Source organism: Lontra canadensis, unplaced genomic scaffold (genome assembly GCF_010015895.1).
Source record: "Lontra canadensis isolate GAN:19392208 unplaced genomic scaffold, GSC_riverotter_1.0 scaffold171, whole genome shotgun sequence".
In the NCBI taxonomy this organism is placed as follows: domain Eukaryota; kingdom Metazoa; phylum Chordata; class Mammalia; order Carnivora; family Mustelidae; genus Lontra; species Lontra canadensis.
This window is the reverse complement of record NW_022631165.1, coordinates 817,771-878,718: the sequence shown is the minus strand read 5'-3', so window position 1 is coordinate 878,718 and position 60,948 is coordinate 817,771. Positions and strand designations below refer to the sequence as shown.

Below are 60,948 nucleotides of genomic sequence, written 5' to 3'. Positions count from 1 at the left end.
TGGACCCAGGCCCTGAGGCCAGCAGGGTCCTGGGGAGGGGGAGCAGGGTCGCATCAGGCCACCAGAGCCACCGGAGGGGTCCCGCATGGCAGGATCCATCTGGGGACGGGGTCCCGGGGTGCTGGGTGGGGAAAGCGTGGTGGGGGTAACGGAAGGAGAAGGTCCGGGGCCGCAGTGTCACCCCTCTCCGCTCCCTACTGTGAGCCCCCTGGTGCCCCAGGGCTGCCCCAGCACCGCTGGGTTACCCCTGGCTTCCACGGGTTCCTTGTGTGTGGAGCCCTCCAGCCTGGCCCCACAGTCACTCTCACGAGTGAGTGACCCCGCAGGGTGCCCAGGTCCAGAGGCCCCGTCCATTCCTTACAGGACCCCCTGTGTGGCCCCATTGAGTAGAGTCTGTGGTGACAGGCACTTGGCCTCACCCCGGGCCCCCATGCTAGGGCTGCTGCTGCTGCTGAACTGGGGGCCGTGTGGGCACCTTGTCCCCCCACCCAGGCTCGAGTTGGCGGTCAGTGCGGCCTTCCTGCACTGCAGTGGGCTGGGGGCAGGGAGGGAGCCCAGCCCTGCCGTGGGTGACGCTGTGGCCCCCTGGGGGCCACTGACCCGTGGGGCCGTGACGCTCAGCCACACTCCCGTCGTCACGGAGATGTCAGGCGGTGTGTCTGAGGACGGCTATTTCTGTCCAGGCCCTCCCACCACCTGCTGAGTCACCCTCAGCCCCTGCTGACCACCTGCACCTCAGTGAACACTGGGCAGCCGGGGGACCCACCCAGACCGCAGGGACCCCAGGCTTCCTTCCAGGACCTCCACTCACATCTGCCTCTCTGGAGGCGCCCCCCATATACCGGGCGAATTTAGCTCCCTGTCCCCTCCCCCAAGGGACACACAGTGACCGCCCATCTCCTGGGGAGGCTCAGGACAAGGGACGCTGGGGCCCGCAGCAGGGCCAGAACGCGCCCAGACCCCCAGGGGCAAGGCTCTTCCTGCTCCCACCTGCCACAGGGGACGCCCCCAGCCACTGCTGAGCCCATCGATGTCCATTTTACAGGTGGGGAAACTGACGCTCGGATGCAGGGAACCACAGAGGTCGGGCCTGTGCTCCTCTCTGGTGCCCAAGAGGCCGGAGTGAGACCGCCAGCGAGGACGCCCCCACCTGCCCTGGGCCCAGGCTCTCACAGGGACGCTGCGCCGGGAAGCAGGGGCCGGGTATGGGCCTCCAGGAGTGGCTCCCAAGAAGCTGCCTGGTCTCAGAGGCAAGCCCGCACCCGGCGCTGACAAGGTGTGGGGCCCTGCAGGGCCAGTGCATCGGGGCACAGGGCCCCGGGCTTCACCCCTCCTCCGTCTGTGCCACCTGCCGATGGGGCTTGAAGACAGCCGTCCCCACAGGGAGCCGCCGGTCCGCTCCAGGACAGAGCTCCAGCTGGCGCCGCCCCTGCCTGCGGCCCTCACACCTCGTGCCCCCTCAGCCTGGCCGCGGGGTCCCCCACAGGCAGCGGCGCTCCTGTCTCCCCCCTTCTCTGTCCTTGACCCTCCCTGGTCCTCTGTCCCTCAGGCCATGTCTGTGGCCTCCCCCACAGGCTGCTGGCTTGGGTAGAGGGGAAGCTTACCAGGGAAACACATGTCCCCACATCCAGAGGCCAAGGCGCTGGCCCCATCCGTAGGTCCAGTGTCCAGCCGTCCAGACCCAGAGCGGAGACAAGGCCAGGCCCTGGTGTGGGCTGGGTTCTGGCTTGCAGCGGACCCTGCCCCTTCCTACCCTGCCTGGGGCAGGGGCGGCCCACAGGCCCCGCCCTTTATCTTCTGAAAGGCTGGGCTAAGCCCAAGGACCCCTGAGCAGGGGTCACAGCTCATCTGCTTGGCCGAACACCGGAACCCTGGCATGGCACGGCGGAAGGAGGGCACAGACACCAGAGACGGTGGGGGTGTCCCTGTCACCCGGTGGGCCTGGTACAGGCATGGTGGCCCCGGTCTGTGCCCCCCACATTGGCCTCTAGCCCTCACCCAACTCCACCAGTCTCAGCTCTGGCCTGCCTCCCTGCCAAGTGTCTGCACCCCAGAGGACAACGGCCAACCCACAGAATGGTGCCCCACTCACCAGTCCCAGACACCCCAGACCCCCAGACCCATCTGTGGCACAGGGCTGGCAGGAGGACCCCGGGGCCCCCATGGCAGGCCCACGCAGTCCCTGCGGCAGGTGGCGGGTGGAGGGCAGGCCGGGTGGAAGGTAGCAATGCCCAGGAGCTCTGACGCTGGCCCAGGGCTTGTTGGTCTTGGATGGTCCAGGGGAAGCTGTGGGCGCCTGGGGTGGGCATGAAAGGGCTCTTTCACGGGCTTTTAGGGCAGTGACACCAGAGACAGCCAGGCAGGCAGCGGCAGCAGACGGCATAATGGTAACAGGGAGTGTAGGGGTGAGTGGGGGTCCTCACAGATACTGCAGGCAGGCTGGGCTTGGAGGGGGTCGTCTGTGCTCCCCTCCAGGCCTCAGAAGGAAGGAGGCTGCAGCCCAGACCACCTGCTGGGCAGGCCCAGGGGGCCACGTGGCCAGAGACCCCAGGCACAGGCGCACCTATGGAGTGGGATCGCCCGGAGGGTCGTGTCAGGTCCCTCCATGGCAGGAATAGAGGAGGGGCTCGAAGGGTCCAGTACAGCCAGGAGGTCGGGTCAGGGTCTGCTGGGCTCTGGGGTGAGGTGGTACACAGAAGGGGTCCCCCCTCCAGGAAAGCTCAGCCTGAGAATGGGTTGTGCCCCCACTGTGCAAGAGGAAGAAACCCATCCTGGGGTGCAATCCCTGAGGGCTTCCTGGAGGAAGGTCCCGTGTCTTTTTTCAGCAGGGTTGCACGACGGGGAAGAGTGAGGACCCTGACCTCACACTCCTGCCCTCACAGGGGCTCCGCCCTGGCTGAGCTTCCCGGATGCAGCAGGAGAAGCGTGGATGCGCCAGGCATCCGGCAGGGTCTCCTGGGGGAGGGGAGGCAGAGGCAGGAGGCCAGGGCCTGGTGGGGATTAAAGACCATCTTTTCCAACCGGAGGAGCCTCCCAAGTAGCTTTCCTTCCCCTGGCAGCTCAGGATGTGGGAACCACCTTCTGCCCAGCTAGGTGGCTGGGGAGAAACTGCCTGGTAGAGATCACCACCCAACCTGGGCCCGGAGCCCAGCCCCCCAGCCCTGGGGCCCTGCCCGTCCCTGAAGCAGCCCGAGGGCTCCAACAGCCATGGGGTGGGGGCTTGGGGAGCTGAATCAGAGCCCACCCCCCATGACAGCTCCCCTGAATCTGCCAGGAGCGGGGCCCTGGCTGTGGGGGCTGCAGGCCATTAGGGAACCTGCCCCTGCCCAGAGTCAAGGCCGCAGGGAGGGGTGCGGGGGGCCTCCCAGAGCAGACCCGGGAAGGGGCCCGGCCACGCCAGGTTGGACAGCGTGGGGCTGCCTCAGCCACCCTTGCTGGGGGCTCTGGAGGGCCAGGTGCGAGCTGGCCCCTGTGCTGGCCCCGGACGACTCCGAGGCTACTTTAAGTTTCCGGGAAGCATGCAGGGATCCACTGGTGATGTCTGTCAGGGGCAGAGCCTGAGGGTCCAGGAGGCCCACACAGGCAGATCCCTGGCCTCACCTGACCTTTCCCCCAGACCAGGGGGCACGGCCCAGGCGGCTGTGGCGCTTGGGGCTCAGTTGGGGCCCCTCCTCCTCAGACGCTGACCCCCTCTGCTCCCCCACCAGACTCTGGTATGGACGGTGGCCTCTGGCCTCCTGCTCTTCCTGGGGCTGCATGTAGGGGCCTGGCCCAGCCTGGGGCCTCCCCAAAGTCCCTGTGTGCAGTGCCGCCGCCCCGCCCGGCCCCCTGCTGTCCCCCACCACACAGGGGAGCCGTGGGGGCTGCTGCCCTGCGTGCACCCTACTGTGGACATCTCCATCCTCAAAGGTGTCTGTGGGGAGGCGGCCCCACCCCAGCCCTGTTCCTGTGAGGACACCCCACACTGGGGGGCAGGGCAGGAGAGCCCTGATGGAGGCAGCTGGGCCCCCGTGGGCAGGACACTGGACACTCGCCTCTGGCTCCCGGCAGCTGCAGAAAGGGGGAAGCGAGGCAGCCTGGGCAGGGGGCTGTGGCAGAAGGGCGCCCGAGGCCCCTCTGTCCTGCTCACCCACCCGCAGCGGTGCCCTAGGCCCAGCCTCCAGGGGGAGGCTGGAGGGAGGCCCCGGGACCCTCTGGAAGGAGGCCGGCTGCACAAGCCCTCGTCCTGGGGTGCTGCACAGCAGCTGCCCTTAGCTGGACCTGCCAAGCTCCCAGCCTCACGTCCTGTACAGACCAGGGCAGACCATCCTCTGGCAGCTCCTGCTGTCCCCGCCACCCCCACTGCCCCTCCTGTTCCCACGCGGTGGGTGGTTGAGACCCCAGAAGAGATGCAACTGGGGCCGTGGCTTCTCCTGGCCCCCTGTGACCCCGGACCCCATGCCCTGACCCCTGGTCCCTTCTCCTCCTGCAGGCGAGAAGGGCGAGCCAGGGGTCGCAGGTCCCTCTAGCAGCAGCGGGAAGGAGGGTCTGCCAGGCGCCCGCGGCCTCCAGGGCCGCAAAGGCCAGAAGGGGCAGGCAGGGCCACCGGGCTCCCTGTGTCCACGCACCTGCGCGGCCTTCTTGGTGGGCCGGCGGGAGGGCCTGCACAGCACTGACCGCTTCCAGGCCGTGCCCTTCGACACGGAGCTGGAGAACCTGGATGGGGCCTTCCACCTGCCGTCCGGCCGCTTCCTGTGTGCCGTGCTGGGCGTCTACTTCCTGAGCCTCAGCGTGCACACGTGGGACCACAAGGAGACCTACCTGCACATCATGTGCAACGGGCGGGCCGCCGCCGTGCCGTACGCCAGCCCAGCGAGCGCAGCGTCATGCAGACCCAGAGCCTGCTGCTGCCACTGGCGCCGGCAACGCCGTCTGGGTGCGCGTGTTCCAGCGTGACCGCGACAACGCCATCTACGGCGAGCACGGCGACCTCTGTATCACCTTCAGCGGCCACTTGGTCAAGCCAGCCACGGAGCTGTAGCCCTCCCCGGCTCGCCGTGCCACATACCGCCCAGCCCAGCCAGCCGTGTCTGAGCTCCGACTGTGTACAGCGATGGCGCAGAGCGCCAGGGACACGGCCAGAGCCGGACGGACGTGGGGCCCCCCGATGGGGGTGCACGCAGACTGGGCATCCACACCAAGAAGTTTGGGAGGGAGGCCTGCAGGGCCCGGCGTTGGGGGGCCATCTGTTCTGCTTGTGAAGAGCTGAGCCTGGCACCGGGGCCGTGGACACGTTTGCAGAGCTCCTGCTGCGGACACTGGGGGGCAGGCGGGGCGTTCCCTGGAGACATGGTCTGCTCAGGGCCGACTCTGCCAAGAAACACACAGAACCCCGGGGTGTACGAGGGTGGCCAAGGCCCCGAGACAGGACGGCGTCTAGCAGAGTGGGGGTGTGGTCCCGGGCCGGAGGGGAGAGTCTCGTCCTCGGGGTGAACGCAGGGCCCAGTGTCCCCTCATCTGTCCAGAGGGTGGAGGAAGACGGCCCTTCGAGGTGCAGCCCAGAGCCCGGGGGAGCCCCAGACACCCCGGTGTCACTGTGTACTTTGATGAGGCTGAAGTTGGGGCCTGGCAGAGACGGAGCATCTCTTAGGCTGCACGCCTCCCCCTGCAGGCAGGGGTGAAGCTGGAGGATGGCGCGTTTACTCCACAGCAGGGCTCCGTCCACCGCATGGGGCCGCTGTGAGTCCGTTCCTTTACTGGCTTGTGCCCCCTGCCTGGGCCTTCTGCCCAGCCCCTCCCGTGCCCTATCACCACCGCCTCCTCCCTGGGCCTCCCCCACGTCTCCTCCTGCAGCTGCTCCCTCCTGAGCAAGGACCTGGGGCAATGAGACCGCGGAGGCCGTGGCCAGAGCAGTGTCTGGCATCTGTGGAGCCCCATGAGCTGGATGAGGTCCTGGGCTGTGGTGAGGTGGCTGGAGCTGCACAAGGGCTGCACTGGGCTGGAGATGTTGGAACCTTCTAGAAGGAAGGTCTAAGGCCACAGGCCAGGGCACAGGAGGAGGCAGACGTGGCTGCCAGAGGCCCCAGAGCCCTTTCCCTTGATGAGTGCACCAAGAGCCCCCACAGGCCTGGCCTGGGGCCTCATGGGTGCCGCCAGCTGCCAGAGGTGGGGTTCCCTCAGTCCTCGTTCACACCAGAACCCCCCCGCCCGGCAAAGAGCACCCAGCCCAGCATGAGATAAATTCCCCATACCCACCCGGTCCTGGCAGACACCTGGGAAGGTGGTGCTGAGAGTGGGGAAGGGGAGGTCATCAGGGATCATTGTCCCAGACACACAGACGGGGCTCCTCCTATCCCAAAACAGAGGAGAAACTGTGGCCCAGCAAGGGTGTATAGAACCTCTAAGTGTGTATGGTGCAGGGCGCTGGCCCCCCAGTGGCTGGGCTACCCCCACCAAGTATGGCCCTGGACAGAGGAAGGGGGCCTTACTGGGGAGGGGCTGCTGGGACCCCCTTTGTTGTCCACACAGGGCCTGTCTGCAGTGGGAAGGTCTCCCAGCCAGCAGTCCACCCTGTGGGCAGGTCCCGAAGCCTCTTGAGCAGTGGGTACGACCCACGGGCACACCTGGGTCCCCAGTAGGAGACCCTCCCTCCATAGGTCCTACAGCCCATCCCAGCCAGTGGGGTGTCCCATGGGCATGGGTTCCTGTCACTCCAAAGTGCCAGCCCAGGCCTCCCACACTGGGTCCGTGTTTGCCCCAGACAGGGTCCTGACCTGAGGAAGTCATCGACTAAGAGGTCAGCACCAGCAGGGGTCTGTACCCCAGGAGGCAGAGCATGGGGGGCTTAGCAGGGACCCCGGTTCCCCAGGAGCACACCAGCCCGAGCAGGCCCTACTGGCGTACGCGGCAGGTGTCAGCCAAGGACGCAGGACGGGGGGGCCAGGACGGGCATCCCAGGCTGTTGGACGGCGGACTATGGGAACTATGGAGCTATGGGAAGCAGCAGCCCAGGGCCCCCGACCTGCGATGCCAAACTGGGCGGACCCGCAGACTGAATTTTGGCCTCTGGCCATGCCCATCTATGGCTGCGACAACCAGACACAGCCAGGGCGGCGGCAACGGGCAGGGCCCTCAGGAGCAGCTCAGAGCACTGCGGGGCGGCGGGGGGCAGGGGCTGCAGGGGCAGAGAGGGCCTGGCGGCAGGACCAAGCCACCCAAAGAGAAAAGGGGCGCCTGTGAGAGGACTGGAAGGACCTGGCCCCCCTCCACCCTCCCTCCTGGAGGTGGACTGCCAGCGTGCAGCAGGCCAGGCAGGCCAGACGGAAGGCTCTGTCTTCCCAGCCTGTGGCCTCCGCTCCCACATCCAGCAGCATGGGGATGACGACAGGTCAGGTCTCAGAGCGGCCATGGCCAAGAGGTACCCGGGTCCAGGGCGGTCTGCTGAATCCAGCTGTTCCTGGAGCCCAGACAGGGAGGTGCTGGGACAGAGTGGCAGAGCCTCTGGGGTTGGGCCCTGGTGTCAGCTGCCGACCCAGGAGGCCAGGATGGGTTGGGCCATGAAGGGCATCTGAGAGCCCCCAGGGGCTGAGGCCAGGACAAAATGCCGGCATCCCCCCCAACACACACCTCCTCCAGGTTCATTTATTTTAAAAAAGGAACAACTGACCCCAGGGTACAGTCCACATCCCAAAATGGCCAGGCTGAGGGGTGCGGCTGCGGGCCTGGGTGGGAGGCCGCAGCTGCCCCGAGCACGTGGGGAGCAGAGAGGAAAGAGCCGGGCAGGCGCAGCACGCCAGAGGCGCCGGCCGTCTGTCTGCGGCAGGACCACAACTACGGGAGCCCTGGGGGGAAGCTGCCGGTGGCGCAGCCCTGCCACAGGCCCCCGAGGGGGACTCCCGTCAGGAGCCAGTGACCCACAGAAGTCTGCCGGTTTAGTGGATTCTAGTAAAACCTCCTTTAAAACAAAAAAAAAAACCGAGATGAGATCCACATAACGTAGGCTCGACAGCCTCACAGTGAACAATTCAGTGGCATTTAGCCCATTCCCAGTGCAGAACCACCAGCACCTCCATCTAGTTCTGAAGAGTTCTCCTCCCCCCAGAGTGACCCCAAGCCCTCCCCGGCTCCTGGCAACCCCCGATCTCGTCGTGTCCCTGGATCTGCCTCTTCTGCACGTTTCCTGGAAATCGGATTCCCATGCCACGTGGCTCTGCCCGTGGCCTCTGAACGTCGCGTCCTCCAGTTGGGGCCACGCCGTAGTGCGTGTCAGGGCCCTGTCCCACTGTGTGGATGGACCACGGCGTGTCCGTGAGAGGGCTGGTGAGCTGTCACGGATAGTGCTATTAGGAACATTTGTGAACAAAACCCACTTTTTTAGTTTTGTAGACTAACGCCGGACACAACCTAGAAAAGGGACTAGACGGGATTCTAGAACATTCTGACCCAGCCTAGGAGACGCTGAAGCAGAGCCTGAAGATACAGTAGTGAACGCCACGGCAGAGGCCGAGGGCACCCCGAGGATGAGAGTGGCTGTGTGTCCACGAGGCCGGGGGCTGTGACGCCTCCACGCTATGGATACCCCATGAGCTAACGCATGTGCCAGTGGAACAAAAGAGCCACTAGAGACACAGCCACGGAAAACACGAGGGACGCACCCCGACCACAGTGGCGTCAACCACAGCAGCCAAAACAGGGGACCCACTCAGGCTATCCGTCGACGACGAATGGACAAAATGTGGTCCATCCGCACAATGGAAGTTTCCTCGGGACACGCCAGTGCGGGCTCCACGGGGGGTGGGGACACTCTCGAGGGCAGCAGTCAGACAAGCCTGTCGCAAGGAGACAAACTCGGCAGGCTTCCCCTTCTCCAGGCCCCTCCCTCAGTCAGATCCCTGGAGGCAGACGGTGGGGGAGGTCCCCAGGGGCGGGGGCGGGTGGGGCATCAGCGGTTCCTGGGCACCAGCTTCGGTTTGGGAAGATGGAAAAGCCCCGTGGACGGTGGTCGTGGTCCCACGGCAGCGGGAACACGCTGCGCGCCCCTGAGCTGCGCACCGGGAGCGGGGGAGGGGCGCGCTCTCTATGACGTGTGTTCCCCACAGTTGAGAATACCTGAGGGACGCCTGGGTGGCTCAGTCGGTTAAGCCGCTGCCTTCGGCTCAGGTCATGATCCTGGGGTCCTGGGATCGAGTCCCGCATCGGGCTCCTTGCTCGGCGGGGAGCCTGCTTCCTCCTCTCTCTCTGCCTGCCTCTCTGCCTGCTTGTGTGTACTCTCTCTCTCTGACGAATAAATAAAATCTTAAAAAAAAAAAAAAGAAAGAAAATACCTGAAAATATTTCGCGAGTCTGTGGACGGGGAAAGACTTCTCCATCCAAAAACGGAAGTGGAAGCATTTCCCAGGCGGCCGAGCGGCAGGCTGACTCCATAAAAATAGCAAATACCAAGCCGGAAACCCAAACGCAAGACGCAGGACGCGGGAGAGTGGAGGGGGCACGACTCGTCAGCGTGGGAAGGAGTGAGAACCATCCTGTCCCCGGGCAGGCCGCGCCCACACACACGCCTTCACAGGCTGCCTGGTCACCACTGACATCCGTCCCCTCGGGGGACCCAGGCGGATGCTGCAGCTCCGCCGGGCCCCAGCAGGGTGGCCGCAGAGGACACATGGCTGGACCCTCCATCCAGGGGGCCAGGGTGGCCACGGCCAGGTGTCAGAAGCGGGAGGCCCCAGGTAATGGCAGCCTCTCTCCTGGGATGCCCATCTCCTACCCCATTGCGACAGCAGCCACAGGGCAGACCCCGGTCTGGTTCCAGGGAGACCGTGGTGTGTCTGCTGGGCGCTGAGTCAGGAGGGAGGGAGGAGACCACACAGCACAGGCTGGGTACCACGTGGGCAGGGAATGGGGGCTCTGGAGGCTAACCCAGAGCAGCTCCCAGCATGCCCTCCAGGCCTGATGGCCCCCAGAACAGAACACATATGTGGGTGGGGGGCATCGGGTGTGTCCCTTTCCCCCAGGCCCACTCCCTAGCTTTACCCTGACCGCTATGGGCCACAGCGCTGCCTCCCAGGCTGTGTCTGGCAACAGGGAGCCCAGCAGGGTATGGGAGGCAGGGGGTGGGGTCGGGCACACAGTCTCAGCTCTCAGGACGGCTGCTGCCCTGGGCTGAAGGGGGGCTCGTCCTTGCTCTCAGAACCCCATCCCTGCACCTGCCGGGTCAGGGAACTTCAGTGCCCAGCCCTGCAAAACATCTGTTAATTAGAGCCTCACACTACCCAGTGGGGGCACTGCCTGTCCCCTGCGGACGGGCTGTGCCTGGGCTACGTGGGGGGAGAGAGGGCCACAGCCAGGTGCTGAGCAGGAGAGAGCATGGCTGGTCCCACTGTCCTGTGATCAGTTTCCTCCCACTGGAGAACCAGCAATGGAGCCCTTGGCAGGAGGACCTGTGTGCTTCTCCCTCCCCAGGGCACACCTGCCCCTCCTCACACCAGGCGGCTGCGGGCTGGGCGATGGACACTGGTGTAAGTGCAAATGTGGGGGAAGAGATGGGCTTGTCGAGGGCCAGAGCCCCTTCCTGCCCTTTGTGGGGACTCCCCCAGTGCCGGACGGTGCCCCTTCACCCAACGCATAGCAGTCAGGGCCGTCTGCGGCTACGCAGCCTGAGGAGGGGGGACAGGGCAGGCCTGGAGGGAGTGAGAGCCCTAGGGGAGGCGGGGGCAGGGAGGGGGACCTGTGGGTATGCCCCCAACCTAACCAGAGCCCCTGTCATTCAATACACACCCGTCAGGACCCCGGATGGCACCGGCCAGCCTGGATAGGACAGTGTGCTTGGCCGCAGGGAGGGGACGTGGAAGTGTCCGGGATGGGGGTCACCCCCAGGCCCAGCTGTCTCCCAGGTCCCTGCCCTTGACATCCGAGCTATGCAGATACCCAGAAGGGACCAGCGCAGACCCAGTCCTCACATCCGTCTCCCTGACACACCCCGAAAGCACACCACAGCTCTCCCAGGTTCCGTGGGAAGTCCTTCTTGGTGCCACCTGCTCTCTGCTCACCCTCTTGCCTCGGGACACCCGGGGGGGCTGGGCCCTTCCTGGCCCCACCCAGGGCACCCCGACATGGATCCTGCTGCTAGGGACGGGCCAGGGAGGAGCTGCTGCCCGCCAGAGCCCTGGGGCCAGCCTCGGTTTCCCTGACTGTGGGGATGCCTCTCATCCCCTGCCCCGCCCTGCCAGGCAAACAGACCCCTCCTGCGTCTGCTCTCCGGTCCTGGAGGCAGCCTGGCCCTGCCCCTGCAGGCCGGATTTCCTGAGCGAGGTCACTCTGGGAGCCACTGGAGCCCGGTGGCCAATAAAACTCATCGAGGCGGAGAGAGAGCCCATAAAGCAGGTCACCCCCCTCCAAAGCCCGTTTGCTCTGTGCTGCCCCGCCCCCGCTCAGGGCCTGGGGACACGGGGCTTCCAGCAGCGTGGTGGCCCCAGCCCGTGCCGGGTGTGGGAGGGCCGTGTCCCCGGCCTCCTGAGCCCACCCCCACCTCCCACCAGGTTTTCGGGGGTGTCTGGGTCCTCCTGTGTCCTGCTCAGGGCCCCACCCTCACCCAAGGCTTCAGGGACTGTCCACTCTGGCCGAGCCTAGTTCCCAGCAACCACCCCGAGCCAGGGTCCCCAGGCTGCCTGGGATCTCCAGGGACATCCCATGCACACATGCTCATGCACGCTCACAGACACACACACATGCTCACACACACACACACACACGCTCACACCCGCCCCCCGCACGGCAGGATCCAGCTGGGGCGCTGCCAGTGTCCGTCGCCCACGCGTGGGTGCGTGCACAGGGGTGCGCGGGCGCTCTGGGCTGGCGTGGCCCCGAGGAGGCAGCTCATAATGTCAAATCAGTTGGGAGAAATCGATCTGGGCAGAGATCTCCAAGCCATCTGCGCTCACTCCCCGAAGTCACTCTGAGCCAACGCACTTGGCCTCAGTTTCTCCCAGGGTGCCCTCCCACCCTGGGATGCTGGACCGTGGTGTGGGGAGGGGTGGGTCTGGTCATCAGCTAGGCTCCGAGGCCCCACCTGTGGGGGAGCCACCCCAGCCCTCCCAGGAACAAAGCAGTGGAGTCAGCCGGCCCCCACACGCCTGGGGCTCCGGCCCCCAACGAGCCTCCTGCTGTCCTGGTCCACGGGCCCTGGAAGGATCAGACGCCCCCCACCCACGTCTTTTGAGACCAAAGCCCGATGCCACCCCCCAGGCCGGCCCGTGGGGGACACCTGCTCTTCTTCAGACCCCGCTTGCTGGCGCCACCGCTGTCCTCGCCACAGCGTCCCCGCTCCCACATCCAGCAGGCGGTTGCCTGCCCCCTCCCAGCCTCCTCTGGTCCACGCGCTCTGAGCCGCACCAGCTTCGATCGGCCCCAGGGACAATATTTGCTTTGGGAAGGAGTCAAACCTTTATTCTCTAATTTATTCGGGAGATCAGGTTGTCAAACACAAGCGGCCTCGTTACACTATCATCTTTCCAGGCCTTGGCCTCTGTCCAGGGTCGGTGCGGCCCAGGCCACGCGGACCGAGCCTTTCCCCTGGCCGGCTTGCACCTGCTCCCTGTCCCCTCCTGTGGGCTGGAGGTCCTGCCCCGGGCAGACCCAGCGAGCCTGGGAGGGGTGGCACCAGGCACGGCTATCCAGACTGGGCTGGGAACATGTGGACCCAGTGAGCCCCACGTTCTAGTCCTTCTCCAGCCCTAGCCAAGGCCCACGGCACATGGGATCCCAGAAAGTCCCCAGCTGGCATCTTCTCCAGGACCCCATCGTGGGCCGGGGGCGGTGGGCGGGTGGCACTCCCCGGGGGTGGATGGGGCTGCTCTCGTCTGGGCGCCGCAGAATTCCTCGGGGCCTGGCATTGGCCGGCATTTGCAGGCCCCCACACAGAGATCCTTCCCAGTGGCTGCTGCTTGTGATGGGGGCCGCTCCCCCCACTGCTGTCTCACTAGTTCTCCTCATCGGCTCCTGTCCCCCACACTCTCCAGGCCAGAGCCCCTGACAGAGGAGGAGAGGTGGCTGTGGGTGCCCGCCCCCTCCCCAGGATGGCCTCTCCGATGCCCTAGGACCCAGAAGCCTGGGGGGCCTACTCTCCACCCCCCCCATTCAGCCACTTTGCTAGCCGCTCCCCCAACCCCCTCCCACCGTGGAACCGACCGACCGTGACTGTGGCCAGCCAGTGGCGGGGGGTGGGCAGTGGGGGTTCTCCACAGCAACAGAGCTTTGCAGCCCCAGACGTCCCACCTGGGGTCCCAGCCCCCCTTTGCCGCCCTGCCAGCCGTGCCCGGCTTTGCCCCCTTGATCTGTCACCCCCAGAGTCAGCGGTCACAGGTCCTGGGGAGCCCAGTGCATCCACGTGTCTTTAATTTCAGACTCACACTCAACGCGGCCAGCCGGTGCAGGGCTATGTGAGGAGACACGGGGGACCAGAGGGCGGAGGCAAGTGGTCCCCAGCTCACACGGGGGGTCATGGCCCGACCTGGCAGAGCAGCACCGGCCGGGGACAGAGAAGGTCAAGATGTCGCGAGCACGGCCCAGGTCACCTGGCTTCTCCTGCCCACTCCCTCGCATCCCCGAACCCCACTGTGGGACCCACCACGGCCTCGGCCCTGGTGGAACATCAGGCCATCGCAGGGGTGGCTCGAATGCTGGGGAAAGGCTCTGCCTGGCAGGGAATCCAGACGCCGCGGGGCGCCCCCCGCCCCCACCTGCGGCCCTCACAGCCGGCTGGTCTGCATGAGCCCATTGGCCTCGGAGCCGCACGCGGGCGGTGTGGCCTCCTGCAGCCGGCCGCTCTTGTCGGGCTGGGGCTCCGTGGCATCGGCGTCCTCGGCACCGGAGCCCTTGCGGAGGCACAGAACCTTCCGGAAGCTCTGGCGGAAGTTGTCGGAGAGGAAGCCATAGAGCACCGGGTTGGCGCAGCTGTTGGCGTAGGACAGGACGACCACGAAGAAGTAGGCGCCTGCGGCGACGGGCTCCTCGGGCAGGACGAAGGCCAGGTTGACGATATTGACCACGAAGAAGGGCAGCCAGCAGCCCACAAACACCAGCACCACCACCACCACCATGCGGGTCACCTTGCGCTCTGAGCGCCGCCGCGGGGCGCCCACGCGCACGCCCGACGCCTTCACCTTGACCACGATGAGCAGGTAGCACAGGCAGATGACCAGCAGGGGCCCGAAGAAGCCCAGCACCGACGTGTAGATGATGAACACGGCGCCCCACAGGCCCACGGGCTCCGGCCAGCTGAGGTTACAGGTGTCCCAGCCCTCCTGGATGTCCGCGAACACCACCAGCGGCAGGGACATGAGCAGTGAGAAGGCCCAGACCGCGGCGCTGGCCAGCTTGGCCACCCGGGGGCGGCGCCAGCGGGCGGAGCGGATGGGGTGCACGACGGCCAGGTAGCGGTCCACGCTCATGACGGTCAGGCAGAAGATGCTGGTGAACTGGTTGACGCCATCCAGCGTCATGACCAGCCGGCACAGGACGGGGCCAAAGGGCCAGTAGGACACGGCGTTCTGTGTAGCCAGGAAGGGCAGCCCCAGCATGAGCAGCACATCAGCCACGGCCAGGTTCAGGATGTAGATGTTGGTGACTGTCTTCATCTTGGCGTGGCGCAGCACCACGTAGATGACCAGGGTGTTCCCGCCCAGCCCCGCCGCGCACACCAGCAGGTACAGCACGGGCACCACCACCGCGCGGGCCCCCGGCGACGGCGACGGCCCCGCCAGCGTCCCGTTCTCGCCAGCTGCGCTGGTGACCGCTGGGGAGGGGCTCCAGCTGACCGGCGTGGGGGCCGGGAACAGAGGCTCCATGGCGGCCACCGCGGGCCGACAGGGTGAGCGCGAGCGCGGTGCGTCCTCTGTGGAAAAAAGGAGGGCGGCAGAGCGGTTACGGCCCAGGGTGCTTCCTCCCCGGGGCCCCGCCTGCCTGGGAGGCACGGGATCACCCTGAGGCGAGTAAACATTGTTACTTGTGTCCAGCTCAGGCGGGAGTCACATTAAGCAAATTGTTTGGAAAACCAACCCGGGGAGGAAGGAGCAGAGAGCCGGCGCTGTGTCGTCTGCTGCTCCCCCCACCCCACGGCATCCAGACAGCCCCGCCTGCCCCAGGACAGCCGCTGGGCAGCCTCCGCCTCCCTCGTGCCCTCGGGGCTCAGGGGCCTGGGGATGGCCTCACCGCCCCCATTTCGCCAGCAAGGACGGCGGATGGCACAGGACAGGTGGAGAAGGACAGGGCAGCGATGGGAAGACCGGGACCACGGCCGGGCACACGGCCCCCACGCCCAGGCAATGCCGGCTGGAGGCACAGTTACACCTGCTGGACCCCGCTCTCCCAGGTGACCTCCCGGCGCCCTCGGGAGGGTGCCAGGTCTTCCACACGGCCGAGGAGCCAGACCTCGGGCTGCAGAGGCTCTGGCAGCGTCCACCAGGCTCTCAGGAGCGCTGTCCCCTTGAGAGCCCCTGCGGAGCCCGCAGACCGGCCTGAGGAGTCGGTTCCCCCGAGCTGTCCCCGCGGCAGCCTTTCTCAGGCTGAGGAGACAATGCAGGAAACCGCTCGGGGGCCGTCATCAGAGAGGCGAGAGACGCACTCCAGGCGATCACCTCCACGGCCACAGACGGCGGCGCCTCTCAAGGCCCAGGCAGAGGGCGCGGAGTGGGAATGGGCAGACGAGGTCCTCCACGTGTGCCGTAAGCCAGCAAACACAGAGAACCCCAGCCCGTGCCCCGACAGGAGGAAATGCTCCTGTGTGAGTGGGCGCCAGCCACTGGGACGTGCTGTATGTGGGGTTTTGCAGAGAAAGAGCAGAAAACTGAAATTCCTCTGTTCAAGGTCATGGGCACACGTGTCCTTACGGTTTTTGTACTTTCCTGTATGTTTGAGGAGTTTCATGAAAGCGACGGTGCTCGGGAAAAGGTAAGCATCTCCACCGACAGGAGGGAGAGGGGAGGGGGCGTAGGCAGCCGACACCCCAGCAGGCCATGTCACCCAGGGGGCGGGGGCCAGCCGGGAACCCCAGCAGCCCTGGGGGCCCCAGCCAGGGCTACTCAAGGCCCAGAAGCACCCCAGACCCCTGCTTGGCTGGTCTCCAGAGCCACGAGACAAGCTGGGGAGCCCAGAATAAAGCCCAGTGACCGTGTCAGAAAGAAACCCTCAGCTCCCGCTGGGCAGACACAGTCACACCTGCAAGTTCACTCAGCTCAACGCCGCTAGGACGTGCGCCCCAGAAAGTCAGCGGTGGGGAGATGGGTCAGCGGCTTCATTTCTGAGGAATAAAAGTACTAGGTTTAAGATCTATTTAAATAAGTGTGTGTAGGATCCTCAGTAAGGCATGGATAAAAATATTATGATACAAATTTGGCTCCTGTCTGAGAAGTAAAATGAACAAGTGTGTATTTTTGAAAGTTACAACTCTTGGGTGTGAAAAATCATTTGGACTTAAAAAAAAAATCACAAAAGTCAGAATCCGCTCAGGTCTGGATATAGCTGAAGAGAGAATCGGGGAATGGGAGCGGGGCTGAGCGGACCCCCTGGGAGCGCGGCAGGCTGACGAGCGCCGCGGGATCCTCAAAGCAGCCCCAGGGACGAACACAGATAAAATAGCATCAGGGTCCACCTACACAATGTCAAGGGTGCAGAGAAAATCCTAGAGAATGCCAGCCGTGAAACAGGACAGGAACCCAGGCAGAACTTGGATCAGGACCAGAAAAACCAGTGGTTTCTGGACGCCAAGCACTGGGGAGAGACGTGGTCACGCTGGGGTCCCCACCCGGAGGGGGCTCACCAGCAGGGGGGAGAGACGCTGCGCACATCGGGCTGGGTTTGCCGCTCCCGGCGCTGAGCGCCCCGGCGTGACGTGGTGACCAGAGGCGAGGCGAGAGGCCGTAACTCAAACAGGGCAAGGTGCGATCTCTGGGGACAGTTGCATTTCCAGACAAAGCTAGGGCTCCCTTGGGTGGAAGGGGCGTTCCTGGGTTCGGGGGGCCCACCTTTCCCTGGGTGCCCTGCTGGGAGGGTGGCCGGCGGCAGGCTTGCTCCCATAGGTGGCGATCAACCTGCTCGTCTCTGTGCCCCAGGACCCTGCTCACATTTGGGGAAAAAAATACTCAAGAAGGGGCTTTCAGCTCATGCTGCGTGGGACCCCAGGGTGCTGGGTGGGGGAGAAGCAGCAGCCCCCAAAGGTGTTCGGTTCACCCGTGGAGGGAGGGGCGGCTGTGAGCTCAGATGCGTCCCCGGTGCGGGGGCCGCGTCCCTGGTACATGGCAGCTGAACATGAGTTTGACCCTAAAAAGGCTGCTCAGGGCTCCTCTGAGACCCGCTCCTAGGCTTGCTGCCAACCCCCCAAGCCCCCCAACCCCTCAGACTACACAGCGGTAACGAACAAAATTAGGCCGCTATGGGCACGCCGGCCTCTGGGAACATAATTCTACAGGAGCCATTATTCAGAAGCGGCAATCTTGTTAGTCACAGAAATTACACTCGTGGAAAATTGTCCCTGGGGCCCTTCCTCCTGCAGCAGGGGACTTAGTGGGGGGAGGGGATGTGGAATCAGCCATGGGCCAGCCCTGGGGCACTCCGGCCCAGAGGTACCCACCAACACAGCCCAGGGAGAAGAAGCCCCCGCCCGCCTGCCCCACAACCCAGCCCACTGCTCTGAGCCCTGGTGGGTGCAGTGTCACGGGTCATGTGAAATAAAGCCCGGGTGTGCAAGCTGCCGTGGGCAGTGCCGACCACATTGGGCGCCAAGTGACGGCCCCCACCTGCCTGCCCCCAAAGAGCCCAGCATCTCCCCAGCGCTCCAAGGAGAAGGGTGCTGGAGGCTTCCCAGGGGTTTGGGGACGGGGATGGGGCCCAGCCTCTTCCAGACTGGCCCCACAGGAGGCCGGCAGGCCTGCAATGTCCACTCAGGGGCAGCAACAGCCTGGAGTGGCTCAGTGCCCCTGGGGTCCGCATCTCACCTGGAGCTCCCCCAACCTGTGCAGGGCAGGGGCAAACCCTGGGCATGGTCCAACGCCCCCACATCCAGGCCTGCCTCCCCCATGGGGGGGGCCTGGCTCAGGCCTGCCCCCAGTGGCAACCACCCATCCCTCCCTGACACGTGCCCCAAGGGCCTTAAGGCAGATCTGGTCAGAGTGGTGTCCCTTCCCCTGGGGAGCCGGGCTTGGACGGGGAGGTGGGCGTGGGCTGGCTTGGCGCAGCAAATAGGAGGCTGGCCAGCACAGCCCCCTCCTCATTCCCAGCGGGGAGCCCAGGCCCTGCAAGGTGTTTCCAAGGCCCTGTTCGGTCTCCAGCACACTTTCTGGGAAATCCGGGTCATTTTACCAGGAACCCATGGAGGGTCATTGTCGTTGACGCTGTCAATCGCCACTGCCCTGGAGGCTTCCCGTCCCCCCTGCCCAGGTAACTGTTTTCTGCAGACCGGCCTCACTCTCTGGCCTGCTGGGGCTCCCACCCCTCGCCCTTCCTCAGGACCCCAGGTCAGCTTGCAGGCCTGGGACAGTGTTCCAGGCAGGTGGGCGGCGAGGGCCCAGCCTGGACCCCGGGTGAGGAGACAGCGCGCGGGCGAACTTTCAGGGCGTGCGCTCCCTTCTCGGGAAGGACTAGGAGGGCTCCAGGGCCCTGCTGCCGAGCCCGGGAGATGCGGGGGCTCCGCTCCCAGGACCCCCAGAAGCTGGGCCTGCTCTTCCGCTGCCGTCTCACAGCTCGCCGCCCGCCTCCCCGGGTGCGCCCCGGAGGACCCCACCTCAACGGGCCCGTGCCCCAGCGCCCCGCGCACGCGCCCTCGGACCCGCTTCCCCGTGCGCCCCGCGCCTCGCTCTCCCTCCGCTTCCGCTTCCCTCTCCACTACCCCCCAAGCCGCAGTCTCGGAAGGAACGAACCCACCCCAGGCGCGCCGCCCACCCTCCGCCAGCCTCGGGGAGAGCCCAGCGGCGGCGCCCACCGCGAGGAGGTCGGGCCGGCAGAGGCGCGGCGGGCAGAGCGGCGGTCCCAGTCTCCCTGCTGCTTCGGCCCTGACCCGGGCGCACCCGGTGCAGCAAAGGTGAGGGCAGCCACGGAGCCGGAGGGGACGGAGCGACCCAGACTGGGGAGCAGACGGAAGGGCAGGGGAGGCCCCCGGGCCGGTGGCAGGTGAGCCCCAGGGGAAAGCAGGGAAAGCGCCGGGGGGGACAGGGGTCGCCTCCGGCCGGGGCCACGCGGGGCTTAGCGCAGGGTAGTTAAGACCCCCCAGGGGATAACCGGGAGCTGCGCGGCCAAGGCGACAGCGGAGGGCAGGGGCGCGCGGCACTCACCCAGCGGCGGGAGCCAAGTGCCCGCGCTGCGCTCGCTCCGGGTTCCGAGCTCCGGGCGCCGGCTGGTAGGCGGGGCGAGCGCGGCGGGAGCGGGGCGGGGGGGCGCAGGGCGGGGCCGACACTAGACACCCCGAGCCTCTCGGATCTGTTCCCGGTCCTTCCCGAAGCCAGCGCACGTTCACCCCACAGCGTTTGCCCCACCCGCTCCTAGGAGAGCTGCGCCCCCAGCTCCTCCTCTTCTGTCCGCCCTGGCCACCGTCCGAGCTTGGAGGGTCCCGCCCCCAGCAGGGCCAGAGGGGCACCCCCGTAGCGCTCTCTTGAAAGTCTAAGGATGGGGAGGTGGTCCTCCCTTGGGAAAAGCGCTGGAGGCCTATGCAAGACAGGCGGTATGAACGGTGCCAGGGATGGGGTGTCAGGACGGTGGAGGGGCACAGTGGAGGGGCACTGGATGGCCCCAGCTGGCTGCATGGTTTGGGGATTTCCCGGATGCTGTCTTCACTCTGTAGGGTCTCCCCCTGGCAGGGATCCCAGTCACCTGATCAAAACACCGTTGCAGGGTCTCACACCTGGGGTCTTGGACTCGGCGGGGCAGCAGGCCTGAGAATCTGCCTTTTGCACAAGTTTCCGGGAGCTGCCGGTGTGGCTGCGGGTCAGGGTGGCCTCATTTTGAGCTGCTGATCTGAACCGGTGTTCTGAGCACCTGTGCTCTGCTAAGCAGGAGGGCCGGTGGGTGTCTGGCCGTTTGCCCAGCGCCCTGACCCTGATGGCATCTTGGGGAGCCTGGCCACTGGCTGAAAGAAGAGGGGGCCCCTAGATGGTAGAAACCCCAAGACACCAAGACCCTTCCCCATAGATGCAGAACGGCCACACGCTGTGTGTCGGGCAGGGGGCCTGGCAGTGCACTGACTCTGCATCTAGAAGTACTTCTCTGTGCTTTTCTGAGACGTCACATCTTGTGGAAGGAGCATGGCTTGTGTGTTTCATCGAGGAAAAACATTTACGGAACCAAGGAGTCCAGCCTGGAGGCGAGGGCCTGCTTTCTTGCAGGCTCCACACGGGGAGGCTGGGCTGCTCCCTGAAGCACACAGAACCCCTCGCCAGCCAGCCAGCCTCGCCCCTGGGTGGTCTCAGCTGGGTGCTGCCGCGGGCTGCAGTGGGAAAGGAAGGACGGCGCCTGGAGAGGTGGCCCGTGCACCCTCCTGCCCACCCCCCTGTTGCCGCATCTCCTGGCATGAGTCCCCAGGAGGAGCAGGTGAGGGGACATCTGGGTACACTCTGCAGAGGTCAGGACAGCACTGGAGCGAAGGGTGAGGATTAGTGGGAGCCATGGCAACAGGGCAGTGGCCCCATGGTCTCCCCAGGGACAGTTCTAGCCTGCCTGAATGGGGACCACCATCCTGGCTGTGGGTCCCACCATGGTCCTGATTCCCCCCTGTGCGGGTCTGAGGCTGAAGCCGTGGGACACAGCCTGCCTCCCCTCCCCCTCACAGCCATGTAAGCCCGCCCGGGGCCTCTGGCTGAGCCTCCCTCTGATTATTCACCAGCCACGGAGGCTGACTCTGGTTCACCTAGAGACACCCTGGAGGCCCCTGTGTGTGTCCCCAGGAGAGTCCCCGGGCTGGGGCGGGCCCTGGGGAGGTGGACGGGAGGCCTTCTCTGTTCTCTGGCCAGGCGGGCCCTCTCTCCCCTCCTTGGAGACCAAATCTTTGTCCTAGCCCTATTCTTGCTCAGCACACCCCAGTTAATTAACCAGTCCACACAAAAGCCCCTTCCTCCAGGAAGCACCCCCACCCTGGCTGCCGCACCATGGTTCTTTGTCGCCCTGCCACCCACTGCTCCCACACCACATCCTCTCGGTGATGTCCGTCCTGGTTGCAGAGGCCATGAGTGTTGGTGAGTGAGTGTGTGCACCCCCCACGCCAGGCTCCCGGGAAGCACCGGGCCTTCTGCGGGGGCCCGTGGTTGGCTGCCATTCCTGACCACGGTCTCAGGCTTCAGGGGGCACCAGGTGACAGGGCACTTTGAATGCAGCTTCCCAGGCTACCCTAGTTTCTGAAGGGGAGGTTTCAGCCCCTGGGCACCTACGGGGCACCACGCTGTGCCCGCACCACCCAGGCCTGGGTGTGGAGTGGGGAGCAAAGACCCAGCCCCTGGTAAAGGGGCCACAGACTGGCTCGGCTCCGGGCAAGAGGAGGAGGAACCCTTGGGTGGAACGTCCCACAGAGACACCGCAGTCAGCACACCCCCCAGGGCGTTTCTGGGACCGCACCGGGCCCCACCCCCAACAAGACAGCTCTTCCCTCCCAGGGGGCTGCACAGCCCAGGGGAGGCCTCAGATGGCCCCCAGCACCCTGGGGGGCTCAGCAGGGGCCCCAGTCCCACTCCGCTGTCGCCTCCCCAGGACACCGAAGGCAATCCAGGTGGAGGCCTGTGGCCAGACCCCCACCCCCGATGGAGGGCACATGCCAGGGCCTGTGAGAGAAGGGGGTCAGACACCGGGAGGGCCCAGCTGCCCAGCACACGTGGAACCCTCTCCATCCTGCGGCCTGGAAGTGAGAGGCAGGGCTCGCCGCTACCTCCTTTGAAAGTGGGGAAACGGAGGCGGCAAGGGGCGTGGCTGGGTGCAGAGCAGAGGTGGGCTGGGGTCCAAGTCCCCGGACACAACCAGGGCCTTGTTCAGGCCTGTCCGCTGTCCCCCGTGTGGAGGGCCTCTGCAGTTGGGAGGAGGGGATGGACGGAGTCTGTTCCACCCTGCGTGTCGCAGCTGTAGCCCCCCGGGACCTTCCCTGTCCTAGAGGCTGGGTCCCCGAGAGGCCAGGCCTGGTCTCAGCTCTGGCAGGGCCTGGATCGTCCCAGTAGAAGCCTCTCGGGATGACTCAGCAGCCCCACTCTTGCCAGAGACTCCCCATAAGGCGGGACTGGTTTCCCCACCTCCCCACCGGCTGTGCCGGCTTGGCGTTCAGGCCACCGTGTCCCTGGCTGTGGGCTCAGTCTTGGGGGGTGGGGGATTTGATGTGGCCGTTTCCAGGGCTGCCCTGCCTGGGTGCTGGACACCGGGTCCCGGGCCAGGGCCACGCCTGGCCCTGGGTGCAGGTGTCCGGGCTGACTCAGTGGCATGGTGTGACGGTGGGCCCCGAGAGGGAGGAGGGAGGTGGTGAGCCTCCGAAATCAGCCACGGTGTGGAGGAAGGAGTAAACCGCCCTGTTTGCCGATGGCGCCGCGGGTCTAGCAGAAACTAGCCAAGCCCGGGCCCTGTGGCCAGAGCTGCCCGGGAGCTGGGCTGTCAAGGACAAGGAGGCAAACACGGCTCTCCCGGGCACACGAGCAGTGGACTCCGGGAACCGGGGCAGAGACAGCGGGCAGAGAGCGTCAGCCCTGCCCGAAGGCAAAGACCAGAGCTTTCCTTGCTGACTGACTGAGGGGGTACAGGGAGATGAGGGGGGTGACCTGACCTTGGAAGCCAAGCGACAAGGACGGGGAGAGACGACACATCCCCACTGGGGAAGAGGGCAAGAGGCAGCCGGCTCCGGAACATGCCGTGTGGCCGGGGTGAACGGTGGCTCTCCCTCCCCACACAGGCTGCTCTAGAGGCGCGCTGGGTCTTCCGGCCCCGAGGGGCTTTGGACCGGCGTCCACTGCCACCACCGGAACTCCCTGGGGGTCAGTGCCAGGAAACACCCGAAGGAGATGGGCACAGGGCACGCTCCAGGCCCGGGGAGCAGCTGGCCGGCCGGGCTCCTCCAGGGGTCCGGGGCCGGCCTGCTGGGGACGAGAGACTGAACGACGTCCCACCAGCCACATGTGGCAGGAGAGTCCCGAGCCAGAGCGCGGCCGCACCAGCCCAGACCACAGCCTCCGCGCAGAACGGCGCGGTCAGTCACCTCGACGACCTTCAGCGGTCCCTCTTCTGCCAACCGCATGTGTCCCCAAACCCATCACGCGGGAGGCCTCCCTCTGGGCAGCCACCCCCGCCTTCACCAGACGCCCCTGCCGGTGGCCGCCCTCCCACCAAGACGCTCCCCACGGCCCGGTGCACCTGGGCGTCTCTGCGGGACGGACGCGGTGGCGGTGGCGGTGGGTGGCTCCTGCCGGGGCCGGCATCTCGGTTCCCAGGTGGGTCTGGAGCTGGTCAGGCTTTGGCAGCGGGGGTGCTCTCGTGGGGCTGGCCCTGAGCACGCGGGAGTCAGAGCTGTGCCGGCGCCCGGGGACGGCTGGGGGCGCAGGTACCCCGGGCTCAGAGCTGGAGTGCTGGGGGCGTTGGCAGCGGAAAGCTGGAGCAGAGGCAGGCGGCCGGGCCGCGTGGGACCTGGCTCTGTCGTCCCTCAGGACCCCACGCTGCGCGACTCTTCATCTGCTTCCCGATGTTTCCTAAGTGAGCTCTGACAGCGCAGCGGGGCCGCGGGGCTGACCTGGGCTGTTGCCCTCGGCCCGCGTGCGTGTGGCTCCCGGGGCTGCTGGCACACAGGGGGCTTAACACAAGCAGAGGCGCGTGCTCTCGCCGTCTGGAGGCCGGAAGTCCGAAATCAGCCGTCCGCAGGCCTGTGCTCCCTCCAAGGCTCGCGGGCGGACTCTGGGCCTCGCCTCTCCCCGAGTCTGGCGTTGGAGCGACCCTTGGCATCCCTCGGCTCGTGGCCCCATCGCTGCCAGCTCTGCCAACGCCTGCATGCGGCCTCCCCGTGTCCGTGTCCCTCTGCGCCCTCCTCTTCTGAAGCCGCCAGTCCTCGGACGCAGGCCCCGCTAAACCTGGCATGATTTTACCCGAAGACCCTTAGTCACGTCTGCACAGGTGCTGTTCCCAGATAAGTCACATTCTGAGGTTCCAGGTGGCTATACCTGTGGGGTACGTCCCCCAGGCCACCAGGTGAGCACGGGACGGGAGCGGTCAGGGCAGTGGCACTGTCTCTGGTGGTGGCTCTGGTGGTGGCACTGGCGGTGCTCCGAGACCCATGAGGGGCCGGGACCCCCCAGCCCCCCTTCCTACTCAGGTGACTTCGTGCAAGCCAGCTGCAGTGATGTGTGTGGCCGACAAGAGGGAGACCCAGCGCTCGCGCCCTCGGGGCCGCCAGGGCCGCCTCCCCTCACGGGCCGGCGCAGGCGCTCGAGCCGCGGGCATCCGGATGCAGGTGCGGGCGAGCCCGGTGACGTCCCTGAGCGGGGCCGGCGCCTGCGCCTGCGTTCACAGGAAGGGACGTGGATGGCACGGTCCATGCTAATAATTTAAGCCTTCGGTGTGTCCTTACTTAGAGCAGCAGTAAGTAAGCAAGCAAAGACACCAGGGCGGGACGGCAGCTTGGCCGGAACCCAGCGAGGTGTGGGCTCTGGGTCTGCGACGGCCGGGCCGGGCGGCATCTGGAGGGGGGCCACCCGCCCCTGCTCTGTCTCTGTCCCCACCCTGCGCCCCCAGACGCTTCGGGAAGCCGGCGGCAGGCAGGCAGCCAGGACAGGAGCAGCTCAGACGGGAGGAGGCGTAAGTTCCGGATCTGAGTCAGGCCCCGGGGAGGACGAGGCCTGGAGGGGACAGGCTGCGAGGACGGGGCCCCCACAGACACCTGCTTGGTTAGTGGCCCGACTGCAGCCCGAAAGTGGCAACTAGTCCCCTTGTCGCTTTCCTTAATTAGCGTAGATCCACATGTCCTTTCTCTTAGGGCAGTGTTAGGGTTACAGAACACGGGCGGGTGGCAGAGGGTGCCACGTGCCTCTCTCGCACATGCCCACGGTGTCTCCCAGACGGACATCGGCAACTGTGTGATACACTCGCTGTCACGGAGGTAGGGCGACGGGTGATACGGACACAGGACGAGTCACGGAAGTCCGCGGTCTCCGTCGGGGCCGGTGTCCCGCGCTGGGCGCTCTGGGGGCCCGACGGAGGTGCAGAGACGTGGAACCACCATCGCAGTGTGGGACAGACTAGTTTCGCTGTCTGAAAAGTCTCTGTGCTCTGCCTTTTCCTCCCGTCCTTTCCCCCAACCCCAGGAAACTGCTTTTCCTTTTCTCTTTTGCCCGACGTAGCTTTTGCCATTTCCAGAGCGTCACGTAGCTGGAATCTCACAGCCTGTGCCTTTCCCCGGTAGCTTCTTTCCCTTGGCGGTAGCAGGTCCCTCCGTGTCTTCCCATGGCTCGCAGCTCCTTCCTTTTTGGCGCCGAGCGATAGCGCGTTGTGTGGATGGACGCCGGGGGTTTATGCCCTTGCCTGCTGAAGGACGGCGGAGTCGCTCCCGGACCCCTGTCCTTCTAAGGGCGGGCAGTACTCACACAGTGCCCCCTGCTGCCCCCAGGGCCTGGTCCCCCCTTGCCTGGGTGGGGGGGGGTCCATCCTCAGAACAAGAACATCCTCCCCTGGCCAGGCCTGGCTTGGGGCAGGCATGCTCCAGGTTCTCCGCTAGTGTTAGATGGCCGAATGGGTCTTGCCCAAAGAATGTTAGTCCTGGAACCCAGGGGCCAAATAAGTCAACTTTCTGGGCAGCCGAGCCTTGTCACCTCCTCCAGGAAGCTCTCCTCCTCGGAGTTCTCTGGCCATTATGGACTCTCCAGTGTTAAAGAGCCTGGTGAAACATTATCCCCCAAAATTCATGTCCACCCAGAACTTCAGGATGTGACCTTCCTTGTAAACAGGGTCTTTGCCTATGTCATTAATGAAGGATCTGGACACGAGGCCCTGAATCCAGAGACAAGTGTCCTTATAAGAAGAGGCCCAGATGCACAAAGGAGAAGCCACGTGAAGGCGGAGGCCGAGACGGAAGGGACGTGGCCACAAGCCCAGGATCGTCCGGAGCTGCCGAAAGCTGGGAGAGGCAGCAAGGACCGGCCCCAGCTCCACTCATCCTGGGGGCGTCCCCTGCACCTGCCCTGGGCCCACGTCCTGACGGCTGCCTGGTCCCCCGTGGCCCCAGCTCCTGGGTGGAAGGAAGGGCTGCTCCCTGCGGGGAAGGGAGAGGTGCCCCTGCACCTCCCCACCCCCTCCCCCTGCCCCGACACCGGACACAGCTGACCCACGCGCGCGCTTTCCACGATACCCAGGTGTTGGTGTTGACTCACACGAAGCCTGTTGCTTGGTTTCCCACCCAAGGGCAAATCAGAAGGAGAATGTTGTCTTGGATTTGTCCTCCTCAATCAGCTTTCACATCAGTAAAAAAGTTCATTTTGCTCATCAGATGCCTGTGGAACGTTCCCTTTTCTAACACATCCGAATTCAGTGACTCATCAAGGTAACCTCAACTGTTTATATCTGAAAGTCAAATGGCCTTTGGAGACAGTCCCTCAGCAGAGAAGTCATTCATCAGGAGGAAAACAGAAGTCTGCCCTGCTCTCGCTCAGTGGCAAGGCACGGGGGCCGATAGCCGCAGGGGCAGTGGCCTGTGGACGCCGGCCACCCTCAGCTCCCGCAGGCTGGTCGCCCTGTCTCCAGCGGAGGAACACAAACGCGGGCTCGTGCGTGCCCGTCCACGGGGGCCGGGCGGGGGACTGAGGTGAGGGACAAGCTCCTTGGCGTCCAGGCAGCAGAGGTGTGAGGTGGGCTCCCCTGCACCCACTAAGTGGGAGGGTCCCTGAGCTCCAGCCCGGGCTGCCCTTTGAGCACACACGGGTCACACGTGCTGTCGGCAAGCTCCAGGGACAAATGTCCCGGGCATGGGCCACATGGCGAGGGGGTAGAGGGGCTCAGTGCTGTAATTGAGGACTGCAAAACCCGGAGGCAGGGGGTGCAGGGGCGGGGGACCTTAAAACCCCAGAGATTGATTCTGTCATTCTGGAGATGGAAGTTAAAACCAAGGAGTCGGCAGACTGTGCCCTGCAGAGGCTCCGGGGGGGACCCTTGCTGCCTCGCCCCTGTCTTCGGCCATCTCTGGCTCGTACCTGCATCTCCCCTGACTTCTGCCTCCCCTCCCTGTGAGTCTTCGTCCGGGGCTCTCCCTCCGTCCAGGGGTACTGGCCACCGGGGCAGGGCCCACCCCGATCCAGGGAGACTCTGACCGACTGACGTCACAGCATCTGCAAAGACCGGACGTGCGCCCGTTACAGGGGAGGGGATTCCGACGTACCTTCTGGGGAGCACGACTCACCCCCCTTCCCAGCTTCTGCGTACCAGAGACTCTGGCTGTCATTGGCTCCTCCCTGGGGCTCAGAGCTGCTCCTCGCACCCACCTCTGCCAAGGGGTCACGTGGAATGAGGGGGGTGGCGTGGGGGCACTAGCCCATCCCCCAGTGGAAAAAAAAGCCTCAGGGAGGGGCTTTGCCCACCACCCCCACCTGCCAGGCTGCTGGGATCCCCAGGGAACTGCTCGGAGGGCGTCCCCAAGAGGAGGGAACACCCCTGTGATGCCCCCACTCCACGTGCCAGACCAGTTTTGTTATCCGCTCTTCAAGAGCCAAGCCCTGGCTGGTGGCTGGCGGTGACCAGGTGTCGGCTCCAGGCCTCAGCAGGGCACCAGGAAGGCTCCTCCAAGTGACTGGGCAGGGTCCCCAGAGGCTGGCAGACCGTCCATTTGCACATTAGCTCTGTGAGCCTCTCAGAGGCGTCCTGGAGGCACGCAGGAGCCGTAGTCTCTAACCGCATTAGGAATGGCAAGACCAAAGGCGGCCTGAGTTTTGAGTCTGCTGCCCACCGCCCAACCCACCCCCATCTGCCCCGGGTTTGGAACCCTCCCCATCTCGGGTACTCGGGCTGCAGAGGGGGTCTTGTCCATTGAGAAGCGGCCCCCAATGTCACCAGGGTCACCCCACGGTGCTGGGCATGCTTGTCTGAGGCAGGATGCTGGGGCCTGGCTCTTGAAGGTCTGTCTCATTCAGCGCTGCCCCAGGGTCCCAGGTCCTTCTCCACCTGCGGGTGGGGTGGATGGGAGGGTTTGCTGGAAGCAATAAGAAGATTTCCTCTGAGCCTCCGGCTCCACGCTGAGCCTTTCGTATCCATTATCCCACAAGGGAGGTGCCTGGTACCACCTAGAGGTGAGGAGATAGCCTTGGAGGTGCTCAGCCTTGCCCACCGCCCCAGCTGATAAGCTACGACCTGAATTCTGACTGGGACGCTGAGGTCTGTTCCTGTACCAGGAACCGCTGCCTCCCTCCCTGGGGGCTTGGCCTCGGGGCACTCTCGGCAACTCCGTGAGTGGGGACAGAGGATACAGAGACAACCCGGGCTCCGGCCAAGGCAGATGTGTCCACCCCAGAAGAAATGATCCCCGATGAAGATGAGCTCACACCATGGGGGCACTTTAAGAACGAGAAGTAACAGCAGAACGTTCAGAAGAGATCATATAGTCAGCCTAAAACGTTTAACAAGATAGAAGTGGAAATCACACCCAATGTAATAGCTTGAACAAAGACCCAGAACAAAAACAACCAAATAGAACCTTCAGGATGAGAAGTAGGGTTATTGGCTTACTCAGGAGTTTAGATGTGGGGGAGTCAGACGAGGAAGGGAGCTGAGAGACAGGCCTGGGCAAATCACCCAGACAACACCTCCCCACCCCCTGAAAACCGGGTGAGAAGCAGAGGAGAGGCAGAACGAAGAATTTTCATGCTGAAGATAGAGGCGAAGTCCCAGCAGAATGGGAGAGCGGGAGTTGAGACCTAGACCCAACCAGGACAGCGAGGGGCATCCGGAAATACATGCTGGGGGCCCCTGAACCCCCCCATGCTGAGTGCTCACATCTGTGACCATCAGGAGAGCTGCAGACGTAAAGCCCCCACCCAGCATGGCCCCTCCCCAGGGCCCCCTGACTGCTGCGGGTGGGCGGGCAGGATTTCTGCCTGTAGGAGTAGCCCTTGGTCCCAGAAGGGCTCCCAAGCAGGTCTAGGAGCTACCCCCAGGGTCTGGCTGATCAGGGCTGGCAGAAGGGGGCATCCAGTGTCAGCAGCCCGCTAGCCCGTGGCTTGGCCTTGACCCCTTCACACCAGGCGTTTGATGGCAGGGTGTGGGCCGGGACAGAGGAGGGGTCGCTCAGGTGTTCCTAGGAAACGTCCAAAGCCATCTAGAAACCTCCTGGCCCGTGCTGCCATCAAACTGCCACTGTGAGAACCGACTGGACAGCAAATTAAGGCATTAGCCAAGGACCAAATAGAAGCTCTGGACATGGCTGGAGGGGAGGAGGCACGGCCACAAGGGTCCAGCCCCCGCCTCCGCCTTGTCTCCCAACGCCTTGCTCAGTTCACAGCCATTGGCTCCGCCCCCGACACCATCCCCTTGTGAGATCCTCTTTCTGGGACCCCCGTGTCCTCTGCTGCCTTCCCTCCATATGTCCTGGGCCCCAGGGGTGGAGGATGTCCCAGCCCTCCCCTTCCTCCCAACACCTCCCTCCCTCCCAGGACCCTCACCTGGGGACCAGGGGGAGCAGAAGGCACAGCAGCACAGCACGCAGGACACCTCCCCTCCCCAAGAGCAGCTGACCACCTACTAGCAGTCTGGGGGAGCCAGAGCCAGGGGCTGATGAGGGCACCGCTGGATCCCGGGCAGGGGCTGTCCCCTAGCTGCCCTCGCACAACCCTTCTCTCCCCTGACAAGCCCCGCCCCTGGGGGACACCTGGGGGGCTGGCACGCTCAGCCCCCAGCCTGCGGATCTTGGAGTCAGCCGAGGCCCCGGCATCCGCCGGCCTCTGGCACCATCTGCTGGTCACTGCGGGAGCCTGGCCTGCGGGCTGCGAAGGAGCCAGGCCGCCTTAGCCACAGGGCTCCCCACGGGGAGGGCGGGAACCCGGAGAGCTGGGGCAGGGGTCCCACCGGCCGGCTACCTCCCGCCCCGCCCAATGCACAACCCGGGGTGTCTGACCCTGCTCACACCCTCCAGCCCCGCCCACGGCTCCGCCCACAGGCTCCAGCCCCGTCCACAACAGCCCAGTCCTGCCCACGGCCCCGCCCACAGCTTCCAGCCCGCCCACGGCCTGGCAGCACCTGTGTGGCCTCAGCTGCCGGCTCAACCTCTCGGAGCTTCAGTGCCCACATCGGGTCACGATCACTGCTCTTCCTGTCCACTCCACCCCAAGTTTCCAGGACAGCCCTGCCCTGATTCTGCCCCTAGGCCCAAGTCTGTCCCTCCCAGACCTCCAGGAGCCTGTGTGTCCCTCCCCAGTGCCCCCCCCCCAAGCACTGCCCCCTGCCCCACAGCCCTCGGGGAACAAGCCTTTCCCTTGGGGGTCAGTGCCATGGGCATCAGGAGCCCTGGGTATGGGTGGCACGGACCCACCAGGAGAGGAGGGGGACCTGCCCGAAGATCTGCATCCAGTAGACCACAGCAAGGCTCCGTCCCCTCCTGAAGGTGCTCCCCCTTTCTGCATGGGGGACAGCTGGGGCCTGTCACCTGGGGGCCAGCTGGACCCACCTGACGACAGGAGGAGGGCGGCTAATGTCAGACTGCCCAAGGCCCAAGTGCTCCTAAGCCCTCTACCCTTCCCAGGTTTCCTTTCTGCCACTGGGACCATTTTCTGGGGCCAGATCTGGGGACCCTGGCCAGAGGCAGCCTCCTTTTTGTTCCCTCCTCCTCAGCCCTCCCAAACCTGCCCCCACCAGGCACCTGCTCTGCTTGCGACCCTGAGAGTGGCCATAAGTGTCCCCTGAGGGGGGACAGGGAGAGTGCAGTACCCCTGTGATTCTGTGCTCTCAGTGGACCACAGCACAGGGCTGCCAGCCCCAGGCCCAGACTCCAGGATCTCTGGGCCCCCATCCACAGAATCCCTCGGAACAAAGCAGGCACTTGCCACCGGGGGGCGCAAGTGGTTCACAAACGCTCCAGTCACAACGTGGCGGGGGTGGGGAGGGGAGGGGCGGGGAGGGGCGGGGAGGGGCGGGGAGGGGCGGGGAGGGGTGGGGGGGTGGCGGGCACCATCCCGTCTAGGCTGAGATTTGAGGACTGGGGAGGGGGATGTCCTTCCTGCTTCCTGGTTAAGATTTCCCACGTCATCCAGATTGAGAATCTGGGGTTTCAGGCCAGAACCCAGGACCCGGAGGAGCTGGGGTGCCATCCTGCTCCAGTGGGGAGTGGTGGGGATCCACGTGGGGTGTGAGGCCCTCCTGCGGCCCCCAGCCCCGTCCACCCTCTGCTGGCTTTGCTGCCTGGGCGAGTGGCCAGCCTGGCCGCCCCACACCCTCCAGCAGCTGGCTGGCGACCCTCCCGGTGGCCAGTGGACTCTGCTCAGCCGGGCTGCCCACACCTGCCACAGCAGCTGGTTCAAAATCCCCAAATCCCCCGAACCGGCCGCTCGGCCCCATTTGGCCTGGCCAGGGAGTCCTTGGCCCCGACCGTCAGCCTGTTCCTCACCGAACTGTGGCCAGCTGGGCAGGTGGACAGCGCCCCAGCATCCCGGGGCGCCAGGGGCTCCTGGCAGGCACATTGTGCAGACACGCCTCCGGGCCCCCGGGTGGGTGGGCAGGCTCCCACTGCCGGAGGGGGCCTGGTGGGCGTGCAGACTCACTCCTCAGCGGCGAGAGGAGTAGAGGTGTTCAGGCATGAGTCTGACCGGCCACCTGCCTCGGCCCTGAAGAAGGGGAGCTGGGGGCTGAATTTTGTGGTCAGGTGGCCACTGGGGAGGCTCTGCCCGTGGTCAGGATGGGAACCCCCAAAACTTGGGCTGCAGGACCAAGACAGGAATAAGTTTACGAGGCTGTGCCGTCGGTGCTCACCACACCAACGCTCGCTTAGTCTGCAAACATTTGCCGAGCACCTGTGGGATGCTGGTGTGGCCCTGGCCCAGGGGCCCCCAGTGACCGTGCCACCCAGGGGCAGCCTTCTCCTGGCCCCCTGACCTGCCTGGACACTGAAAACATCTGTGAGCATCCCTCACTTTGCCCAGGCACCCCGTCCCTGCAGTGCCCCTCCCTGAGGCTGCCTAGTCTCTGCCTTGCCCCCAGAGCTGCCCCACCCCTACTCAGTCCCCGGACACGGGTCAGCCCATGTCACCCTTGGGAAGGGGCTCGGGACAGCTGCTAGGTATTGATGCTCGCTGCCTAGGGGAGGGTTTTCCAGCACCAGCCGTGGGGTTGGCCGTGGTGTCTGAGCGGACACTCAGGCCCAGACATCATCAGGAGTAAACAGTCCCGAGGGGACAGCTTCCTGGGAACAGGATGACACTGGGGTGGGGGGTCGCACAGCCCCAGGAACTGTGTCCATGCGGCCTTGCATCCAGGGGGTGCTGGTGTCCTATGCGGGGGCATGGGCAGGGTTCGGCCCGTGCTCTCCCCATCCAGGCCCTCCCCCATCTCCCTCTCCCTCCTTCCCGCTTCACCCCCTCTGCCCTCGTCCCCCAAGCATCTGCAGCCACTGTAACCGATCCCCCCGGTGGGGCGGCCTGGGCTCTGGGCTCCGGGCTCTCCTGGCCCTCTTGTCTCCGGCCCAGCTGTTGCTGGGGAGGCCGTGTCTGTCCTGGGGACCAGCAGCTGCAGGGCCGGAAGCCTCCACCTACCCTGAGCAGGTGTGCCCTCCATGGCCCAGCGCTGTCTGCCGAGGGCCAGTCCCGGGGGTCCGGGGACCCCTCACCCTCATCTGCAAGGACTTGGGGGCCCTGGGCTGCGATGGCGTCAGGGTACCCCTGGCCTTGGGCAGCAGGAGCCAGGGCCCCTTTGGCCGGCCTGTGGGCAGGGCCGATGGGGCACGCACTAGTTAGTGACAGAGCCGGGAGGGGCGTCCGCCGCCCGACACACCAGCCAGCCCTTCGAGGCCAGAGGTGCAAACCCAGCCGGAGGGCCTCGTTCGGGGTCCCCAGGGCAGGGGGCAGGGCACATGGAGTCAGTGGACGGCAGCAGGCAGCCTGGGGAGCTCACCTCGGTGCAGACTCGGCTGCTCGCCTCCTCCAGGCTGGTACGGAGCGTCCTCCCTGACCTGTAAGCCCGTCAGCACATCCACTCCGTCTTCCCCAGCCACAGCGGAGAGGGTCCCTATGTTGTCGGGCCACTTGTGAACATTGACCTGGGGGGCCTCCTCCCTTCTGGGGTGCCTCTGACGGGTGCTGCCCTATCAGAGAATGAGCTCGTGTTGTTTTCAAGCCCCGCCCCCCAGTTTGTGAGCACTGCTCACACTGGCCCCAGGACCCTATCACATGCCTCATCCATCCCTGGACGTGGCAGCAAACTGCTCAGTGGCTTCCTGGCCCTTGGTGCCCAGTGCCCCGGAGGCGCCTGGCAGGCGGCCTCTGAACTCTCCGCTGGCCACCCTGTGCCCCCGACGTTGGCGTGTGGGGACTGTGGCCTCGTCCCTGACACCAGTGAGTACTGACCCAGCTCAGAGGGCCTCCATGGTCCTCGCATGTGAGCAGTGTCACCAGGCAGGGCTGGTGCTTCTCTGAGGGTTCAAACCCATACTGTTAACAAGATGACTTGTCCTGGGAGCAGAGACTGTCCAGCTTGGGGACGCCCGCTATGGATGGACAGACGTCGTGGGCTCCAAAGTCCAAGCCACGCCCACATTCACCCCCTCGTTGCCCCAGAGCCCGCGCCCCCCTCCCAGCACCCCAGTTACGAGCAAGAAGGAGTTAACGCACACCCTGACCAAGCTCAAGGGTGGTGACCCCTGGGGACAGGGCCACGACGGTGAAACCTGGAGACACCATGAGAAGGTGGCAGACAGGACCCATAGGCTCAGGATGGGGCTGGGGACCCAGAGAGAAGGCTCCGTGGGGACTCGGGGCGGGCTGGGGGGTTGAGCCCTGGTCACCTTCACTCACCGCACAGTGGGAGAGGTGGACACGGAGCCGCCGCGGCACCTGACATCCAGTTCCCACCTCACACGGGGCCGCCGACAGGGCTGACCTTTGGGAAGGGAGTGGGAGCTCTCTGCGGACAGCGTGGCAGGGGCGGCTGGGGCTCAAGGCGGATGCAGGCTCAGAGCAGGGCTTGTGGGCAAAGGGAAGACGCGCCGTTCCCCCCAAGCGGGCTCAGAGAACCGCATCTCTCGGGCTGCTAGTTCCCAGGAGCTTGGGGCTCCATCAGCGACATCTGTCCTGGGGCTGCGCTGAGTGGGGCCGCGGGGACCGCGTTTGCCAAGCGGCTGAGAGGGAGCGATCCGTCCCAAACAGCCAGGGGCGGCTCCCGCTCAGAGCAAGGCTCCAGGCCACTCCCAGGAGCACTTTTCTGGCAGGTCACAGAGACCGACTGTGGTGGCCCCCAGCAGCCCAGGCTCTGGGTCCCCGGGTCTCCAGCCGACTCCCTGGGCTGCCCGGAACACAGAGGAGGGCCGGGCCTTCTGGCTGTCCCAGCCCGGTCCTCTCCTGGGCCCCCATGATAGGAGGCCTGGGCCGAACATGACAGGCAGAGAGGGTCCGGCCCCTTCCAAGCCCCTGGCATCGGTGACGAGGGCCACCGCGTACGGCGTCCGACCCATCCGCCGCCGTCCGGCCCAGGCCTTGCCGTTAGGTGTCTCGCAGGCTTCAAACAGGTGATTTATCTGGGCTCTGTTTCTCCCCAGCATCTTCAAACAAACGCCGAAGGGTTTTAACTGGACGGAGCGGCTCTCCGCGGGGTCTGGATTTCCCATCTCCGGGAACCCCTCGCTTCTGAGACGGGCTGGGGTGCCGGATGTTTATTTTATCACTTTCCCCCACTCAGGAGTTTAATACTTCAGCAGCGGGTCTGAGGCAGCCCCGCACGGAGCCATTTGTTTCTCCGGATTTCATTCCTTCCCAGACCCCCGTGTGTACGCGCCGGCTGACGGCGGATCATGTTTTCCCCCGAAAGATGTGGTTTTCCTATTAAGAGCTTCATTTCGGCTAGATCATTCTACCATGCCTCGCCTCGGACGCAGCTGCCCGGGGCCAGCGGCAGCTCCACGGGGGTGACCGGCACCCCCGGGCCTGCCCCTCGGGTGCCCCGGCCAGACGCACGGGCTTGGCGCTTTGGCAGCAAAGCCCGGGCCTCACATCACTGCTTCAGCGTCTCACCTCTCGCAGGGCCATCTCCGGTCGGTCCCCTGGAGACCAAGCCCTCGGGCAGCCCCTACCGGGTGTGGCTGGGGCTGGCCTCGCTTCCCCTATCTCCAGACTGGGCGTTCAGGGCGCTCCCCTCGCCGCTGGGAGGCGAGGCTCTCTCTGAGAGGCAATGTCTGTGAGCAAGCTGGGGGCTTTCCTGACTCCATGCACGGTCCCTGCGGCAGCACGGATGTGGGCTCTGCTCTCCACACCGGAGTCCCGTGGGTCGTCCCAGGCCCCAAGTGGGGAGACTGAGGCCTGGGGAGGCCAAGCTCCTCCACTGCGGGGCCCAGCATGCATGTGCATCGGGTGGGGGCCTCCATCAAGTGGGAGGGGTTCACAGGTGACTTCAGGGCCTAGGGAGCTTGGAGCCACCTGCATGGCCAGGTCTGCCCCTCCCGGGCTGGGGCCACCCCGCTAGGACAGGGGTGGGAGGCCCATCCCCCTCCTGCCCGGGTCTTATGACTTCTTGGCTCATCTCCACCAAAACTGGATCTTATGGTTCAGAGCAGCAGAGCCCTGGGCTCCTTAATTGAAATGACCCTGCTGTGCCCGAGCTCCCTGGCCCCACCCAGCCCCCACCACGGACAGAACCAGCGGCCCCAGGCCTGGCCTCCCCTCCCACCTGGATCCTGGCAGAGCAGACGGGGTGTGGGGGCGGGAGGCGCAGGGGTCAGCTGAGGGGGGTGCTGTGAGCTCTTCCAGGGGCAGGAGGACGCTGGCAGGGTGATCGGGGTGACGGTGTGACAGCAGCTGCAGGCTGTCTCTGGCACCCCGGACAGCACCAGGCCCCACGCCACATGGAGGCAGTGTGGTGGCCCCTGGGAGGAGTCCTTGAGGGCTATGACCCCCCCGGGACTCAGTGCTGCTGGTGGGGGTGCTTCCTGACCCTGTGACCCCCATATCCAGGAAAGAATGCAGAGACCCAGGTGCAAAATGAAATGTTCACAAACGACTGGGGACCTGAGTCCCCCTGTCGACAGACACTGGGCTCCGTGTCAGAGGAGGGCACGTGTTCCCAGGCCCAGGGATCTCTGCCCATTGGGGCTTGGGACCTGTGTCAGTCCCCAGCCTGCCTCCCCACACCAGGCCGGCCGGGGAGGGGATCCAGCACTCAGGCCTCCCCCGGCCCACCCCTCGGCCCCTCACACGTGTGAGCGCAGCTGTGGGCCTGGGCAGGAGGAAATCCTCCGCTTTGCAAAGGCCCCAGGGGATGTAGAACTGCCTGGAACAGCTGGGAAGAGGCTGGCTGATGGGGGGGGCAGTCCTGGGCCGGTCTCCCACTCAGGCAGGGCCACGCCAGGGGCACCATTACTGCAGTGGGAGGCAAGGCAGGGGCTGCTCCCCAGAGACTCCCACCAGGCAACCCCTGATATCCAGAATCACGTCCCATCAGAGCTGCCCCCATCACTGCCCTCACAGAGCTCCCCCGGTGATGAACAGAGCCCTGGCCGCCCTCTACCTCTGAGCTGGAGCAATCCCCCTGAGGGGGCACGACAGCCCCCAAAGTAGGACCCAGGCCCATAGTCTCCCCTTGCCAGGAATGTCCCTAGGAATCTGGGTTCACCCAGGGGCCGAGGAAAGAAGGGTGGGGCAGGAGCACTGTGGGGCCCTGCGCCCAGGGAGGACTGTGGCCCCTTCTCCCGGCTGCCCGTGGAGCTGTCCTGGAGGGCCATGGGGCTGTGGGCGGGTGTGACCAGGAGACACTGGACAACAGTGGCCCTGGGAGTCAGACATGGGGGTTAGTGACCAAGGAGGAGGGGGGCTGCCTGGTGGCCCTACAGTGGGTGGGGGCAGCTGTGATGCCTGCTAGGCCGGAGTCGGTTGGTGAGGCTTCTCCCGGCTGCACATGGACATGGCCACAGGCAGCCGAAGCTTGGTTCTCCTGGAGGGTGGAAGGGAATGGGGTTCACCCACCACGGACCCCAAGTTTGTCCCCAGTGCTCCTCCCGCTCCTAAGGTCTGCTCAACATCCTGAAGGCTTCCGAGGCAAATAACAGAAACCTCCGTGACTTCAGTGGCAAGCACACGTTTCTGGACCATGAAGTTGGGTGTGGCTTCAGGCATGGCTGGATCCAGGCCCTCAGCTTTCCTGCCTGTTCCACAACTCAGTTCAGCTCAGCTCAACTTCTCTGTGCTTTAACTCTCCCAAGAAAGAGGGCCTCCTCCATGCACTGAGTGGGGACAAGTTCCTGTCTCTCGTTTGTGTCATGTTGGCTCTGTGGTCACATGCTTTACCCCACGGTTGGGAAGAGGACCGTGTGCTAAACCCCCTTGCCCACCCACCGAGCCCAGATGGCCAGGAGCCTGTGTCCCCTCTAAGGACCCCCAGGGTCTAAGCCTCCAAGAACCTCAGTGCTGAAAGGCTCTTTGCCTAAAGGAGCTGCCTTGTCTTTCCAAGACACCACTGCGGGATGGTCAGTAGGATCCCAGACAAGCTCTGTACACCCCCCTTCCCCGCTGTAGCAATACCACTCTGAGCCCCTGAACCCTGTGTTCCAGGCCAGATGCACCCAGGCCTCCCAGAGCGGACACAAGCCAGGCCCTGTCAGCTTGGTCCCTGTCCCCAGAGGAGTACCAGAGGCCCCTTTCCTCAGGACATGTCCTGGGAGCAGCAGGATGATGCCTGGGGCAGCTCTCGCATCCACAGCCCACGTCTTGGTTGCGAGGAGCCTGAGGTCTGGGGAGCAGAGGGAAGCCAGGGATGGATGGCGGCCTGAGACACCCCAGGAAGGGGCCCTCAGTGTGGAGCTCTCCTCCTGGATACACCCCACCCTCTTGTCCATGGGGCGCTGGCACAGGAGCCACACGGGGCTGGGGGCATAGGGCCTGGGATGGGTGGGGCCTGCCTGTCTGGCTCCAAGCTCCCGGCCTGGGCAGCCCCCCTCCTGCCCGCACAACGGGGCCCTGAGCCCAGGGTGGGCTGGGAGGCGCTGCCCACTGGCCGCCCGCTCACAAGGGCCCCATTGTGTGGCCGCGGCTGTGGGCAGCAGGTGGCTGCCTGGTCCTGCACGGGGAGGCCCTGCCGCCAGCCGCGCGAGCGGAGGAGGGCACGGCGGGTACTGGTGGGGCGGGGGCATGGGTAGGCCGGGCTGGGCCAGGGCACAGAGCAGCATGAAGGCGCTATTCTCCTGGCCCCAGCCCCACCCGCTTGGCCTGGACACCCCGCTGTGGGCCCTGGGCCAGAGCCCAGACACACCCGGCACTTGGATGCTGACACTGTGGCCTGGGCAGTGGCTGGGGCTGCGGACGGTGGGCCAGCTGTGAGCGGAGCAGTCCTGACAGCTTCCCGGAGGCGGCAAGAGGCAGAAGGGCAGGAAATGGACCCAGCACAAGAGGGAGGGCCCCCAGGAGCCAAGCGAGGCTGAGCGTAGGCCCTGGGCAGGAACAGGCCTCAGGTTCACAACGCCATTTGGCCTTGGATGGCGATATCCCTGCTCTGTGCCTCAGTCTCTCTATCCGTAGAAGGGAGAGGGGACCAAAACTGCCCCAGAGTGGCTCAGGCCATGGCACACGCTGACCCATGGGCAGGCTGGTCTGGGTCAGTGCCATGGCAGGACTGGTCAGCCCTTCCTCTTGGAGCACAACCAGAAAAACCTCCTACGCCCTCGGGCCCCCCAACCACCCTCAGGGGTTGGGGAGGGAGGCACAGGAGGGCCTTGGGCAGCCCCTCCATGGGGGGGTGGCCCCTGCCTTCACTCCCAGTCATGCTCCCACCCCTGGGCCTCTCATACCGGGCAGTGAGCCGGCGCCCGGCTGCCTGGGGCAGGACTCTGGGCTGGCCGTTCTCTCAAAGGCACACGGCTGGGGCCCGGCTCCCCACCCAGCCCCCTGTGCCCTCGTGCTGGCAGGGAGCACATGTGGGGGCGACGGCCTCCCTCCCCGCAGTGGCATTAGGTAAGGATGGCTGGAACCAGGCTGACCGTCAGGCAGGCCTCCGGCAACTTGTGGCCAGGCCGGTTCCACCAGGGCTCCCTGGCCCGACTGGGGTCCAGGGTCAGGCTGCCCTCCAGGCCTGCCCTGTGTCCAGACCAGCCAGCAGGAGGCCTGCCCTCCCATGCCCCTGGGGCCTCCCGGCTGCTGCGGGTCCCACTGGTGCCCCTGTCTGGGACATGACAGAGGGGAGAGGTGGGGACAGGCAGCTCCAACTGCAGGATCCAAGGCAAAAGAAAACATGGCCACAGGCCTGGGCTCCCCTGGGGCTGCCAGGGCAGGGATGAGAAGTCCCACCTGCAGCCCAGCCCCTGCCGTGGACAGAGGGCCGGCTGCCCGTGGCACTCTCCGCAGTGGCCTTGGGAAGCCGGCTGGAATGTGTATGACCCCATTTCTCAGATGAGAACTCGAGGTCCAGCCCCGCCTGTGACTCAGAGCAGGACTGCAGGGTCGGTGTGGGATGGCCGTCCCCGGCTGAGTCCCTCTCAGGACTCATGGGCTGACCAGCCCTGCTCCCCTCAGCTGCCCAGGCAGGGCTGGCTCCGTGCAGAGCACGCCTTGCCCGCCAGCCCAGAAAAGCACCAAACCCCTCTGGGTGCCTGTCCCTCCCCGGTATCTCAGCCGGGTCCCCCGCGGCCCCGCCTGCCCCTGGGCCTGGGCCTGGCTGAGGGGGACCCTTGGGGGCTGGCACCTCGGAGGGGCTCCCTGCACAGCACCAGCCCGTGGGGCCAACTGGCACACTCAGGGAGGGCAGGGTGTCAGGGAGAGAGGTTCCAGGCAGCGGAGAGAGCTCGGCTGGGCATGGGACGGTGTGGACGCTGGGGGCCGTGGGAGGGGCACGTGTGTTCACAGGCCGGCTGAGGGCTGCCCACCCAGAGCCTGGTCTGTGGTCCAGTGTCACACAGCCCTAGGCCAAGACCCCGCAGGCCTCACCTCCTGCCAGGCATCCTCCCTCCCACCTTGGCCCTGCTCACTGAGCCCTGCCTGCACCATGGGCACCGGCTCAGGGCTGCCTCCTCCAGGAAGCCCACCTGAGAACATCCTCTCCTCCCTGTAGCAGCTCAGGGCAGGCAGTGAGAGTCCAAGGAAGGGAACTGGAGCCTGGAGCCATGGCATCCCTCCGTCCCCACTGTGGTGGCCCAGACTCTAGGACAGGGCGTGTGCTGCATGCTCCCCACCACGCGCGTCCCTGCCCCGGGGGCGCTCAGGCCAGGGTGTGCACATTGTCTCTGGTGCTGGCAGACAGAGCCCCCACGAGATGAGCGTTGCCCCCAGGAGACTGCTGGGCTCCAGCCTCCGACGGGCAACCAGGACCCCCCATGCTTAGACCTCCAGCCCTGCTCCCGGCCCCACCTTTCCCGGCGCCAGCAGGCTGGCAGGGGGTGTGCGGGGAGGGCAAGGAGGGGGCCGGGCAGGGGTGGGGTGGGGCCCCTCACCCGTGGTCGCCGGGATGGGGCACAAATCAATTCTCCCCAAGTTTCTTCCCGGGCCAATCTGGAGACAGATCAGACAGGGCGTTCCACGCCGGAGTGGAACCAGACTCACCAGGCTTAATGCTGAGAGCGGCGGCTCCCCGCCACCGACCTCCCCCTGCGGCCTGCAGCATAGCTAGAGCCCAATTACCCACGCTCCCATCACGCCCTGCGCTCTGTGAGGACCGGGGGGACAGCCGAGGCCCAAGGGTGCCTCACCCTGCCTAGACCATGGCTTGGTGTCTGGCGGCCTGCTGCCCTGTCCCTCAGGGGACAGGCAGGAACCTTGCTGCTCCCTGCTGCCCCTCGCTGTCCCCCACTGCCCCTTGCTGCCCCTTGGTGCCCCTTGCTGTCCCGGGGGCTGGCTCTGGGGCCACAGAGGATGCCGTGCCTGCTTCAGCTCCGGGTGCCTGGCGTGTGTCTGTCCAGACCCTGTGAGCCCCTAGACATGGGGGTCCCTGCTGCAGAGTGACCACAGGTCTCAAACTTTGTTGGGTGAAGTGTAGATGTGGGGTTTGGCTTTTGAGTGAGAGGTTCAGGCAGATGTGCTCGGCTGGTGTCCAACCGTGGCAATAGGGCTTAGGTGTTAGGGCTTCACTGGACAGATAAAGGGGGGCACTTGAGGCCTCGGAAAGTGACAGGCCACCTGGGGAGGCTGTGGCAAGGACCCCCAGACTTGGCTCAGTGGAATCCTGGGGCAAGAAAGCCACCTTTCTCTCACCTGGGAGAAGGCTCCCCACCATGAAGAAGAAGCTCTGCTTTTGCTTCGCTTCCCCAAAACACCCACTCTGTCTCTCTACCTCCAGCCCCCCCGACCATGGCGACATGAAGCCTGTCCCTGCCACAGGACCTTTGCACTTGCTCTCCCTGGAATTCCTCCACTCCAGGTCTTTACACACGAGCTCTGTCTTATCCATCAAATCCAGTCAAAAAGACCACCTCCTCTGACTGAGTCTGTCCAGGCTTGCTTGACAAACTGCCATTCTTGGGGGGCTTAAACAACAGACATTTTGCTCGCTTCTGGGGCCTGCAAGTCAAGGTGCTGGCAGATTCAGCATCTGGTGCGGCCCTCCTTGCTGACCTCATGCTGTGTCCTCTTCATGGGTGGCGGCTCTTGTAGAAGGACACCGATCCTGTCCATGAGCCTCATGATCCCATCACCACCCGAGTCCCTACCTCCCAACACCACGACCTTGGGACTTAGGGTATAACTTGGGTCCGGGGGGATCGTGAACACTCCGTCTGTAGCGTCCTCTGAGGGGCCTCCTTGACCATTGCGCATGCCCACACCGTGTCGTCTTGCCCCTCGGGGACCTCATGCCCGGCCGCACAGCCCAGTCCAGAACCAGACTCTCGGAGGCATTCAGCTGGTGCCGCCTAGCAAATCGGCAAACCAGCAGCCATGAGCGTCCCCGGCTGAAGCTGGGAGTAAAGACTGGCCTGGTGGTTCGGTTACATGATCTGCCGACATCTGGTGCGCGATTCTTCTCACTGAATTAACCAGCTGTTCTGAAGTCGTGCATAACCAGGACGATTAAATTCATTCTCGTGGGTTGACTCGAGTTGACAGAACACAGCAGTGAGCTCAGCGACAGCCCTCGGGGGCAGGGGAGCTTGGCGCTCTGGGCACCAGCAAGGGGAAGGCATGCATCCCACCACGGGTGCGGACACTGTCCCCGCCGTGAACACACGGGCAGCTAGATCCCTACCTCACACCACACACAGACAGTTCCAAGCGAGGGCCTCGAAGCGACAGGAAAGCAGCTAAATGCTCCAAGAAAGTGAGAGATACCACGATGGTAAAGTCGTGCTGAGAGTCTCATGTAAGCCTGAGCCCATGTCCAGAAATCACCGACGTGGCTCACTCGTCCGGGAGGGGACCTGAGGGCACCACGGCCAACCTGCCCCAGCCAAGGCTGGTAACTAGCGGCAGATGGCAGAGGAGGGACAGGGTCTCTGCCGAGACTCGCGGTGAGAGGTGGTCCTGGTGGGTCAGCTGTTGGTCCACACACGAACACGTGGGTTTACTAACTGTCATGTTTTCTGGGAGTGCAGGGCTCTGGAGAGCTCAGCAGACAGAGGTCCAGGTTCCTGGGGCTCTGGACCCTGGACATGAGTGTTCTTGGTGAAGTGTGCGGTACATCCCCCCTGCTTACAGTGCACACGTGGGTCCCCAGGAGCCGGCAGTGTGTGTCGGGGAGCACCTGGCCTCATGTCCACGCCAGCTCACAGCCCTGGGGTGGGGGACCCCGGTGGTCGGGTTCTAGCACCGGGTGACACGGGGTGATTGGGAGGGAGAAAAATTGGAACTGTGGGTCGGACGATGGTAGCCACCTGGTGGAGAGCAGGGAGCATGGAAAATGTACGAGGATGGGCACTCTGGCCCAGGTAACAGGATCCCGTCTGATTTACAGGTGGGCACACGCGGGGGCCGGGACAGCAGAGAGGAAGCCAGGAGCTCGCCCCCAGGCCAGACCGGGCACACACCCGTCCCGGGGCTTACAGAGACAGAGGGCGAGGGAAAGGAGGGAAGGAGGGAGACACAGACAGGCAGACAGACAGGGAGGGACAGGGCACAGAGCAGGGCAAGACCAGGAGGGGTCCACTGGCAAGGGCTCTGGCCGTCCATGACCGCGCAATGTCTCTCTACGCCAGTCCGTGATTTCAGGGAGGTTCTTGGCCTCTCTGAGTCTCAATTTCCTTGTATTCGTTTGGCAATAAACTTGGGTAGGGGGGCTCTGAGGACTGATGGGATTTTACTTGTCACGCCGGCACAGGCCACTCGGACGCCCACCAGGGACCGAGGGGATACGCACCCCGTGGTCCATCCAGCAGGACTACGGTTCAGCCCCGAGGAGGGCAGAGTGTCTGCCCCAGCATGATGAACCTTATGGCTGTGACACCGAGGCCAACTGTCCAGTGCACAGACACAGACCACGGAAAACAGAACGGGGCGTCCCCGCCTGGGTACCAGAACGGAGAGGGAGTTTGTAATGGGGGCAGAGCTTCTGTCGGGAAGATGGGCACGTTCTGGAGAGATGCAGCCAGAGCTATGCCCCCTGCCTGGTGGACAGGTCACCCCTCCTCCGCCAAGGGGCTGGGGGCAAGGAGAGCCCAGAAGAGGAGGCCTGAGAGGATAAAGCAGTCAGTGATGGGGGCCCAGGGAGGAAGCGGGGGCTGCGGGTGCTCGGGGGGAGGTGGAGGCTGGAGGTGCTCAGGGGCAGGTGAGGGCTGGGGTCTGCCAGGGCAGGAGGGCTGCCAGACCTCAGGGTGGGACCCCCCAAGCACAGGTTGGCTGCTGGCCGGCACCCCAGGCCCCGGAGCCCCGAGCCTGGAGCCGCACACTCTGCCATCAGCCCGGGTGTCAGGGGGAGCACACTCCGGGTTGGCACGGCGGCTGGCTGACGTCGTCCAGCTCACGACACCATGGCTGGCGGTGCCCCAGCTGAAAGCCCACTCCCCCGATCACACGGTGGGGCGTGGTAGGGCCAGCCTGGCTGTGATCTCAGCAGGAAGTTTCCGGACTCCGGCCCCAGGGTACCCGAGACTCTCTGGGCTCCGGAGCGGCCTTGGGGCTATGCACATCCATGGCCCTGGTCTGCCCCCGGTGAGGTCCCACCGCAGGGCTCCGCAGATCAGGCCACGACTGCTCTCACGGGGTCCCCCTTCCTTAGGACCCAAAGGTGGAGCCTTCTTTCTGCGTTAACAGACGCAGCTCTGTTCGAGTTAAGGTCTGGCCTTGCTGCCAGTTGTGTGGCTTTCCCAGACCGCCTCATGTCTCCAAGCCCTGCCCGAGGCCGTCCTGCCCCAGCTGGGCACCCCCCCCCCGGCTCCCCACAGCACAGGGAAGAGCCTCCTCTTGACCTCTTCAGACACTCTGTGATGTGGGCAAAGAAAGTCGCGAGGGGTGGGCTGCCCCACACCCGGGGACCCAGTTCTGTGGAGGCTGAGCCCCATGTGGGCCTGAAGCCCCCAGAACACAGGGCTTTCATGGTGGCGTCCAGCCAGCACAAACCCGGGGTATCCCTCCAACAGTGAGGGACAGTCCCGGGGAGTCCGTTCAGGAGGGCTGGTGCTGAAGACCCCAGACTCGCCAGTAGCCTGGCTTGAATCCCAGCCCCACCGCCTTCTGTCTCGGGCACCGGGCACGTTGCTCAGCCCCTCTGCCTCAGTTTCCCCATCCAAGAGGCCAAAAGCCAGTGCCTCTGCAGGCCGCCATGAGAAAAGCTGGATGTGGGGCCCTTCTGGGGAGCTTGGATCTGTCCCGAGGATCTTGCCAGCTCAGGGACCCAACATGGGTCTGTGGGCGGGACAGGCAAGTGGCAATGAAGGTTGTGGTCATGGCTCGGCGCACACAGCGGCCTCCGCCGGCCCTTTGCGAATGAACAAATGAACAGATGCGTGGGAGTAGATGAGTGGATGCCGCCCGCGTGGGGCTCCAGGTACCGCATGCCCACTCCCAGGGAGGGCAGCCATTCTCCAGAAAGTTCCCTGGCCGCCAGCCCATGCTCCCGTTGGAGCCCTGGTCAGGACAGGAGGGTAGGGGAACGTTGACCAAAGCTGCTTGGGGCGCGACCTTCCTCCTCACGGGATAGTGGGCGCTCTCGCCGGGTCCTGGCGGACAGAGCTGCAGGAAGGGCACCTTCCCCACACCCCCCCCCGTCCTTCCTTCCCCCCGTCCCTGTGCATCTGAAGGATGGCTCAGCTGGGCTCAGGGAGGCTTCCTGGGAAGATGACCCCAAGAGAGCACAGGCCAGAGCAAGGGCAGAGAACTGCAATGGGGCGTACCTGTTACCCGCGGGCCCTGCTGTGGGGCAACTTGTGTCCCCCCAAATTCCATGTTGAAGCCATAGCCTCCAGGACCTCAGAATGTGACTGCATTTGGAAATGGGTCTTGAAGGAGGCGATGTAGATAAACTGAGGTCAGTAGTGTGGGTCCCAACTCCATCTGACTGGTGTCCTCAGGAGAAGAGAGCTGAGGGGACACACACACACACACACTGCACGGCCAGGAGGAGATGGCCGTCTGCACACCCCTGAGAGGGGCCACGCCCGGACCTTGGCCTTGCGGCCTCCAGCCCTGGGGCACAACTCCTCTCCGCTGTGCTCGCTGCCCTGGCCGTGTGGGACTCTGGGACGGTGGCCTGAGCCGGCTGGTACAGCTGTGTGAAACACTGTCCCTGATCTTAGCGCTTCGGGCCACGGCAGTGTTTGCTGTTCACGCGGCTTCTGAGACCCTTGGATCTGGGAGCCGCTCGGCCCGGGGGTTTTCTGGCTCTGACGGAGCCGCAGTCGAGTTCCAGAGATCCCGGAGGCCTGACCTGGAAGCTGAGGGCTCCTGGGCAGATCACAACACCCTCCCTGGGTCCCGCCACCCGAGGAGTGGGAAATAATTGAGTGCAAGAGTCTGGCCACCTGGGGCTCCCCGATCTGCCAAATCAGCCCTCACCGACCTCATGTGCTAAAACTCCCACCGCGAATGGCCACGGCTGGTCAGGATCTCTGCTGCTTCTTCCTTGACTGCGGAAGAAATCAGGCCCTGTTTCTTGCAGCGGGTTCTGCTGTCACCCTGGATGAGTGTACACGCAGGTCCTGACTGAGCCCTGCTCCCTGGGAGAGTCAGGAGGGCCGAGCTTTGGTCCTGGCCAACCTGGGCTCAGATTTGACTTCTCCCCTGACTGGACACGTACCTCCTCCCGCAGACCACAGCCCCAGGGCTACTGCGGGGTCACAAGTGCCGGGGACCAGGACGGCAGCCCCAGAACAAGGGCTAAGCTCGTGGCAGTCAATCCCCGGCATGTGCCCACCACCCGCGCCCCTCGGCCCAGGTCTTGACGTGTCCGCCTCAGTCCCTGGTAGGTGGCTGTGGTCTGAAACTCATTCCCACAGCCCCCACCTGGGCAGCTCTGAGAACCTCCTCCAGCCCCCGGCTGTGCAAGTGGGAAGGACACGTGACACCATGGGACCGAGGGGCTTGCTAAGGTCACCTGGCTGGTGGGGCAGGGGAGGGGTTGCCCAGGGCTGAGCCCACCCCCACACCTCACAGCAGAAACCACCTGCGTGGGGCCACAGCCAGGCCTGAACCGGGGCCTTCCCAGACCCCCTGGCTTCCATCCCTCTCGATCACAGGCTGCAACCGGCCATTCCCAGGGAAACCGTGAATGGCTGTGCCTAATTGTCACACGCCCCCAGGGCCATGAATGCACACACTGCCACAGGGAGGGTGAGGGCAGACCCCTCCCTCAGCCACCCTCCCTGCTCCGGCCCCCTCCTCCTTCCAGGCCCCACAGGATTCCCGGCTTTCCCCGCAGATGGTGGGGGCTTCCTTCGGAAGTTGCTGGATCAGAGCCCCAGGCTGGTACGGGAGCGGGGGGGGGGTGGGGGGCTCTAATTACAAGTGTGCAGAGCTCACAGGACCGTCAGGCATGGGACAGCCCCGTGTGGGGGGCGGCACTGGAATGAATTAGGGCTGAGGGGGCTTCTCCAGGGGTCCATCTTCCCCGCCCCCCGCACACAGCCCCAGCCCCAGCCCCGCGACTGACAGCCCTTCCTGCCAGGGTGTCTACCCCAGGCCCAGCTTTGAGGTTCACAGAGATGAGTCCAGCCCCACAGATTGTCTTCCTACCACCCCCTCTCCCCTCCAAGACCCCAAGAAAAGCAGCCACTGGGTGGGGGAGCAGAGCATGAGCCCCCGGGGTAAGAGTTGCAGAGGGGGGCCCCCAGAATGCAGACAAGGCAGGAGCACCCAGAGCTCGTTGGCAGGGGAGTGGGGAGCTGGGGAGGGGGCGGCAGCCTATGAGGAGGAAGCCTGGCTGTGTATGTGCCTTTTCCCAGGGACCTTGCAGGCTGTCGCAGGAGCAGAGGGGAAGGGCTGAGCGGGAGCTGTCTGTGTCCCCTCAGGGTCCCCAGTGCAGGGCGGAGAGCATGGCCCCACCCCCAGAGCTTCTCAGTTAGCGGGGAACACAGATGCTCTCCTTCAATGCGGACACCCTCCTGCAGGAAGCGGGGGTACGGTGTGGCAGCAGCTCCACTCCCACAGCAGCCCCCTCCTGGGGTGAGGCTCCAGCCCCAGGCCTGCCCGTAGGCTAAGACCGGCCCCCAGGAACCTCCGCGCACACCCTGGCCTGGCCAGAAGGGGTTAATGATGGGTGGGCAGGTCCACACTGGCCCCTTCTGACCCTTCTGGGCTCTTCCCTTCCCCCTCAGTGCCCACTCATCCAGCTCGAAACAGAGCCCCGTTGTCCACCGCAGCCCACGCCAGGGGGTGGGAGATGTCGGGCCGCTGCCCCGAGCTCACGTGGGCTTGGCGGGACCTTGGGTGAGGCCGCTGACCAGCTCACTCACACGCGGGGCTGGTGGCAGCTTGAGGGTCTCCAAGACAGGGCTCTGGCCCAGCTGACTGGCCCTGCCTCCTCCCCAGCCTCTGCCCATGGCAGCAGCACAGGCCGAGAACGTGGGCCCCACCTCTTCCTACCTCTGTGACATCAAGGTTTACCTCCGCGCACTTCCCGGGGAAGTTAGGAGTGTGAGGGAGGCGATGTGGTCACTTAGGTCCCTCACTCCCTCCCCGTGGGCCTCCACGAAGCAGGGCCCCATCCAAAGCCAAGCCCCCCAGCTCCTTGCAGCTCCCTCTGGCCTGCCTTTCCCCCATAACCCGCTGGTGGCTCACAACACCCCGAGGTTCACCTCCATAGCTGGAAGTCTCAGATCATCCCCACTGGCCTCAGGAGCCTAGGGGAGACGATGGCAAGCTGGGGCCAGAGGCCGTCAGTCGCTGTATCCTGGGCGGCAGCCACTCGGGGCCAGGACCCTCTAGGTCTCTGTCTAGACACTCCGGGCATGAACCCCTGCCATGAAGCTGGCCTCATATTGGACCTAGTGGCCCCTCACTGGGTTCCCAGGGCCCTGGCCATCTGACCTCCCTGGCCAGTAGCTGCCCCTCCTCCGACAAGCCCGCGCCCCAGGCCCCAGGCGCCCACCCAGGCTGGCACTGCCTCCTCACGCGGTCTGGACCCGTGGATGCGGGGGGCACATGGGAGTCTCTGGCCTGGAAAACCTGCCTTTCACAGCCACCTTCTCGCCCATCCACTCCTGCCCAAACCACCTTTTGTCCAGCTGTCCTTGCCCTCTCCCTGCTCTGGATCAGTTTGGACCAGCAGGCACATCGTCCCTCCTGGAGCTTTCACCCATCCAAAGAAGGGTGAGTAATTACACTGCTGTAAGCTGGAAACACTTCTCAGCTGCAGTGACAGGAGCCAGCAGGTCCAGACTCCCGACTGAAGCCCACAGCTGTGGTCTGGGCTGCCTGCCTGGTGGCCAGAAGGGAGGCTGACGCCCTGGGGAGGGAGGTGAACTGGGAGGCCTCTGGGGTTCACTTCCCCTCCCATTTTTCATTTGCCCAAGGTCAAACACACAGGGATGGACAAATAGATGAAAAGATATACAGATGTATGAATAGTGGATAGACGGGTGGATGGATTCATGGTGGATGGATGGAAGGATGGATGGATGGTGGATGGATGGTTGGATGGATGGATGGATAGATGGATGGATGGTGGTGGATGGTGGATGGATGGTTGGATGGATGGATGGATAGATGGATGGATGGTGGGTGGATGGACGGATGGATGTGTGGATGGATGGATAGAGGAATGGAGGGATGGATGGGTGGGTGGATGGATGGATGGATGGAAGGATGGATGGGTGGGTGGTTGGAGGTATGGATGGGTGGGTGGATGGATGGATGGATGGATGGAGGGATGGGTGGGTGGGTGGATGGAGGGATGGATGGGTGGGTGGGTGGATGGATGGATGGATGGATGGAAGGATGGATGGATGGATGGGTGGGTGGTTGGAGGTATGGATGGGTGGGTGGATGGATGGATGGATGGGTGGAGGGATGGATGGGTGGATGGATGGATGGATGGATGGATGGATGGAAGCATGGATGGATGGATGGTGGATGGATGGATGGATGGAGGGATGGATGGATGGATGGATGGGTGGGTGGATGATGGATGGATGATGGTGGATGGATGGATGGATGGATGGATGGTGGGTGGATGGATGGAGGGATGGATGGATGATGGTGGATGGTGGATTGATGGGTGGGTGGATGGGTGGGTGGATGAACAGTGTTAACAGGGCTTGGAAGGCAAGTAACCTTCAACTCTCTTCTGTTGGCTGTTAGGGACTCACAGGAGCAGAACCACCAGCCAGGGCATAAAACAGCACCGAATTAGAATTCGGTGGATGGTTCTACAGGTGGGTGTATGACTCAAAATTTGCTCTGGACTCTTTCTGGCAAGGATTTGGAGGTCATTCAGCAACCTCTGTCCTGAGGGGCCTTGGGGACAGGAAAGACACAGTGGGTTCCAATTCCTGTCACCTCTGGGACTTGCCTGTGTGCCTGGCTGCAGTGGGCTGAACGGTGTCCCCCAGAATTCACGTCCGCCAGAACCGGTGCATATGACCGTATTTGGAAAAAGATCCGAGTGCAGATGCAATCAAATGCAGGATTTCTAAGGGAGACCCTTCTGGATTACCTGGGATGGACCTTAACTCCAATAAGAAGACAGAGGGAGGGGCGCCTGGGTGGCTCAGTGGGTTAAGCCGCTGCCTTCGGCTCCAGTGATGATCCCGGGGTCCTGGGATCGAGTCCCGCATCGGGCTCCTTGCTCGGTGGGGAGCCTACTTCTCCCTCTGCCTCTGCCTGCTCGCGCGCGCTCTCTCTCTCTGACAAATAAATAAATAATAAATAAAATCTTTTCAAAAGAAGACCGAGGGAGACACGGACCCAGGAGAGGGGCACAGATTGGAGTGATGCAGGCACGGGCCAGGGCACTCCACCGATGGCCATGGATCGCCAACCTGGGGAGCCTCCTCCCTCCACCTCGTGGTCTGTCCTTCTCCGTCCACCAAGTGGGGGTGAGGGGGAGTGGGGAGGGGCTGGCAGCTGACGCTGGGCACCTGGGTTTACCTCTTGGCTTCATCTCAGGCATCTGTCTGGGGCGTCTCCCTGAGATTTCTGAGGCCCTGTGGGGCTGAGCCTGGAGGTTGGGGAAGCTGGGGACTCCCTCCACCCTTTCTGCCCACTGTGTCCCAGCAGCGTCAAGGCCAGGGCCCAGGTCCCCTTCCACCCTCCGTCCTCCCTGCCAAGGTACGGCCCTGCCAGTGGCCGCCGATCTCCGCACACCTCACCCTTCTACTGCAGCCCATCGTGGGGTCACTGTTTTCCCATCGGTGGAAATACCTCGGGGAGGGAGTCCTCTTTCCTGGTAGGCTTGATTGAAGGCTATTCTCATCAACCCTGTCGTCCTGTCTCTCAGCCCTCTGGCCCTGACCCTCGGCAGAGCTCAGGTTCTGACCCTACTGTCCAAGGGCTCCCGTGGCCCCACAGCCCTGCTGAGATGGTGGTACAGTGAGTCGCTCCCCGTCTTCTGTGGCCTGAGCTCAAGGGTCCAGGCCACGGGAGCAGAGCCCGCCGCCAGCCCCCTCCACGCAGACGGCCTTCGGCACAGCCCGGGGACAGGGAGCCCAACAGAGCCACAGTGGCAAGAGGCTTCTAACGAGGCTGGGAATGCGGGTGACACCTCCATCACAGAATCCCAGGGGCCCTGCGCACAGTACGGGAGCAGACCCCGACCCAGCCCAAGCGTGGGCATCCGTCATGCCCCCGGGATGCCCTCTGAGCACCCCCAGGCCTCCCCGGCCGCCCCACCCTTCTGAGGTCATTTTCTACCCGGCCCACGCCCACTGGAAAAAACAGCCCAGGACACCTCGCTGCCAAGCCCAGGGGCCGCTGGGTGGGGGCAGTGGGAACCCGACCAGGAGGGAATTTAAAACAGGAGGTCCAGCTCAGTGGCCGCGGGGGATGTGGGCTGTGGGGGCCAAGTGGGGCGTCCCCCGAGGGAGGCCTCGTCCAGGCCAAGAGGACCCACGAGTGTGCGGGGAGCCAAGGGCCCAGGGCCAGCTGGCAGACGAGGCCGGCCGATGGGGGTGCAAGGGGCCGCCCACGCCCTCACGTGCCCCTACTCTCCTCCACCTTCCAGCCCGTCACAGGGCTCCGTGTGGCGGGAACGAGCTCAGACCTGGTGGCCCAGATTAGGTTGGGCTGGACACCTCTTGGTCCCATGTCGACCGAACCCAAGCGCCACAGACCCAACTCCCCCTCTCAGTCTGGGGGCTGGACGTCAGATCTACGTGGGACAGTCCGAGTCCCCTCCAGAGACCCAGGGGAGGGCTGCTCCCACCTCGCCCGGCTCCCAGTGTGGCCAGTGCCCCTCGGCTTGTGGCTTCATCCCCAGGGGTCTGCCCCTGTTATTGCGTGGCTGTCCTCTGTGTGTGTCTGTCTTCCTCCTCCCTTCTTGTGAGGACGCCAATCCCCGGATTTAGGGCTGACCCTACTCCAGACTGATCTTAACACAGACATCGTCAAGGACCCTATTTCCAAATAAGGTCACTTTCTGAGGTCCTGGGGAGCCGCGAAACTTGAGGAGACCCGACACAGCGTCCTAGGAGGGGAGCAGAGGTTTGGCACAGGGTGACACCTGACAGACGGGAGGGAAGCGGCAGGTGGACAGAGGGACTGTTGGACACTTCAGGCCCGGCTTCAGGGAGAGGGCCCTCTGGCCTAGGAGCTCTCTGGGTACCTGGGGTTGGCCCCTGAGCACACTGAGTGACCAGAGAGAGGGACAACAAGACACAGCAGGGAGAAGGCCCGGGTTGGGGCAGGGACAGCAGGACCCAGACAGGTGGGAGCACAGGCACAGCCCACAGTGGAGGCAAGGGGGCCTGGGGGAGAGACGGGTGTCCTTGGGGCCAGGGGTGTGTTTGGAGGACGTGGTGGCCTTCCCTGGTGATGGACGTGGAGCCAGAGCTCATCAGCCCTCCTCGCAGCCAGCTTCCTTGGGCAGGGAGATGAGGGGCCAAGACTTCTCAGGGCCAGATGGGAAGGGGGTCGCCGAGGGTCTGCCAGGAGGCAGCTGCATCTGGAGGGTTCATGGCTATGCATCTGGTGGGCAGGCGGGGATCGGGGGGCCACACTTCCTTCCTGTGCTGAGACGCCGTCTTGGAATGTGGAGCAGGGGTCCCGGCCTCCCCAGACCAGTGCCTGGCGTCCCCTGGGCTGCTGGAGGAAGAGGGGCCATCTGTTTTCTATTGGACGGATGGTCTGGGGCTGCCCCTCACACGGCTGGGGGCCCAGCGCTCCAGGTGGGGTGTCTGCGAGCCAGCCAGCTGCCCCCAACATGCAGAAATGGGAACATGACCGCAGTAGCTCTGCCAGCCCACCAACAGGGCTGTCCCTGTTGCCCTCACTAAACCCCATGGGGCAAGGACGCTGAGCCTTCCAGGTCTCAGGTTTGCCCTGGCGACTCACGGGGGTTCCTGTTCTTTCCGCCCCACGTTGCCTGGAGAAGAGCCTCCCGCGTGCGTCCTGAGAGGCCAGCACTCCCGTCCAGGCAGGAGCTGTCGGCCTCGCACAGGCCCCGGCTTCCACGACGGAGAGCCGCTGGGATTCTGGGGCGCTGGGTTCCCAACGCACCCCTGAAGCCCGAGGCCGGGGCTCCCCTCCTCCACTCGGTGGCTAGTAGCCGGCGGGTGGTCGGGCCTGGGCGGGTGAAGACGGCTCACGGCGCCAGCCTGGGATAGGACAGCGTGCGCGACATGGGAACTCGCCACGGGACACGTGAGCGCCGGGGGGGAGGACGGCCATGCCACCGGGGTGTTTCCTTTTTTGGTGTGGTAAAATATTCATGACACGAAATGTACTATTTTCACCACTTCTAAGCGCACAGCTCCGCGGCGGGAGGCACATTCACGTGGTCGCGGGACCAGAATTACCCCGTCCTCCCCAGCGGAAGCGTCATAAGCCGGTGTATCCAAAACCAGCTCCTGCCGCCCGCTTGTGCCGTGAGAACCACTGATGACAGCCTCACAGTGACGCGGAGACACAATTCACAGGCCATAAGCTTGCCCCTTGAATGCCGTCTCCTGAATGGCTTCTAGCGTCGTCACGGAAACAGGCACCCTCTCTCTCCCGGAGATTTTAGCTGGTTTTTGGCAAGGAGAGGCAGCCCTGGGAGCGTCACTCCCCACCTCCCATCCCTCGGCCGCAGGCTGTGTGGCCTGTGTCCGGCCTGGGTCACCCCTGCAGAAGGCAGCCGCAGAGTCTCACTGCGTGGCTGGGCGGGACGGTGCCCACCATCCGGACGGACATGGGACACTCTCTCTAAGCCTTGGAGATCCCCGCGAGTGCATCGCCCCGAGGGCGACCTGGACGGCCGAGCCCGAGGGCTCGGTGACCCCGCGAGGCCCAGCATTCCCGCAGCCAAGCTGGCTGCACCTCTACGACACCGCACGGAACCCGGGAAAGGGAACGCCTCTGACTTCTCCGAAACAAAGGAAGGAGGTTTTGCTCTGAGAGAGCCTTTCTCAGGCTCCTCGTGTTTGGTTTTCTCACGGAACAAGCTAGAAGGCTTGGCAGGAGGTGGGAGGGAACCACCAGAGCACGGCTGCTCTCAAAGGGCCAGTGGCCAGTGTCCTACTCCCCAAACACGCAGACCCCCGCCCCAGCTCCCCAGGCCACCCGCGCCCGCCCACCCCGCTCCGAGGCATGTCTCCCCGGCAACACCAGGCTCGGGGACCTCCAGGGAACATGGCCCTCTCAGGGGACCAGCGTCTGGGCCTGGGAGCTGCTTCCGGCTGAGCCCTCACCGCGAGGCTCATTTCCCCTGTCCAACGCATCTTCGGCAGCCAGTGCCCTGCCAGGACGCAGAGACCCAGCGGGAGCCACCGCTCCCTTGACGCCGCCGTCGGCCGTCTCAGGCTGCCCCCAGGACCCCGCACGTTGAGGCCCTCGGAATCACCACAGTCCCCCTGGGGGACTGGCTACGAGCCTGGGGGGTGGGCGCAGAGGCCCTTGCTCCCACCCCGGCCCCACGCCCGCGTCATGCGTCTGTCACGTCTGAGCCCATGTGGGCAGCTGGGTTCTGCTACCCTTTTTACAGACGGAGGACTGAGGTTCAGGGGCCAGGACCCTGGCTCAGGGTCCCCTAGCTTACTGGGGCAGGGCTGCCACCAGACCCCGGTGCCAGCCCCCACCTCCTCGGCGACATTAGGAGTGAAGCGGTCGTCACGCACAGAGCCTTCCACCCACGGCACTCACTCAGCGTCCGACCCCTCAGACAGGCCAGCTGCCCGCTTCTCAGGCGTGAAGACTGAGGCCCAGAGACCAAAGGGACCCACTGGAGACACCAGCGCCCACCTCCCTGTTTGGGGATGGATTCCTACAGTGAGGTGGGGGTCCAACTGCAGGAAACAGGGGAGTGGGGAGAGGATGAGGCTCCTTCTCTGTCGGCCCCCCAAGACCTCCTCAGGCTGTGGCTCCCAACAGCCTCGTAGGGTGCACCCTGCCCCTGTCTGAGCCACCGCTCTGGGCCACCCCGCACCTTGCCACCGCTGCGCTGGTTCAGTGGGGCTGGGCGACGGACAAGAAGGGCCTGTTCTGAGATGCCCGCCCACTCCAGACGCCCCCCCAGGGAGGGACCACACGGCTCCCCCAGGGTGCAGGAGCAGCATCCCCAGCCCCGCCCGACATCCCACAGGGGGAAGCGGCCGGGCCACCAGCTCTGCGTCCTCACCCAAGCCAGGCCCCCGTGAGTCAGCCCAGGGAATCCCACCTTGTGTGTGTGGCAGGGTGGGGCCTCGGGCTCTGTTTGCTCTCACTGAAAGCGGAAGAAACGTCCTTCAAAGGTACTGTGGCCACTTGCCAAGTGGATTCCGAGGGTGTTTTCCAGGCAAATCGGGAAGTGCCCTCAGCTCCTCCTCAGCCTCCTGGGAGGAGAAACCAGGTCATACGTCCCTGACTCTGATAGCCCGGGACCCAGCCCTCACCATCCCACAGCCAGGCGCCCACGGATAGGGCACGAATCCCGCCATACCAGGGTCCGGAGGGGAAGGAGCGGGAGCCCTCGAGGGCAGGACCCCATCCTTGCTGGGAACAACCTGCAAAGTCGGGTTAGGGAGTGTGTCAGACGCCGGGGGCAAGGTATTGGGGATAGCAAGCACCCGCAGGGATGGAAGATCCCAGTGGGGGTCCCCGACTGCGGGGGCTCTGAAGCAGCTGACACAAAGCCCACTGCTTGCCCCCGGGGGACAGAGCACACCGCTGTGGTACAGCGCCAGTCGCCACAACCCCGGCCTGAACCCTGCGTTCCAGCCAGGAAAACCCCGCTTCCCTCATTTTTCTGGGGAATTCACCCAGAAGCAGAAGTTTACGCAGATCACCTGAAAACCCCGGAAAAGGTCATGGCCAGGTGAGGGACCCAGGCTCCTTCCACCCCAAGAGCCTCCATGGCCCTGGGGGCAAAAACACCAGTGGAAATTGCGGGAACCCCCATGCCCTGGGTTGGAGGCAAATCCTGGGGGTCTCACCCCATAGCTCCATTCACTTCCTGGATTCAGGGAGACACCAGGTCACAAATGGGCCCAGGAGCGGGGCTGGAGGGGGTGGCCCGGACTGGTGGCTTCCTCTCCCCCAGCTGGGGGGCAGGCTGCTGGGCTCTGCGGGGAGGCAGCCACGGGGTAAACCCATTCCTCCCCGCACAGGCTGGGACAGGCCCCCGGGCCCTGTCCCCAACCAGCAGAGGGATGGCTGAGGGTTGCTGGAGTCTCTGGGAACCGATAAGGCTTCCTGGAGGTCGACCACCAGGAAGGCTACAGGCCGCGGTGGGGCCGGAGTTCAAGCTCATTAGCACACACTTGGCGGCAGACCAGGGACGTCCACGGGCCCTGACCTCTCCACCTCTGTCTTTCACTGCCTGCAGGGTGGCCGGGCCCTCCCCGCTCTGGGATGCAGCCAGGCCCTGGCTCCCCCCACTCCCTGAGCAGCGTCCCCCACGGGCTTCCGGTGGCTGCCAGTGAGCTGAGAACCCGGCCTGCAGGGCTAAGAGCCCTTCCCTGGCTTCCTGGTTTCCTACATGGGGCAGTGGGGGACAAGAAAGAGGAGAGGACGGGGTGTCAGGACTCCCCCAGCCCTCTGCATCTACCCACCTTGCCTGGAAAGCCCCCCCAGCGATGATGCTCTCAGGCCCCCGTGGGGAGAGGGAGACAAGTGCACAGAGTCTGTCCCTGGGGCCCGAGGACCTCCAGAAGGTGTGCAGAGCCTGGCAGGATAGAGAGCAGCTCTGAGGGGGGCTTCGGCCCGAGGCGGGGAGCCCCCCAGTAGGGTAGGCACACGGCTGCTTGGGGAGCGCCTCCACGGAGAGGAGGGAGTCGCAGGCCCCCAGCCCCCAACTCCTGCCGAGTCCAAGCCTCCTGGAGAGGGCCGCTCTCCCCCAGACCTCAGGCCACATGCAAGAGAGGCTGCTGCCCCCGGAGGCCGGCGGAGGCCCCCAGAGGCCTGGCCGAGGACAGCAGATCCACATCCCCCTGCGTCTGCACGTGGGCCCTCAACAGAATCCAGAAGGTTTCATGGACTAGGCCTCGCAGCAGCCCGCCAGGTCCTCACACAGGTGAGCCTGAGGACCCGCCCCGTTCACCGTTATCCACACTGCTGCCCATTGGCCGCTCCAGACACTGGCCAGACAGCCGCGGGCGTCCCCATAACCCCACAAAGGGATGGCGTCTCCAGAAATCCCAAACAAGCCGTTGTGGAGACAGAGGCCAGGCCCGGACACGGGCTACACCAGCCAAGCGCAGCTGGGAGCGCAGGGAGCCTGGGCGGGCGCGGCCTGCCCTGACCCTGCCCACGCCTCCCGCCTTGGGACCGGAGGGGCTCCCCAGCAGTGCAGCAGCCCCGAGCCCAGGAGCTGTCCCCGGCTTGCTGGTTTGTGGCCGACTTAATCCACACTAATTGGATTCGGCCTCAGTGCTGAAACCGTTCCGTGCCTGCCGGCCGGCTGCTACTTTTACACAGAATTTTAATTGTTTCCAAATTAATCCTCCGATTGGAGTGAGCTCAGCGCAGATAAGCTGGTGGCAGGGAGGGGAGCGGCCGTCTTCCCATCTTCCCGGCCCGGAGCTGGCCGCCCCTCCGGGGGCGTGGGGAGGCCGAGCCTCGGACATGACGTGATCGCCGAGAAATGTCCAGTGCCTTCTCTGGCTCTCCCGCCTCCAAGAGCGCGGCCCGGCTTTCTCCTTCTGTGTGCCCTTGGCTAAGCTGCTCCCCTAATCCCATTTTCGGCAGATTCTATCCAATTTAATACAGCTTCTGTGAGTCAAAATTAATTACCCCGTGTGTCCAGTCCTGCGTCCCGCCACTTGCCGCTCACTGTCCGGTGGCTGGGCTTGGAAGGGAGGGTGTGGAGGGCAGGCGGGGGGAGACAAAGACGGCCCACACGGGCAGGGGCTTCGGGGTCCACTCCCACACCGAGAGCCCCCGCCAGGCTGCAGGGGCAAAGTCCCAGGCCCACAGTGTGCGGGGCCAGCTCTGACACCAGGAAGACTTCCCTGATTGCCTTGGCCTCCCTGAACATCCCTAACATCTCTGGCCCGCGCCCATGCGGAGCCCACCTTCTCACCACCCTGCTCCTGAAGGCCTCGGGCAGCACACGCCCATTCCAGGTGGATAAATATTCATAAAGTTTCCAGAAGCAGAAAAACAGATAAATGAGACTCCAGTGGAGCTGAAGCATTCCGTGCCTTCACGGGTCGGCGGGGGGCCAGCCGGCGGAGCGGGGAAGGCGTCTGCAAATCACACAGCCGATAAAAGGCTCGTGTCCCGGACACGTAAGAAGTCTTACAACTCACCAGGAAAGCATGAACCACCTTGTCGTAAAAGCTGGGCAAACGGTGTGAGCAGACGCCTCTCCAAAGGAGACACGCGCCGGCCAGTCAGCGCGTGGGGAGATGTTCAACGTCGCGAACCGCGGGCACCGGGGGAGAGGTATCGCCGCACGCGCTGAGGCCCGTCGGCAAACCCAGCGGCCCCAGAAGCTCATGAGTGTCGGCGAGGGCGTGGGGCGCGGAGGCCCAGGCGCGGCCGGCGGGTGTGGACACGGTGCAGCCGGGGGACCAGTCGGGTGTTTGCCCACAAGCTTACGCGCACATAGTTGCCGCGTGACCCAGCACTTGCCCTCGCGGGTGAGCCTCCGGACCCCTGAACATACGCGTCCCCACAGAAGCCTGCACGCTAGTCGCTAGTGTCCTGGCTCCCCTCACAGGAGCCCAACGTGGACACCATGTCCCTCCACAGAGGAGCGGACGGACGGCCCTCGGTCCATCCACACAGCAGGAAAGGATCCGGCCAGAAAGAGGGGAGGAGCGCTGACACTCGCGACCGCATGTGCTCCATGAAACGAGGACATGTGCTGTGTGACACGTCCAGGGCAGGCAGCCCGGAGAGGACGCGGGGTCAGTGGTCACCCAGGGCCAGGCACGAGGGTGTGCTACCCGAGGGTCCGGCTCGCCCGGAGGGACAAAGAGATGCTGGAAAACCGACGAGGCGAAGATCGCAGTCGCACACTTTAGAACAGCAAACCCGAGAGCGCCTGAGTTACATCCAAGAGAGAAAATTAGAAGTCGTTCTTGAAGAAAGCGAGCCACGGGTGAACGAGGGAAGCCGAGAGGAAACGCGGGAGAAACCGAGAGCTTCTGCGAGCGCCTGGGGCCGCCAGGGTGGGTCCCTGCCTCTGCTGAGGGCCGAGGCCGGCAGCGGCATCCTGAGCAGGAAGGCCCTGCGCCCAGCCCGCGACCAGCACCTGCTTCGGACGTGGATTAGCAAAGGGCGGGTATGAACCAAACCTGCTGGCTCTACAGCCCACGTGTGTGTGTGTCTGGGCATCACACACGTCCCCGTGCACGTCCCCGTGAGTGTGAGGACGTCCCCGTGCATGGCCCCGTGTGTGTGCACGCACAAGTGTGTGCAAGCGTGTGTCTCTGCCGCGCTCCCTGCGTGCGCTGTCGTGGCAGTGTGCGTGCATGCTCTGTGACTGTGGTGAGGCCATGCCAGGCCGGGGCAGGGAGGGGTGCCGCGCTCAGCCCATCCCTGAGCAGCATCAGGTCCGTGGCCCAAAGCCCAAGAGCCAGGAGCAGGCGCCCCTCCCGCGCCCCGAGCTCCACAGAGACCCCGGCTCCTTCCCGACGAGGGACTCCGGAGCAGCTGCGCGGCTATCGAGTCGCCTTGGGAAGCACGGACAGATGCTGCCTGGCAGAGCGGGGCAGCCCTCAGCTTCCTGGGGACACAGTGGCCGCCGGAGAGCCCTGAAGACTGACTTCCCACCGATATAACCTCCTCCCCCGTTCCTCCCAGAGTGGCCCTCGTCGTCCCCTTCCCACCCACCTGCAAGGGGCTCCTGGCTGTGCGTTAAGATGAGGGGGGACTTGAGTGTGGTCCCGAGCGCCCCGAAACAGGCCCACGGAGGTCCTCGGGTGGTTCGGAGCCCCGGAGGAGCCCTTCCTGCGGGCGGCCTGTGCTCTCCCCGTGTCCTCCCACCCCCAGCATCAAAAACCTGCGGCAGGAAAATTGGCAAAACAGACGTGAAGCTCAGGAAGGGAGAAGTTTTCTAGAGAAAACTCGGGGTCCAGTTGTGCAGGTGGCTGTGGGCACAGACAGCCGCACCGGAACACCCACCTGGAGGGCAGGCACCCACGCCCACGGGAGCAGTCAGGCTCCAAGGCTCTGCTGTGCACCCAGCTCCGAGCCGCCGGGTCCGGGGGTTCGAGCGGAGGAAAACATGGGGGTCCCCGTGGCCCCAGAGCTACCATCACACCGGGGGAGGGCGGGCTGGCGGGGCTGGCGAGGCCATTGGGTTATCCCATCCACGGCTGGAGGAGGGCAAGGCCGCTGGCCGGTGGGGGATGGAGTCACGCCCCTGGCCACACGGACACTGACCCATCACAGTGTCTAACTCCTTCCCTCCAGGCCCCCCGAGCCCCCACATGCGGCTCTCTCTCGCCACCCCAGGAGAGCCACACGTGGGAGCCTCCCCCACCCCCACCCTGCGTGGGACAGGATGGGCCACAGACGTGGCGTGGACACCATCAGGGTGTCCTCATTGGAGGGCAGACTGGAGGCGCGTGGCCACCAGCCAAGAAGGGCCAGGATGGCTGGGGAGATCAGCAGCAGTAGGAAACTAACGCAGGACAGGGTCCAGTAACATGGGACCCACCCCAGCCGGGGGCTTAGAACGACAACAGCATCCTCTCCCCAAGTTCCGAGGCTGGAAGGTCTCAGCCCAGTGCAGCGGGGCTCCAAGGATCCTGAGCCCGCGGCCGCCTCCTGGGCCTCTGTCCTCACTCTCCAGCCCCTTGGGCCATGCCCACTGCCACCCCGGGGGCAGAGCCTGCCCACCGCCCCGTGCTCCCGGGCTGTTCAGCTTCCGGGCCAGCCTGGAGCACCCTGGGCTCGCGCCACCTCCCTCGAT

At 64.8% G+C, this 60,948-nt stretch overlaps 2 protein-coding genes across 2 annotated transcripts; one reads left to right on the top strand and one right to left on the bottom strand.

Moving 5' to 3' along the window:
- Positions 1 to 430: 430 nt before the first annotated feature.
- Positions 431 to 5,020, top strand: C1QTNF8 (C1q and TNF related 8). The gene is given in 6 exon segments (XM_032846055.1): positions 431 to 653; positions 1,176 to 1,276; positions 3,708 to 3,909; positions 4,472 to 4,840; positions 4,843 to 4,893; positions 4,896 to 5,020. Coding segments are annotated over 6 exon segments (1,071 nt in total).
- An 8,701-nt stretch (positions 5,021 to 13,721) lies between these two features.
- Positions 13,722 to 14,848, bottom strand: SSTR5 (somatostatin receptor 5). Its single transcript, XM_032845954.1, has one exon. It carries the CDS (start codon positions 14,817 to 14,819, stop codon positions 13,722 to 13,724), a length of 1,098 nt encoding a protein of 365 aa, XP_032701845.1. The 5' UTR covers positions 14,820 to 14,848.
- Between the last annotated feature and the right edge of the window lie 46,100 nt (positions 14,849 to 60,948).

Coding starts and splice junctions, on each gene's coding strand:
- SSTR5 (XM_032845954.1), bottom strand. CDS start 14,819: ATGGAGCCTCTGTTCCCGGCCCCCACGCCGGTCAGCTGGAGCCCCTCC.